The sequence below is a fragment of the Musca vetustissima genome, unplaced genomic scaffold (assembly GCF_032173495.1).
Source record: "Musca vetustissima isolate MV318-11 ecotype Yass unplaced genomic scaffold, APGP_CSIRO_Mvet_v1 utg3953, whole genome shotgun sequence".
Classification (NCBI taxonomy): Eukaryota; Metazoa; Arthropoda; class Insecta; order Diptera; family Muscidae; genus Musca; species Musca vetustissima.
In genome coordinates, this window is record NW_026882891.1 from 375500 (window position 1) to 444426 (window position 68927).

Sequence of the window (68927 nt, forward strand, 5' to 3'; positions counted from 1 at the left end):
AATGGAGATGTATTAGTTTTTTTGTAGAAAGATTTGACACCACATGAGTAATTATGGGGTATACAATTATATGGGTACTACCCGGAAACTTGCCCAATGATAGGGACCTCAGCATCCTGTATCCCGTGCACAAAAAAGGAGACAAGACGATATGTGCCAACTATGGAGGAATAAGTCTCATTCCCATCGCATATAAAGTGCTATCCAGCGTGCTGTGTGAACGATTGAATCCAGTGGTCCAAATCCACCACTAACCAGATTTTCACTCTGCGTCAAATCCTGAAAAAAGCCAATGAAAATATCTGTTCAGAGGTGTTTAAAGCCATGTCTGCGTTTGGCATTCCTTCAAAATTAATTCGGCTATGCAGGATAACTTTAACTGACACACGATCAGCAGTTAAAGTTGGAAAAGACCTCTCGGAGTCCTTTAATACCGAACAAGGATTCAGACCTGTTTATTGAAAATTTTAAGTAGAGATATTTTCTGCTCAATAAGTATCCCTTATATTAATTAAATTAGAAACAATTCTGTTGAAGGCCGTGATCAAGATCTCCAAATTCCGAATATTGAGGGCTACCATTATATGGGTGGTACCCCGAAACATGGGCCAATATTAATAATTATCTGTATGGACACTTTCTGCTCAAGGAGAATCCAAAGTATAAAATTACAACCAATTCTGTCGAAAAAATCGTCAAAATTCCTCATATTACGAGGTACCGTTATATGGGGGCTACCCCAAAAAGTGAACGAATATTTAATATTTGCAATACCAAATATCCTTGGAGTAGTAATGTATGCAAATTCTTAAATAGAGGAGGATATAAAAAGCTAACTTAATATTGGGCTACCATTATGTGGAAGTCTTATAAATATATTGGAAAAATGTAATTACATCCGAAAGTCAAACACACAAATGCATTTTAATTTATTAAATTTAATTTTTTACACGAATTCAAATATTAATAAAATTATTTATAGCGAAACTTTACAATTCGATTTATGGTGTAGGTTATAAAAAAATTAAAATGCCGAAAATTATACATCAACAATATTGCTAGGCAAGACAACGTTTGCCGGGCCCACTAGTATATATATACATATATATATATATATATATATTTGTCCCATCTGCCCGAATGAAATTGAATTTATCATAGGTTACGAAAAGACATCAGTATTTTCCTTCGAGTTATCATTGGCATGCAATTGTAAGGATCCATATGTACAATATATCCAAAGTGGTAAAGGGTATCATATAGTCGGCCCAGTCCGAATTTACTGGTTTTGAACTGCATAAAAATCTTTATAAATGCCCATCGGATGTAGTTATAATACATATAATGATGAGGTCGGGTTTTTATAATTCCATTTGGAATGCATTAATGACGTCTTTCAATTATTTTCCGCTAGAAACCATTCTCATATAGTTTTGTAAAATATACCAAAACATAGACAACACTGGCATTAACGCTTTTGTAGGAACTGTATATTTTGGCGCCAAAAAAGCTTCTATGAAAACACACACAAACAACAAAATAACTTTCGTGAGAGTAAACATTTTTGGGGGTTTTTGAGCTTTGCCATCCGTTTGCTTCCGTTCTCTTGTTCTTTCGCATGCTAATCATGACGATGATAGTAATGATGTTGGCCATTAGTGTGCCCTCCTCCTCACAGACAACCAAAACAACTAACAGCTAGCGAACCATATTATTATGTATGGTCGTCGAAGAAGAAGTGTCTGGCTGGCTGGCTGACTGTTATTAACATACTCAAACGAACACAAACGTACACACATACGCACCCCCTAGACTCTGACTGTAAACATTGAACAAGCATCGAACGTAGTACGTACATACGGCCAATGGGCCAAGTCCAAGTTTAACTGTGTTTTTGTTCAAGAATCAAGTTCAGTCATACCGCAACGGTTTCCGTCGTCAGTTAGTTAGTCTGTGTAGTGTAGCGGCATAGTGCGAACGCGTTAACAAATCAAAATCAACGACGATTGTTACATAAATAAAAGAATATTGGCATTTCTAAGAATATACGTTTTTAATTATCCAAAATTTCAAAGAAAATTATTTTTTTTTAATATTTCATTTGTGTGTGTAATGTGACAAAGTTGTGTAGTTTATAAAAATAAGTGAATTAAGAACAAATTAAATTATTTTTTGATATAAAATAATTTGTGTGTTTTTGTTGGTGTATTCCTGTTGTTTGTTGGCCAATTCATTAATCGAAAATTTAATTTAATAAAACAACCTGTCTTCGTCTTTGATAAAATTAATGTAAGTTTAAAGAAAATAATTTTATGTCAAAGTGACAGTGAAATATAGTTCAAGTGCATGATGGCCTGTTGTTGTGGTTTTTGTTGTGTTATTGTTGTTCTTTTTATTTATGTTTCATTCATGTATACAGTGTGTGTGTATTGGGAATACAGGAACAAGTTTTTGAAGGTCACGCTAAGCAAAGTACATAAATTGTAACTTATGTTGGTCAGTATTCTCAGTGATGTTGTATGTGTGTAAGAGTCCTTGTACATCGTGTGTATACCAGCAACGTGAAAAATAGAGTGCAAATCATCACGATGGTTTTTATACCTTCAGCCTTATGGCTACACTTTGATGCTGTAAAAATGTGCTTCATCGAAATATTGGTTTTAGACCCCATATTTCTTTGGACTAAATCCGTTTCAGACAATTTGGAGTCGATTTACAAATGTCCGTTCGTCTGTCTGACCGGCTGGTGCACACAATAACTCTCGAAGGAATTAACCGGTTTCATCCAAATATTTCTACCAAACTTAGTTCAAGTACGATGATGAGGAACATCGGTCCACTCCGTACAATATTAGTGATACCTTCGGCACAATTTGCCTCTGTCGATCAACATCATTTGCCTAGACAAAATAGTTAGATTTGACATGTTCTTTGGAGACCAGGCCAATTTAGACATGTCCGTCCGTGTATTTAGAGATCCAAATATTTATGCTATAGCATTGAAATTGGGAAAGTACATTGCTACTACGCTCAAAATGTTAGGGATGAACTGCACTTTTCTAATCGAAGTGACGTGGATGGTAAAAAAAAACCTCTGCAGAAACATGGACCTAGTTTTGACATAGCTCTGATTTAAAGATCCCGCTCATTTTTGGTATTTTGATAGCTCTAAGCGACCAAAATTTCTATAATTTTACATTTTATTGGTGGATAAAAACATCTTGATCGAAAATTTTAATATAGGTCCATGTTTTGATATCACCCATGGTACAATTATAAAAGGTAACAGCAAATCCCAGCTGATTTAATTCCAACGTAATACTAGTGTCAATATGCATTTGACAAATTATGTTTTTAAAAATCACCCAACAGGAAAATTGGGAACTTATTCAATTCGAAATTGTTCTTTATTAAATGTTCTCCCGTATTCAATTTACTCAATCTGCCTGCTGGGATTGTTTGAGGAAGCAAATCTTTCTTCAAGGAACAACTCGCTATTCCCAGCATTTGCATATGTGTTACACCTATATATGGCAATGGCTCAATTATAGTAAAGATGTGGAAGCGATAGAAATATAAATTTGATATATTTTAATTCATGTTTTTCAATATTTATTTTGTGGATTCAAAAATATTTCATTTTCAAAATAAAAATAATTTGATGATAATTTGTTTGTTTGTTTACATTTTTCTGTCAAAAGAGTTGACACTAGTAGAACTTACAACAACAAATTTCCATGTGGTTGTTGTATCGTTTGTTGTACAACAACACTTGCTGTTACCTTTTATTATTATACCATGGATATCACCTTACATATTTGTTACTTGAGTAGTCTATAAATATCTTCCAAATTTCTGTTTTTTGACATTCCGTGTTCTTTGAATACATGCCTACGTTTTGATATAGCTCCCAAATATAGATTTTTTCCCATTTTCCTTATTTTGAAGATTTATGTCGGTTCATGGATGGTGAAACATATATTTGCATGGTTCGAAATAGCCTCCGATATCAAAATCCCAACGCAATGTTTTTTTTGCAGAAACTAATCTCAATTTTTAAAAGTTTTAATAGTTTTTTTTTACAACCGAAGTGAATGCAATAAGGCATGCTGAGTTCTTGGAGAGTGAATATTTATTGGAAAAAATCAGAAAAATATCAGTTTTCAGGCCCATCATAATTGTATGTATTTTGATGGTTCTAGGCACACTTTTCAAACAAAATGACTATATTTTTACCTTTTTTTTAAATTAACAATTCCCAATTGCACATGGCGTGTGTGATTACCGACCCTATCAATTATGCGTAATACGTTTTGCTCTAAATTTATTGGCTTTCCTATGTTCAAATGACATTTAAATATAATAATTATGTGCATATGTTCGTTCATTCGTTAAACAGGCCTCCTCCTTCATCAACCCAAAACGAGACGAACTGCCGCCTTCAGTACGTGAGAATTAATTTAATTGCTTCATTCGATTCGAGACCCAAGAAGTGCGAATATTGTTGAACTGTAGAATTCAGGAATTGGCATTTTTATGATGAATCCATAAAAACAAAACAAAAATCACTAATCGTTAACAAATTTAAGTGCTAAATTCCGCATTGTATGGTGGCAATTAAAATGGAATATTAAGGAAACCAAACAACGACCACAGGCTTGTAATACAAATTAAAATAAAAATCCACTTTAAATTGCTATCTGATAATATATCTTTACAATAAGCAACAAAGGGAATAAATATTTCAATTAGATCATCAGTGAAATCGTTTCTAGCTTGTAAAATTCCAACGAATAATGTAATATAATTTGTGGTTCTATTTTGTTATTGAGATGGTTCATCATGCATGAGAATTACAAATTAAATTAGAATGTTGCCTTCATTATCTGTTTTTTTTTTGAACGTCTCTATTTCGATGTACGGCCCAATTTAGTAATATTACTTTCAATCACGAAACTAATGCATCCTTTTATTAATATTATTATGGCTAAAGAATATTTTAAAATTGTTTTCTATATGGGCAAATAAACACACCTTATACAAAACACGCAGACCAGGTGCGTGAGGCTTAATACGCAATTCTCAAAATATTTTATTTAATCTGTCGGTCATAAAAAATAGTTTGGCTACACTCCCCTGTTTGCAAACAGTGCATTACATCACTATATATAAGTTTGTCGAAAATTAATTAAAAACATTTTAGGACTTTTTTACGACATTTTTTGTCATTAAAAATATTTAAAATCGGTCGCGACCTTTCAGGATGTCATTTTACACTGTCAGCCAGGACATATTTTATCTGGAAAACCGAAACCCCAAATTACAAGCACTCAGGTTGGAAAATAAGGGCATTTAACATACCGAAAATGGGGCGGATATGGGCAGATATATAGGGAGCTATATCACAAATGGAGCACTATTAATAATGTCCTGCTTTTATTCAGCAAAAACCCAAAGTACCATATTGCAGACTCTTTATTTAAAAAAAATGTGTTGAAATCCATCACTATTCCCAAAAAGAGACTGAAATTTTGTATTTGGGGCTATATAAAAATATAATGACTATTATGAGCGAAAAAAATATTGTGCCCGTTAATAAACACGAATGCCAAATTAAAGTCACTTGTTTAAAAAACAGCCTAAGATCGTGACTATATTTACCTAAGAACCTTTAGATGGATATGTATGAAATATATAAAGTGGATTTCTAAAAAATCTTAAAAAAAGTAAGCAGTTTGGCAAATTATAGGCACTCCAATTGTAAAATGCAATTAAGACCATTAAAATGGGTGGGACCTTTATATGGGGGCTATGTCAAAATGTGGACCAATATTCAAAAGTGTCTGTCCAGACATTTATCACCTTTCAAGAAGTTGATAAATATCTGGTTTAAAAATAGGATATATACCAAAACCTGGACCGATATATACCATTTGCAATGCCAAATATCCCAGTAGAAATACAAAACATTCTAAATGTCAGCCACATTTGATATTAATTTTCCTGAAGTACCAAAAAGTAGGGGTGCCATAACATCACAATATATTGCCATGTACCATTTATTAACATAACATTTATTATATATTTATTTATTAACATGCGATAGGGTTTGACATTTGACATCCATACTATGGTGAATGGTATATCAATTTTATTATCTGAATATCCGGTTCAAAAATTTAGAAAACTGGTTCATTTACGTCTTCCTCGAAATTTATATTCTTGGCTTTTTTGCCATAACTATATATATTTTCAGTAAAATATTTCCATTCAGAATTTGATTTATCGTCTTTGAGAATCCCACCTAAAATCTTATGAGAAACATTTTTGTGTTAAACGCATTTACATTAGAACTTTTTACGGGGTTAACCTACTTCATGAGGATTTATTTGACATATATACAATGGAATTGACAATTAAAAGCCACTGGGTTAACAGTTAAATCCGGTATAGTCTGTAAACGTACTATAATATTGTGAGGCTGTAAAATATCATTTTATGATAATTGGAGATCGGTTTAATAAATTAAGGACGAAAAGGACACACAAGGAATCGAGTTAGAAGGACGAAATGTTCTACAAACAAAACCCGTATCAATTTTACTGAAGAAATGTGATCTCAAGAAATAGATACAAATAAACGTATTTCATACTCAATAGGAATTTTCCACCCCCGTGACCATGACATTGATTTTGTCTCACAGTTTGAAAAATATCTCCGAAATCCTGAAAATATTGAAAATTGTCGGTATATATTGCAACCTAATCGTGGACCAATATTGATGAACCAATGATAATCCAAAATATGAAACTGCCAACTCAGGTTCAAAAGGTGTCCAAAATTCTCTATCCTGTCATTCGTATGCTAGTTTGCAGAGTTTCTATCACGTCTGTAGAGGCGGAGTCTATAAATAAGGGCGGCTCAATTTGATAAACATAGAGTACGCCAAGCTTCAATTTCATCGGAGGTTCCTTTCAAAATTTATGAAATTTATAATTTGTTAATATTGTTGAAAGGAATATAAAAATATACCAAAGGAATATACCGATTGATCATATTTTCAGACTTCCTCTAGGATCAGAAAAATTTTATCATTTTGTGGGGAGGTACCGAAAGGAGTCATCCTTTTTAGTTCTGGAAAAAAACTTCGTTCTAGTTTGAAGTGTTGTTATACATTAATGACTCCTTACACTTCAGAGATATAGACACAGCATAAAAATGTTGTAATCATAGGATTATTTAATTTTGTTATCTCCGATTACATTGTAATTAACTTGTCGCTCAGTTTTAGAATCACAGACAAGTTTTCTACACATTTACATCGTTTTTGCGCATCACTGTAACATACTATTTACTTTGTTGTAAGACACACCTATGGCACCGGCATCGTAAAATACGGTGTCATAAAATGCGGACATTTTAACTCATCGCAAAAATTAGACAAACCAATCAACAGCGCTAACAACCTAACTAACTAGCCAACCAGTATGTCATCAAAGCTACCATAAACCCTTAAGTCGTTTTTTTTCTAATCAAAAGATGTGATTATGTGAGCTGATGATGTTCAATGTTACATCAAATCGCATAAGTGTAGGCTTCTGTTTATTGCTAAAGATTTAGAAACATGTCAATATTTATTTTTATGTTTAGCAATTTTTTAAGCGAAAAGATAATTGCGTAATTGTATTGTCAGTGTCAAATGCCGAAGAAGCATCGCAGATTTTCACACCACGCCAAAATATCAAGAACACTTTAAATCAATAAACTGATCATTCCTACGTGTGTGTTTAGAAATACATAGAAGAATATTGAATTGTGCAAATTGCAAAAATAAATACGAATGATTTAACAAATCTTACTAACCTAACCCAACGTAACCTAACAACTTTTGTTATGAAGTTCTGTTATCATGTTAATTATTATTTTTGAATAATTTATTCTTCTGAAGGTGAATTGTTCATAGTGTTTGAAAAATTCGACTTGGCCAAAACTTACGGCATCTTTACTTGTTATATTGTTCCTAATCTCCAAATACAAGTGTATGCCAACAAATATTTACAATACTTTGATAACCGTTTTCATATTTGCAATAACACTTTGTAAATTGCGGAAATAGTTACGGTTTATATACCATTTTGGCATACGTAATTGTGAGTGCATACCTTGTTTAAACTTCTCAATTGACAAATCGGAAAATATTCGAAATCAAACAAGTAAATAAACAATATTACATATTTTCCTGACCCTACTTTACATTGTTTAGAAATTAATTTCAATTTCCATTTTCCGATAATGCAGTGATAAAAGTTTCCACGTCCCACTTAGTGTTGAAGTCTTCCAGAATTTTGTGGGATATTTGAATAATTATGGGCAGCACATTCTTATTTACACGTATAGTTGCGGTTTTTAAAACGAAAAGAAAAATACAAAGAAATATGACACTTATGTGTTAAAATTACCACTTATATTTTCTAAATTATGTGTGAATAGGTATATAGATATGTACGTATGTATATATGTGCAATGTAAACAATACGAGTTAATGAACTTTAAGTAGAAGATGAGGTCTCATAAACATGCGCCCAACTAAAACAAAAGTCATCAATAAACTTGACGAGTGATGGGAATATAGAAGTCAATATATGGGAATATACGTTGACAAAAGACTATATGGACGTCTCAGAGCACACATCGATTAACTCCCAAAAAACAGAAAGTTCAGAAAAGCGATGATGAAGTGTAAGTTGTTTTTTAAAATTCCTTTATAATATGAGTTCAACTTAATAATTTAGAGTTCATAACTGCGCTATTTTTATTATTATTCAGGAACGATATTATAAACAAGAAACATATGACTATACCAAAGCCTTTGACACTAAAATTTAAGATTTTTCAAAAATTGGAGTTAATCAAAGTGTGCACTGAACGCCTCATATTATGTTTGTAACCTATACAACTATGTTCTCAGGGTATTATTGCTTTGTGTGAACCCAAAAGTGTGTAACGCCGCGAAATATTGTAGGAGAAGCAAAAAACTGTTTTGAATGAAAACTATAAACATGTCAATTGAAGATTTTTGTAAGTTCACTTTTAATACACTGACAGATGTATACCTAAATAAAACAAAATTGTTTTTCAATTATTATTATTATTATTATTATAAACCCACTTGTAGTTACGTCTTTTTGTTTTTTGTTAATAGAAGCCCCTTTTTAACCGCAGACGTGTAAAACTTTGTCAACACAAGTAGTTTATTTACATTATTCATTCAAAAAGTCAATTTTCAATTTTTTGTTAGTTACACCTTTTTGCATTTTAGCTAACGATATACATCTTCTTCTCGACTGAGTCGAACATGTGCGTTCGTCGGACCATTATTATTGGTCACGAAATTTTACATGTAAGTCGCGTTTTGGACAAAGAAGACCCATATTGGCAATGAGCTACTAATATTTAGAGGATGAAATGGTTCAAAAACTTTATGTTTGTCTATTTTTCTGGCCGCTCTAGAGGCCACAATTATGGCCCGAACGTCACGAACCTTTGCGCAGAGAAAGGTGTCTGACCATGGCATAATCATAACCGTTTTGATGTAGATCGGACAATACGGGCCCCCACTTTTGTGTGAGAAATTACAAAATTTGCATTCTCTGGCGTCTATATTTATTCCTGAATGGCATAGACCCGAGAAGTTTATAGTATATCTAAGAGAAGTGGTTGGCCTTTAAAATGATACCAATTATAAATACTTACAAGTGTCTACGTATTCAGATATTGTTTAGCATTACCACCTTAGAGGCCATATATTTTCAAGTGGTGGCTATGGAATTTAGCATGAGGTTCCGGTTATGTTCATGAATGCCGTCTATTATTTTCGATGATAATTGTATGATATTTCGGTGATGAAATTGACTAAAACATTATTTTCCCCACTATGTTATAAATTCCACTATTATAAGCCGAACATCAAAAATGTTCCATGTAGAAACCGATCTTAACAATTAACCCAAAACTTTTTTATAAATTAATACAATTTGAATACTCCGGGAAAGTATTATTCGGAGGAGGAGCTGTTAACCTCTAATTGGCCAAGAGAGTGCAAATATCTCGATATATTACCTCGAAATATAGATCCGCTTAAACTTAGCTCAATGGTAGTTGCGTCTATATAATAATATAATATTTCCAATCCATTCGGTGCTCAAAATACAAAATAATGGGGGTACCATTACATATGGTGATATATTTTAATAAATTTTAAAAACTTTGAAGCTCTATCTTGAATATTGCGAGCTCCGTCATGATTCGTCGAACGAGACCGACCATATGATATCTTACACAAAAACCACTGGACTTTAAAATTCTGAGGAGCTAGTCTGGGTAAAATTTCGCCATAGTGGTATATGATAATAGTAGTACTAAACAATATCTGAGCATTTAGATCCTGTAAATATTTTTGTACAATTTCTATATCCAAGTATGTACATATCCATTAAAAGGTCAAAGATTTATACACTGAAGGTTTATATAATTTCGAGCAACATTTTCATTCGATAGGATTGTAATAACAAGCATTTTTTCGTCCATTACACTCTAGGATAGGGTATTAAAAATATCGAAAAATTAGGTGACACCGTTTTTTTTTTGGTGCTACCAAAAAGTTTACATAATTCGACCATTTTTTGGAAATTATGGTTTAAAGTTCTAAAAAATAAAAATTCAGTGGTAAAACTATATGGTGTCTATTTCATTGGAAATTTAGTATCCTTTTGAAGTTTCTTTCATTGGTAGTACGAATTTCAACCCAACAGCTGTACTAATTTTAGTACCATTTATAACTTCTTGTGTACATTTACATTTACCAAAACGAACACTATTTTCAACCCTATACAAGAGTAGGATGCCTCTACCAAAATCCATGATTCGATCTTCCCAACGCCATACTTTCCCGCCCCTGTCAACCGAGAGGGCCACCTCCCCTTAACGTAGGGAACGCGTACACCCCACATTTCGGAATATGGGGATTAGTAGATTGGGAAAACCAGTTACAGTAAAGCCTCAGCGAGTTAAACACTAACGTTTTAAGACAATCACAACACACCAACACAATAAATAGAACTAATCTAAGATATACGCCTGGCAACGGTTCTACACCACTAAGAACGTGGGATATAATTTTTTATGACATGAAGAGGTTCAGATAAAGGTATACTATAATATAATTTGTTGTAATCTTCACATAAAGATCGGAAGGGATTACTTAATTCATAATTAGATTTTGCTAAGGTTAATTTAAGGGGTATGTAGTTTCGGGTACTTCGTGACGGTACATTAAATTTAATTTCACCTAATAAAAACTCAGATTCAATTTGACCACGCAAGATTTTAATAATGAAAACAGATCTGAACATTAAGCGCCTTTTCACTAGTGTGGGAAGGTCAATTAACTTTAAAAGATAAAAAGGATTCCATGAAATATTTATAAAAAGGATTCCATGAAACACAGCCATATAAAATGCATTGGGACCTCAATTCTACGCTTCATCAGGGACTCTCACTCGGAATTTCACAGTCTATGCCTATAAGTTCGTCTAATATCAATACTAATATACATTTTGATATCCTTCCAGTAGGAATTTAGTCTGGTTATTTATTATTAGTCTGTCAGTATACTTTGGATTCACAGGTGTTTGCCAAATGGCAATTGCCGTTATAGGCGTTCATCTTTTTCAAAAATAACGTATAAAATTATGAATTTAACTAGCACCAATGAAGTGTGGGAGAATTTAGTGTATTTCCAAATAGTTTCGACTTAGTTTTGGTTATTCGTTTTTGTTACAAGATTTGATCTCATTTTTGGACAAGTTTATGTTTTTTTTATGTTTTTTTTAATTCCTTAATAAACAAAAACCAAAGTGATTTAAAATAACAACAAAAGAAAGACAAAAGAATGGAAACCATTAATATAAAATATTGCCATTTTCCCCCCAAATATTTGCAAATCTCCTATTGTCATTTCAAAGTCAGTCACGACATGAGATCAGACATGCTGACAGACAGACAAATGGTGTATCTATCCAACCAACCATCTATCCATTCATCGAATATGAAGACCGTGAGAGTGCTTTAACTTTTGAATGGCGATCACAATCACTCCCCTGCACTGCATTGGACTGGACTGTCACACTTGGAGTAGGTACACTGTAAATTAATTAAAATAAAAATTAAATTAAAAACACAACAACAACAACATCAATAATAAATAACACCTTGGATTAATACAGCATAAAGGCGTACAAATCTAGTGGACTGGTTACAATTCGCCTTTAAAATGTTGCTGATTACTTCAATGATGTTGACCTTTAAATTTCTGAAAAAAAAAATCCAAAACAGAATTACAGAATTTTTACAATCCCACATAAATGCAGGAGGAGGTGGAGGCAGCACGTGTGTGTGTGGCTGTGTGTTTGTCTGACAAGTTAACTTGTTCATTACCCTTTAATTCTTAGCAGCCAACAAACCAGCCAAGCATTTTTCTTGTAACCTTAAATTAATTATGTAGATTCTAGTAAATCACAGAGGTAAACGTCATGTCTAAAGTGGATGTCGGCTGAATGACCGACCGCTTAAATTCACATATCTGCAAACAAACAAATCTCAACACCAAAAAAAAAAATTCAAAATATTGCAGTCATCTGACATTGAAACAACTTCTAGAGTTGGTTAATTTTTTTACTTCATATTTTTTGATTTTTTTTTTTCAACTTTTGCTGGCTGCTGCTTAGATTTGATCTTAACCCAGACTTAAACCAGTTTCTTGAACAAAAGATTATTTTTACCGAATTGTGTTGTTGTCTGTCCGCATGTTGTTTTTTTCGTTTTTGTTTTTATTTTCATTTTCTTTCGATAAACAAAATGTTTCAAAAAGCCAGACGATTTTTTGGTTTGAAGTGTTTCCAATATAGGAAGGCTTGAATTTGAGGTCAACAGTTTTTGAAGTTTATCTTGGAAATTGTGTCATTAAACCAATAAATCCATTAATAAATTCATAACAGACGGTTTTGAGGAAATTCTGAAATGTTTGGAGGTTTTTTGAAGAAAGATTTAATGGATTTTTTTTTTTTTGAGTCGATTTCTTTTAAGAATTTCAATGTGAATGTGAAATGTAGATCGTAAAAGAGGTAGTTTGATTTCTATTGTTAATTTTATTGTCTATAACGGTGTTAATTAATACAAAATACGGAGTCAATGAACGGCGTATTCCGCACGCGGCTTTTGAATCGTAAGAATTTTTTATTTATTTATGATTACGAGAAATACAGTGAAACCACAAAGCAGTGAAGCGAAGAATATCTAAATACTCTGAGATGTTGCAAAACTATATTGAATTAGGATCTAGATTTCTGCCTCAAATTTTCAAATCACTGAAGTGACAGAGTATACTTATATGCGAATCTCACCAAAGATTTTTCACAAGGAAGTCTACACCTATGGCTTCAGTTTACTGAAAATCGGATAAAGACCCCAAAATGTGTAAATTTATGATCATTTTTGAGAGATGGGTTTCCTTTTACTGACAACATGACTAAGAAATAGAAATGCCGAATTTTACACAACTAATTTGTTTTTACTCACAGTTTTTGTTAAATTGTAAACGATGAAAGGAATGTACGAGGAGATCGGACACTTCATTCCTTTTTATAACCTTCACCCCACTGTGGTACAGAGTATAATGTCCTTGTGCAATTGTTTGTAACAGACAAAAGGAAACGAGGTCCATGTTAAATTGTAAACAAAGTACAGATCGCATTTATGATTCGAATGAAATTTGGCACAGCCCACTTATTTGGCCCAAGGACGAACCCTATTGAATGTGTGTCCGATTTAGAAATTTGGTACCGTACTGTGTTGAGTCTAAAGTGACGTATGTTAAGTTTCGTGAAAATCGGTTCAGATTTAGATATAGGACCCATATATTTTCGTCCGATTTTAGGTAAATGGTATACAAAACTCCCAATATATGTTCGATGTTTTTCGTAGCGAACTAAATTAAGTTTAGAATGACATGTGTTAAGTTTTGTTGAAATCGGTTCAGATTTAGATATAGCTCTCATATATATTTTCGTCCGATTTTAGGCAAATGGCCCATCAAGGCCCTTATATATCTTTCGATTCATACGAATTGTGCAAAGTGTATTAAATTAAGTCTAGAACGATGTGTCCTTAATTTCGCTTAAAGCTGTTCAGATTTAGATATAGCTCCCATATGTATTCATGTCCGACTTTAGGTACACTTAACTCCCACAATTTTTCTGATTGAGACGAAATTTTGAATAGCGTATTGAATTGAGTCTAGAATGTTGTATGTTAAGTTTTGTTGAAATCGGTTCAGATTTAGACAAAACTCCCATAGATATTTTCCTCCGAGTTGATGTAAATAATACACCAACGAGCCTATGTTTGTTCGATTTATACGAAATTTTGCACAACAAATTCCATTGAGTCTAGAATGACATTTGCTAAGTTTTATTGAAATCATTTTAGAATGCCGGGTAATGGATTTTGTAAAATATGTTCAGATGTAGATATAACCCTTATACGTATTCGTCTGAGTTCATGCAAATTGGACACCGATCGATATTAAATATCGGAGCACTGTACCAAATGGTGTAAGCCACGTTTGCTCAAATCGGTCCAGATTTGCATATAGCTCCCATACATAATTTTGCTACAAATGGTACACCAAAGAAGCCAAGTCTGCCCGATTGACATGCTATTTTGTATAGATTTCAGAATGGTTGATTTGAATTGGTTCAACTATCTATGTAGATAACATATTTAATTATGTCCGATTTAATTATTTTCTATCGTTATGATAATGTACATATGAGCATATTTTCAATATACCCAAAGTGGTGAAGGGTATCATATATTGTTATATAAATTGTACATGTTTACAAAGAAGTGGACCGCTGGGTTCCACCTTCGATATTGAACTGGGTTTATTAATAGTATTACGATGTGATATTGGAGTTACAAATGTTCACATCTTCAGACTTGAACGAGGTCTGGTAAAAATATTACGATGTATCCAGTTCGGATAAAATTAAATATTGAATATCCGTAATCGATTAAAATATTAGGTTGTGCATCTTCCCCACTAATAAATAGGTGTTTTTTTTTATAAAAACAACAAACTGTGTTTCAGCCTGACTACTGAATAATCAGCAACATTTTGATCTTTTTGTAAGTGAGGTACCAGAAAAAATGAATCGTTATTTCCCATCTTCGAACTTAATCTAAATTCGAAAGAAAAATAATTATGCCAAAGTTTAAATAAACTCGGAACAAATGGTTAAACTAAAGTAAAATAAATCCACCCCAAATTTTCTGAAAGGATTTGTTACACAGAAACTGGGTATCTAAAACTGGCACATTTTTATTTAGACAAAATGTATATAACCCCAATAGCCATAAGACTGTATTTGTAAAAGTATTTTGGAAATTTAAAAAAAGTCGCTGGCAATAGTTTATTATATCTGATGGGGATTACTTTAAAGGAGTTACTGATGAATAAATAAACGATTCATTTTTTATCAGATCTTAAAGGTTATTTTTATCAGACCTCGTGTAAGACTTCCTTATATAGACCAAAGCGATTATTAAAAAAAAAATAATATGTGATATATGTTCTAGGAATATATATCATGAACCTTCGCAAAAAAACCCTTTATAGTAAATACTCAGTTATTTTATTTCAACCACGACCTTCGAATATTTTAGCTTTGTTAAAAATACTATTTTTACGAGTGTTGCTAAGTTGCAATCATTTTATAGCATTAAGGACAGATATTACAATATATTGCAGATTACTTTTCTGTTCCACCTGTCATCAGTAATGTCTTATCTATCTCTTCAATTAAATAAAAAATATCAAAAATATTTATTTAAATTGTGTATATAAAAGATACAAGAAATAAAATAATTAATTGCTAGTTCTCTTCTTAACCATTTTTTTTTATTTCCCACAACTTAATTTATTAATTTACCAACAACTGAACCACATTCAAAATGCGTGTAAACAAAATCCCACGGAAAACACATTTTGTTTTATAAAGCCGGCATTTATTAGCCGGTTGTTATCGGTGTTATAATTAAAATAAGCCCAAAAAGCCGTTGGGCTTCCGCAGTTACACGCTAACCCTAATTAAGATTTTTGTAGGTCAACTGAGAATGAAATTTTAATTCATTTGATTTGGCCCGTTTAAATTGGGTCTATCTACACATTCTATACAGCAGCAATGGCAGGGTCATATAACATTCGTACATAAGTATCTACGTTTTCATAATTGTCCATTGTTTTATACCTACATACATACATAGATATTTATATTTATCGACGAATGTTGTTGTGCCACAGCGTCATGGGAAAGAAGACCTATATGTTAACGAATTGTCGAGTGGTAAAGGTCAGGTTTTATGTTTGGTTTCTGTTATTTTTTTTTTGTTAATTTTTGTTTCAGTTCTTCTGCCGAGAAAATAAAAACACCGCAATGTGAACTGTTGCAAATTAAAATATTTTAGTTTCAGTAGATAATTAAAATATTAAAATAAAATAGACAATATAAAGTGTGCGTGTGTTTCGAAAAATAAAAATATCTTTTCTAATTGCCAATTACTAACGTTAATTATAAAATGCCTAAACCAAATAAAACAATTGAAGTGTTAACTCATAAAAAATAATTAAATTATTTTTTATGAAAATTTTACTGTAGCGGAATGGTTGTAATTATACCTGACCGACCTTTTGTTATATGAATAGATAAATCTCGTTTATCTAAGCAATAAGTTACATTCTCTAGAATGCCAAACAAAAATCATAAAATTCAAGGGTTGAAAATAATTCGAAATTCCAACATACTTTATTGGGAAACTGCGGCCTCCATAATACCAAAAATGGGACGTAAACTTTACATAAGGCCATAACAAAACAAGGACCTATATTCAAGAAGAAGGAATGCCATGTTACATTCACTTCGTGGAAAACTTGGACCACAGAAGAAACCGAAATACCAAATTATAGACACTTCATGGCTAAAACATTAAAAATACAGGTAATGGCAGTATTGTTGTTTTTTCGTAAATATTATGGTGATTAAAACATTCCGATAGGCTGATATTGCCAAATCTATTTTGCATTTCATTCTGATTATCTCCCAAAGAATTCAATGTAATGTAAACCGAATTACAAATTTAAATACAATTTTCTGGAGAGGTACCAAAGAGTGGACTGGTCGACGAACTTGGCCTATGTTGAATAAAACCGGTAAGGAAAGTAGTAAAGTCGGACGGAGCCGACTATATGATACCCTTCACCACTATGGGTATATTAAACAGATGCATCCTTACAGACGTCGCATTTTTGAAGGACCATTAACATTAAATTGGATGATCCTTTATCTAAATGTGAACCAACTTGGATCAATCCATAAACATGTCATTCGTTTGTCACAATATGTAAATCGATTTAAAGCAAATATCTATCGTACACCCGTTGAATGTTTGGAACCCAATTAACATGAAGTCGGTCGAAAATATATATGGGCTAAGTCTGTTCTTCTACAAAACACAATTAAGTCATTTTATGCGTTGTTCAAAATTTCATGTCAATTTGACTAACATAAAGAGTCTGGTGTACCATTTACTTAAAATCGGACGAAAAATGTGGGATATATGGGAGCTTTGTCTAAATCTGAGCCGATTTTCTCGAAACTTAACACACATCATTTTAGACATAATTCAGTATGCTGTGTCAAATTTCGTGCAAATTGACAGATATGTAGGGTCTTTGGTGCACCATTTACATTAATTCGGACGAAAATATATATGGGAGCTATATCTAAATCTGAACCGATTTTCACGAAACTTAACGCACATAATTCTAGGCCTAATTCAGTGCGCTGTCCTAAATTTCGTGCAAGTCGACAGATATATAGGGACTTTGGTGCACCATTTACCTTAAATCAGACGAAATTATATATGGGAGCTATATCTAAATCTGAACCGATTTTCACGAAACTTAGCATACATCATTGTGGGATTAATTCAGTAGGCTGTGCCCAATTCCGTGAGCATCGAAATATATATAGGGTCCTTGGTGCACCATTTACATTGAATCGGACGAAAATATAAATGGGGCTATATCTAAATCTAAACCGATTTTTCCCAATTTCAATAGGGTTCGTCCTTGGGCCAAATTTCATCCAAATTGTATGATAAATGCGACCTGTACTTTGTTTACAATTTAACATTGACATGCATATTCTGAAAAGATGCCATGTGTGTATCTCGTTTTCTTTTGCCTGTTACAAACATATGCACAAAGACATAATACCTTGTACCACAGTGTGGTGAAGGGTATAAATATTACTATATATTTTGTGGTATTTTGTTATAATAACAGGTTAAACATTATGCTCTCGTTTAAAATATTTTGAAGATATTTAGAATCTATAATATTTTTAAGTCATATAGCCCCATATACCTAAATTGGCTATAATTTAGCATTTCTTCTTACTATGAGTGGTGACTTAAAACATCTTCATGGAATATGGTTGGTATCTCTGAATTCGCCTGTTAATTAATATACTAGACTTGTAAGACCTTGACCTACAAAATTTATTAATCATAACTGGAATAAAATTATAAAAATAATAGAAATGCAGAAACAAATTTGGAATTTTTCAGGAATTCATTATTTCCGCAGTCATATTTAAATTAGGTTTACAATTTTTGCAAATCTGTCCAAAAAAGATTAATTTTGATTATCAAGGTTTTGTCAAAAGGGTGATAATTAATGATTAATTGACTATAACTGCTATTGTTTTATTTTATTTATAACTTTAACAAAAATAACTGTCGACAGATAGATAAACATAGAGATAACCAACAGATCCGTTCACCCCGCAAATTGGTCATTAACAAAACATTGTAATAAAATGTACTAAAAAAACAAAACGGCCCAATAAAGTTTGGAAGGGAGAATAAAGACAAAAGACAAAAAATCGTTATTTTCTTTAATGGGGATCATAATTAAAGACCTACGCCAGTGTTTAGTCATCATAATGATCGACGACGAAAGACTGCCGGTATTTTATGCGCACCAATAAACACACCTAATCATAGTGTCAATATTTGACAAAGACTTTAAAAGTAGCGGACACTGGACAGGCAGCAGATGTACGGACCAATTTGTCGCTCGCTAAAAATCCGTAAACTTGAACTGGTCAGTAATAAATATTTATTTTCATTTGCGGTCATTGGACTCATTGCAATTTGGGATGAGGGTGTAAACAATGACTGTGTTATCGAATCGGTTCAACAATTTTCCAAAATACAAAACTATATTATTTATTGACAAAACGACAAAGTTTCCGCAAGGAAATAATTAATAATTTTCGAGTTAATGATACACGATTGTTCGCTATAATAGACCTCATGTTGACACTATAGAATTTCCTCTTTTCTATGTAATGTCTGTGTAAATTGAAAACTTAAAGCGCAAAATCGTTTGTCTTGCAGGAAATGAGCGATATGTTAAAAGTTGTCATCTAAGTCTTCATACTGGTGTAACTGAAAATTGCAATATGACCTTCTAAGAAGGTTACACACAATCAAATCATATATAAATATTCCAGTCTTTAAAATATCCATTATTTCTATATGTACAAAACTTCCGAATAACTTTCGAGGTTAAGTTCAGGAATACAAAAGTCATAAGAGAACTGGCTGAGCTATTGTCTCTGATAAAATTGCAAAGATTAAAGTTCAAATGATAATCTGATGATATGAATTTATGAATATTTTAAAAATTCACAATAAAACAAAGACGCCTTCAAAACTTGTAAACGACATTGATATGGCGCCAATGTTTTTTTTTTTTTTCATTAAAACCAGAAATGACATTTGGCTAAATCAATATGTCGGAATAATTATAACCCACATAAACGGGGCGTAAAAGTTGTTATTAAAATATTTGACAAATGATTAAAATAGAAGTTTCAGTGTATTTTTCAAATTCGAAGAAAGAAGAAATAACATGTGAGATTAAAAACTAAATAATAATAAAACCCAGTAGCAGACCGATAATATCTACTGGGTTCAGAAACAAATCTAAAAAAAAAATTAATGACCACAACAACTCATAATTTTTTGTTTTTTCTTGTCTAAGTCCACTGTTGCTGTATATCAAAGCTGGTTCGATGCAATGGCACGAGACAATTTTAACAAAAGCAAACGTAATTTATTAATTCGGAAGTATTATTATTAGTGATATTTATTTTCATTCAATGACATTTACACCATTGAACCAGTTTTACAACTGACCCTTTTAATAAATTTGAATACCAAACTCATGGCAATAGCATTATGCATTAATTTACCCGCTTCTGTAAAGACATTGACACAAACTTAACGGATACATTTCCATAAAATGACAATTCAACACTGAACTAAATTCAAGTTCATTACACTTCCTCAATACCATAAATTATGAATTTATTGACTTCATGTTTTTTTTTTTTGTTATTGAAATTTACATATCAGGTGATTTTTTCAGAATTTTTTAATTTGAATATTTATATGTATTTAGAGTTTTCTGGGAGAATTTCTAATGTTGTAAAATAGGTTTGGTCTGCAGTAAAACTTTTCAAATTTTTAATTTAGAATTTCGAAATGTTTAATGTGAATGAAAAGTCTTGCGAGTATATTAGGAACTCAGAAGGACAAATTTGGCTTGGTCAATGCCGGTGGATGACTGTCAATTTGCTCTTGGACTGGCTTTAAATGAAGACTGCCAAATTGCTCTTAGACTGGAATTAACCCTACTGTCATTTTGAATTTCTTTTCCAATAGCTCCATCCACCGATTATGAATGGCCGGATCGTTTTTTATTTCATAGGGTGTGCTGCTCACTATGTCTCATATATGTCAGCCGTATTCAGACTATCGATACGCTCTACGGACATGTCGATGTTTGCTAGTAGAGCCTTTATGTCGGCACCGAGACATTGCGCGACTCGACTACTCTGGAATAAGACCCCATAGCCTCACGCCTTCGTTATGAAGCTTCTGCACTTAGAAGCCCCCTCGCCAAAATGTCTCGCCGTCACCACCTTCTCCTTGACGCTGCCTCCTTCCGACTCAGCATTTTGCATATCTTTCGAAAAAAAAATTCTCTTGGTTTTTCCACAAAGCTGACAGACCTTTAAGGCAAATTCTCAGCATCATTTTCCTCTACTATCGCTCATTGATCTGGCTCGAAGGACCAATGTTAACTAAGGATCTGTATAATGAAGTGGACACACATTTCTTTATCTCCTCGTAATCTCACTAAAAGAAAAAAAACAAGAAAAATCCCTTATCTTAAGTAGATTGTATACAAAAATAGGTCCCTGTTTAACTAAATGTTCTCTCTTTTACACAAGAGACCCACAGCAAGATATTCACTATTGTTATCAAACGAAAATCCTGTTCGCTACGTGAACACAGCCCTTAAACACTTCTGATCCGATATCGAACTTCAAGAGTTTTAATTGATTTAAAATTTAGCCCATAACACATTACTTCAGTTTCCTCATTCTTTTAGTTGTCTCCTGAATTGACGATCACAATTTCAACCTCCGCTTGAATATTTAGGACAATTTGTTCTCGATGGAAGTATTCGAACTCTAATAATTTTTCTGACATCAGGTTAGGATTAACCTGGGAAAGCTGTGAAATATTTAATATAGAGCTTTAACATTTTGAACATATATTGCCTCCAGTTCTAGAATGTTTGGCATTGTAACTGATCGGTCCACGATTACGTATAGCCTCCTATATAACGGTTTCTCCTCATTTTGGATAATTTATAGGTATTTGAACTTCTCTGCGAATTGGCTCTATATTTTCACATAGTCCCAAAAAATGTCCCTTTCGTTTTCGGCATTTTGATAGTTCTAATTTCCCATTTAGGGTTATTAATGGTTTTTTTGCAATTGTTCAATTTAGACCCTTGCTTTATCACAGCTTTTTAGCAGAGCTACCCGACCACATACCTAATTCCATTATATATGTGTATAGGACCCGAAATATTTTCGGTATGTTGAATATCTTACCTGATTTGTTTTTTTGTGTTTTATTATTTTGGAAGATAAAAAACCTCCTATCAGACAACCTCGATTGATTTTAGGTACATATTTAGACTGAGCACCTCGTGATGGTCCAGACGAACTTAACAACGTTTTTACTTGTTTCATTTCAATCACACATTCATCATTTGTGTGATTGTAAAAAAATAATGGAAATTTCCATACAAAATGAATTGTTTGGCTGCAAAAAATCAAAATAAAAATTATAATTTGCATTATACTATATTTTACTCAAGACTGATCTAATTAATAACAAAATCAGTCGATTCAGTTTTTTTCTTTCAAACTTTATTAAGTGTTGGTTGTTTAAGCACCATGCATTAACCTCATTATAACGATTTGAAATACTGACCTGCCTACACTGCCAAAATTCGTATCTGAATTTGAATAAATTTCAAAACAAAATAAAACTAATACAAAAACAACAAAAATATTGGCATTTCAATAACAAATAAATAACGAACGGTCAATGTACTGCCGACGAGATGCTGCTGTTGAATACGGAGTTGTTTATTGTTTATTGACGATAACAGCAACGATGGTATTATCCGATTTAGGTATTTCGAACTCTGCAAATAAGACACACATAATGTTCGAGTAAATAAATGATTTTTACTTTTCACTTTCAATTACGTTTGGTGGGCCATTTATTGTTCGCTCACATCACTGTTGATATTTTGATTGAAATTTGAGTATTAGTTCCGCAAATTAATTGCAATATCAATTGTCAAATAATGATGATGTCAAATAATCATAGAGGTGATATGAAAACAAAAGCTGAATCAATCAAATCAACATGTCATCATGATTAGATTAATATAGTCATCAATGTTTCATACGCTTATTAAGTGCAGGTCATTGAAATGTTGTTATTGTGGTTAAAGCTGTTGTTGGTAATTCGAAACAGTCAAAAATGTGAAGAAGGTTAATACTGACAGACGTCTTTCTAAAAACGATAATGAATATCAAAAATTGTACCATGAAGTCTATTGACGGTCTAAAAGGGTACACACTTGTTGTAAAAGAGAGTCACATTCGGGAACTAGAATTTAAATCTCAACTCCAACATGAACTTTAAATTGACACTCAAAGAGCGTGGTACTAAATTCGGGAAGTTGCCACATATTTGAAGAAGAAAAATTGACAGACACTGATCCAAAAATGTAAAGTTATACCTAAGTGTTTGGAAAATATGGCAGAGGCCTTCAATACACCGAAATGCCATTATCTCACTAGGAGGATTCCTGAATATCGGTCCTTATGTAGCTGGGAGTGCAAGGCTTATTAAGCATAATATTATAATTTCTAGAACTCAAAAGATACAGCTACGGAATCTTAAAGTAGACAGCCAGACTTGCCATTGAAGACTTGTCCCAAACTACCAGAAGGAGAGTCCCTTTTTCGTTTTCCTCTCTGTAGAATACTTCCCACTTCTCCACAAGCACTTTCTTCTTCTGCAGGTCAAAAACGTTGAGCATGCGTTTTGTAGAGAACTCACTGCCCCAACCTCTGACGAAGACTGTTTTGTAGTTGAGGAATGTCTCTTTTCCTTACCTTATTGTCTCGCTTATGGAGACTATGCCATCCAATAATTTTCTCAGGGCTTCGAAGCTCTTTGAGGAGTCAAATTCTAGCATTAGAAAATCCTTCTTGAATTCTCAGCAATCTAGATTGATTTGAGGGGACCACCTCTTACAACTTGGTGCTCCATGATCTATTGTTGACTGCATCCATCACCTCCTTCTGGGTCTGCTTCCTAAGTTTACCGGACGCACGTCAATCATTGCACAGTGGAGCCCGTCTCTATAGCGCCTTCTAGCAACCTTCTAAAAAGATGGCTACTCCTTGCCAATCGTTGCTACCTGTATCTATTTTTTTGTGTAAAGCCCTGTTAGTCCTTTCGAGCCTTTACGGAAGATTTCGATGTAGTCTTCTGGATATTACCCTGAAAAAAATATTTCGTATATTATATGAATAGTGTTAAGAAAGTGTTACCAATGTCGGGATTTCTGCATTTTATGAAAGCAATTCATAAAACTTTAAATACTGGTTTCTTGTCAGAGAGAGAGAGAGAGAGAGAAATAACTTTGGAGTGTGTGAGTTTGGTGGAGGTGGAAGGTTTCTTCTAAGGTACAGACATTCTTTGGCGTTTAAATTTTTCTATTTTGATTTTAGGTTTTCTTCTTCTTTGTTATGCTTTGTCTCGTTTCTTCGTATTTACTTACACGTTCATGTTGAACATTCAGTTGGGATTGTTTTCGTCTATATTGTATTTAGCATTTATATCGAAATAATTTGGAAAATGCGAATTTTTTAGTGCCAATACAGAGGTCGGTAAGAGTGTTTGAAGTAAAGAAACAATGGAATGCAAAACTAGTGGCAGTCGAGTGAGTTGAACGTCGGCAGTTGTTAGCAACAGATACATTAGTTAAATCATCGGTTGCAAAAATAACAACCACCAAGTAAGGGGAGAGGCGGAGAACAATACCAAAACAAAGCACATCTGAACAGTGAATGGTTGTTTTGCTGCTTTTTAGAAGAAATACATTTGTTTTTATCAAAAGAGAGGGAGAGGAAAATTTGTGCAAATAGTGATAAATTAGAGCGAAGTAGGAAAATAGGTGTGTGATTAATGATAAGTTTACATTATTTGGAAAAAAATAATGACTTTCTCAGGATTATAAGAATTTTTACTTGTATTCAAAGCGAGTTAATTATTTGGAAAATAAGTCAATGGATTCTAGTGTCTGTCTTTTTCAACTTTGGATTTGATCATCCTTCTCTTTATAGCTTTTTCTTTTTTATGGGTTAGGCATTTGTCTACTATTCGGACTGATAGTGGTCACACTCAGAATTTGAGTTTGATTATTCGCCTGTCTCGGAAAGTTGGATCGAGATTGTTTTTTTCCGGTGGTCCTTAAACTCAGATCCATTTTTGTCTGTTGTTTGCCTGCTTGTACCGATATCCTCGACAACAGATGCTATGCAGCATCTGTTGTCGAAGATCTCTGAATGACATCCCTGCCTTATCCTGAAGAACATATTTTAGGAATATCATATACATATTATTAAAAAGCTCTGTTTTCCTGTGTCCCCTTTCAGCATTCTAACTTCCTCCAATTCAATTTTTACTTTATCCTGATACTTCAATTTCATGTTAACAAATTATTTTTGGTTCTTTTCTATTTGCAGCATGTCTTTCAAACTGTTCCTGCTGGTGTTAACGGTAGCTTTGTTTGTGACAATGCCTGTCAAACCTGTAAATGGCTCGGCTGTTCTTATTTCCGATATGACAATGTCTGTTATGGTGGAATTATCATCGCGCTATCCATTTTGTAAAATGCACACCGATCGGTAAGTTCTCAAATACGAAACTTCACTAACACAAAGCGATCACCAAACTAATCACCAACTTTTCGCTACAGAGGTGACATACAACGTATGCTGCTGCAAGCTGATCCCAGGCGTATACGACAAGTGCCACGAGAATCGGTAATGGAATTGGAAGATGTATGCCGAAATTCTGGTTCGCATGGTCATGAATTCCGTGGTGGCTTGGGTTTTATTTATCCTGGAACAAAGTGGTGTGGACCAGGTATGATGGGATTTACTTTCTTAAGATGAATTAAAAAATAATCAAATATTTTTTTCCTTTTTTTAGGCACTGCTGCAACGAATTACAATGATTTGGGCGTCCATGTCGACGAAGATCGTTGCTGTCGTGAACACGACCACTGTCCGAATGTTTTAAATGTTGGCGAATGTAGACGTGGTCTTTGCAATACTGGTACATTTACTCGCTCCCATTGTGATTGTGATGCACGATTCCGACGCTGTCTTCAATCGCTTAATACAGGTATTTATTTTTGAAAATAATGAATCCTCATAACGGATTTCCATTATTAACAATATGTTTCATTACAGAAACTGCAAATACATTGGGCGCCATTTTCTATAACGTTGTCCAGGTCACCTGCTTCCAGGAACGCAGTCCATGTTCGGTTCATCAAAGGTTTGATGATTTCTATTACAGCTCAAATCAATGTGATATCGAATTTCGTTCTGCCGATTTGTATGTTCCGCCCAATGCGGGAAATCTAATACGAAAAATTCTCTCTCGTCCGTATGGCATAACGAATCCAATACCGCCATATGAACAAAATTCCTACTATGAAGGTGGTCGGTCACTGCAAACCTCCCCGGCCTTTAATCCGTTCTATAATGTGGGACAGAATGTGAAGAGCACTTCACGGCGTGTTGGTGTCAAACTGGCTTCGGTTGGTTTGGCTGCGCGAAATCTATTTCGTGAAATTGTCCGTAGTCCGAGAGTATTGTGGGATAGTTTAAATGCTCCCGTTAGCCGAAACTTACCACCTGGCGGGGGTCCAAATTATTACCGTTATAATCGGCCCAGAGGTCCTAGTAGATATCAAGAATATACACCATATCGAAATAATTGGTATTATTAATGGTGTGATATTCTGTTCGAAAGACTGAACTCCTAAACTATGGAGTTGCCAGATGTTTATAAACATATACGCCTTAGCACTGTAAATTAATAGCACTAACATTTATTATTTAATTTTTGTTTAGTTTATCAGTATTGCCATATTACGCACTAGTTTTAGATCATTAAAATTAATTATTTTAATTTTAAGTTGTACAGTACAGTATTGTAAGATTTTATGTTTCATTTTTAATAAATCATTTAAATAAAATATTACGGTTTTCCGCCACATCCGCTTGCAATATTATGTATTGTATTTTATATGAAATTTTAATTTTACAGAGCTGGCTACAATCAAACCGAACAGGATGAAATTTGTGCACAATGGCAATATCAACCCTCCGAAAAATATGTACCCAGTGCACCAGGTCGTACATAAGTCAACAAAATAAAACCTATCAATCCAATGGCAATTATTTATTGTACAACGAATAAAAAAAAACAATGAAGCTTCATATAAATATTTTAACACAAAAATCAACTATTATTAAACGAAGTACACCGATCTGCAATAACAATTTGATGACCTCCGAACAAGTGATATATCATGTTAGCAATATTTAGAAGTAAATGTCAGGATTCCTTTGGTCAGGTAAAACAAAATCGATCAAATCGAGATTATAATGAAGATAGGCAGTAACAAAATAAATAAGTAAAATAGAATAAAAATAAAACTCGTTTAAATGATCTCATCTATTGAAACTTGGTACAATTAATCAAAATAAGTTGCACATACACATACACACTCACACCACAACATAAAAGTAACAATTCGATGTGTATTAAAACATGAAATAAATACATTGTAACTAAACGGCATATACATTAGAACTTTTTACTGGGTTAACCTACTTTATGAGGATTTATTTGACATATATGCAAAGGAATTGACAATTGAAACCCACTGGGTTAACGAAATCCGGTTAAATGTAAACGTACTATAAATTTAAAATGTATTTTTATTAATAATATAATAGAGAGTCCCATATAGAGAAGAGTTTATATGGTCAAGGGTAAACCAATTCAAAAACCAGTGAGCGGAGCAGTATAGTTTGACGGGGCCGACCATACGATACCCTACACAACTACCACGAACTCTAACTTTCTGAGGATGTTTATTCCGAGTCTGAGTAATATTTCGTGATATTTGCCCCCTCTTACCCGATTAGAGGTCAACAACACCTCTTCCTTACTTTTTCGAATATTCAGTACAGTCCTTCTAATTACTTGTCCAGATTACCTTCACGGTGGATTGTGTTGTGATTTTCGGATTATACTCGACTCGAAAACACAAAAAATTAAGTTTTCGCTCCATTTCATCCCAAAATGTTAATCTGATCATCACTGAAAATTGTAGGCGTTGTTCTTGACCATAACTGGAACTTCATGAAAAATTTCAAAGCCATCAGCGCGATATTTCCCCCTCTAATGTGGTAATGGCTTACTAAATAATATCTGAATACGTAAGCACCTGTAAATATTTGACAGTAACTCCCACATCTGAGTAGATACATCACTATATTTGGTATCAATTTAAAGGCCAACCACTCCTCTTGAATATGCTATCAACTCCTCTGGTCTACATCCTCCAGGAGTAAATATATATGCCATTGAATACAAATTTTGTAATTTTTCACACAAAAGTCAGGGTCCATTTGACCCGCTAAATATTGACCGATCTTTATCACAACATGCATGCTTATTCTCTGGCCCGACCCTCTTTTCCATGCAAAAATTCGCGATGTTTGGGGCATAATTCCGGCCTCTGGAGCGACCAGAAAAACCGACAAAAATAATGTTTTGGATCCATTTCATCCCCTAAATATTAACCGATCTTTTCCAAAAACAATAGGGGTCTTCATTGGCCAGAACCCATCCTACATGCAAAATATCGTGAAGATTGGTCCATAACTGTGGCCTGTATCGTGTTTACAAATTATAATGGACAGACGGACGGACGGACACACATGTTTAGATCGACTCAGCTAGTCGAGATATGACGATCGGTATACTTAAAGGTGGGTCTAGGACCAATATTTCGCGGCGTTACAAACATTTGGGGCTGCACAAAGCTATAATACCCTGACAACATAGTTGTGTAGGGTATAATAAAATCTTTTTTGAAAAGGACTGTTCCTAGAGTCAAGACAAATGTAGAACCTTGATAAATTTTAATTTAATTCGCAGGTGCAACTTCGCATTAACTGCGATATAAATACAAGTTATCAACATACGACCTTTGGAAAGCCACATAGCACAATTGCCTGATGAACCAACGGCGAAACGCGTCGGATAATTGTGGATGCGTAGGTTCTTCCCATGGCTTTCCTTTTCATTGCAAAACTTCGATCATTAAGCTCGACTCTAAAGAGAAAAATTACAAATGAACACAATAACAAATATTTGTATCTCTCAGCTAATGGGGGTATATTCACTTTCATAGAATCAAAAAAGCCCCTATTTTAGAACACATGTGTCTCTGGGCCAAAAACGTTTCAGACAAGTTGGGCCCAATTTAGGAATATCTGAAGATTGCCGCCATTGTTCTAACCTCCGCTCATAAGGTTTATCAACAATTTTGTGTCTTTGCCGACTGAAACCTTGAAATGCATGACATTGTTACCATCTTCCTCACGATTGAGGTTTATCTGGCTGACCTAAATCAATTGCCCTCCTATAAAATGTATTCTTGGGTGTCGGTCATATTCTCATCGGTTCCCTCACTTTTGTTGCTGGCTGTTCTCCTTCGCAAAATTTTTAGGCTTCCTCCTCGCCTTTCCAATCTGAACTACACATCTTTGGAAATGTAGTTAGCCTACTCCTCAATCTTGACCAGACCTTCCATTGAAAACCTAACCAAAACTAACACGGGGAGAGTCCTTTCTCATTCTCCTTCCTATGGAAAACTTCCTACTTCTTTACCATCTGAGTTTTGTTTTGCGTTTTGTTGTGAACTAACTCCCTGCCCCAATACCCAAGAAAGACAATTGCATTTGGCAATTGATAAATGGGTCTTTTCCTCGCCAGCCTGTCTCGCTTATGGAGAAAAAACTTACTACTGTTTTGCTCTGTGAATTTGTAGGTATCCAGATCGATGAAGTCTCCTTATTGCAGCATGTGCTCCTTGATCTTCTTATTAAACGCATCCAACATATCCATATGGGTCTCCTTTTTTTAATTTCCCGAACACACTATTCACGACCTGGCAACCTTAGCACAATTTGCCGGCTCCTAGGTCAGTCTTCTTGGGATTCCCGGTCTTTACGGAAGATTCCGATTCAAGACCTCAAAGATAGAATTCGAGTGGCAAATAAAATTTGCCTATTTTATACAAGATATTATCACGCAGAGATATTATTCCATTTTTTCATAGACTTTAGCTTTCAAAAGTTAAATGAGAATATCCAGCTTCGTACGCTTGTACGTACAGCACGTATTCAGTGGTAAAAATATCCAAAATTTTAATATTGGTTATATTTCTATAATCTATAAACATTGCATTGATGGTTCCCGTAGAAGAGGAAGGCCACGAATCAGATGAAAAACAACATATTGGAACGTTATCTTTCAAATTGGAGGAGACGAGACAAGGACAAGACCGAGACGCTTGGAAATCTTTTTTAAGCTCGGCTTATGGAACAACCGTTCTGTAACAAGCCAGCTAAACAAGTAATAAACATTGTCCTTTACAATTTATCAAATGAGACTAATTACGCCATGATATTGGAATTTTCTTTAAATATCAAAATAACACTCCCTTTGGAAAGCCCTTTATTTTAGAATTCTTTGTTGACATTAACGATATAAATATGAAACGGTAAATATTGTCAACATTTACGATATATCAATTCGATTCAACAATCGTTTCGTAAATATTTAACAGTTTTACGTTATTAGTAAGGTGAATTTTTAATTCATCAAGGTGAGTACGACTAAGCCACTCATTTCATGGCCTTTGTGTCAAAGTAAAACTAGAAGCCTACAAAATGGGGACAGGAATTTCTAAAAATCGAATCTGAGTAACTTGATATATATTTTGTGTATGTAAAAGGTGAAGATTTTATGCGATCAAATATATAATGGGTCGATTATGGAGAGCAACCAAACTCCAGTTGCGATTTCTACAGGTAACGCCACTGAAATAAAACTTAAAAAAAAATTAATTTTGAATTTTGATTTAATTCGAGCCTACACTAATTCAAGAATGCCCTTATAAACATGTGCAAATCTCAACTATTTTTGAAGATATAGCCGATTTATTGTGTTAGCATCAAGTGATATGTGAGTGTATTGCAATTGTATGAACAAGGATAAAGCCAATCGGTGAAGATTTTCCTTATTTTTTAACTTAGTTTGTTATCAGAAATAGACGATTTTCCAAAAAAAAAAAAAAAAAAAATTGTTTTAAAGTTCCGCCATTTTGTTGATTGTTGAGCGAGAGCCAGACATGTACACTTTCTAACACCATTGAAATTTTCGGATTCCGATGTTCCAGTGAGGAGTTATCATGCCCGCCATCAAAAATAAGGACTTTTTAATCACCAAAAACAACAACAAAACAACGACAATAATCGACCCATAAAAAATCTATTTTCCTGGCAACATTTTTAGATCTATCAATTGAATGATGTTTGTACCCCCGGATTTTGAACTTTTGAGTAAACAGAACTTTAAACAAGTTTGGGGATATAAAAGAAACGATGATATGGAAAAACTATTTCGCCTTTTTATCAAAAGAGTACCTGAAAACACTCCGAACTATTTGCTTTATATTGAAACAGGTTGGAATACTCTGTATGTTACTTCAATAAAATTGCATTTCAGTTATGTTAATAAAATATTACGCCTTAACCCCCTAAGACTACCACGAATTTTAGTCGAAGAAATTTTACGCCGCGATATAAGTTGGGCCAAAGACTGGTCCAACCTTTGTTTATCACTAAACTACTCTCCTCTAGCGAACAATGTCCCTATGTGTCTCTTCTGGAAAGAAATACTGTCTACATTGGTCGCGAAAGAACGTCAAACTTTCTACACAGAAGCCTCATTTTCTCAACATCACGATCTATATGCCCATCTGCAATATGATCAAATATCAAGCCTAACAGATAAACTATCTGCGCGAGCGGCTTGCTTAGTCATAAAAGCTAGAGGTGGTCTACTGAAATTAAACGCTAGCTGTTTTAGAAATACTGATACCATTTGCTCAATGTGCAACTTGAACGTAGAGAAAACACTTTTCACTTTATTGGCATTTTTCCGATATACAATCAATACAGAATGGCATATTTTGGAAAAGTTTGTCTTACTTTAAGTCAGGTGTGTATGATATTAAATCGCGAATCGCTGTATAAGTATTTAGAAATTTGTATAAAATAAATATAAGTAACTAGCATATGGCCGCAACTTCGTTAGCGAATGTGGAAAATATTTAAACATATATTACCAATTTTCATGATTCAAGCTCTAAAGGTTCGCCCAAATCCAAATTTAGTTCCATTAAGCACACATTATTTCCATAATTATCCAACACAACCATCCAACAAAACTTCCTGCATACACCGACCTACACCCTCACTATGATTCCAAATCCAAGTTTCAGGATTTATACCCTATCGGCTCATAGACAATTCAAATTGTACCAAATTTAGGACACAGTAGTACGAATTTCCAACACTTCCTACATACCCTAATCCTACACCACCACAGTGATCCTAAATCCAAGTTTCAAGATTCCAACTCTATCGGCTCAACTACAATTCTAATTGTACCAAATTTAGTACACAGTATTACGAATTTCCAACACTTTCTACATACCCTAATCCTACACCACCACAGTGGTCCTAAATCCAAGTTTCAGGATTCCAACTCTATCGGTTCACCCACAATTCAAACCCCATCCTTCGCCCTCACAGTTATCCTAAATCCAAGTTTCAGTATTCCAACTAAATTTCGGGATTTCCAACTCTATCGCTTCATCAATTGTACCAAATTTGGTACACATTAGTACAAATTTCTGAAGCTTCCTACCTGACTCCAAATTTCATGATTCTAGCTCTATTGATTCACCTAAAATTCAAAATGTACCAAATTTAGTACTATTATGTACCCATAGGTAATAACGTCTTAAACTGAATCCTGACCCCAATCCTCATTGTTCCCACTCTATCGGTGACCCTAATCCAAATTGTACCAATTATAGTACGATTTAGTACTTTTCGAACACATAAGTAAACAATTTCCAAAACTACGTACATATCCCAATCCCACACTCCGACGGTAATGTTAATTCCGAATTTAAGGATTCCAGCTTGATTTGTAGCTCCAAAATAAATATTACCAAATACAGTACCATATAGTACTTTTCGTACACATGAGTACACGCTTTCGAAACCATCTCCCTAAATAGACCCTACATTTCAACCCTAATTCGGATTCCAAATTTTAAGTTTTCAGCTTTATCCATTGGATATTCGAACTATAAGTATGCCGAAAGCACTAAAATGTACTAAATTTTGTACAATGTCGTAGCATGTGACATTGAACAAAATTTAGTAAATTTTAGTGCTTTCGGCATACTTATAGTTCGAATATCCAAAAAAATGGATCGGATGGTTTATACAAAGGTGTTTAATACGCTACGATATATATATATATACATATATATATATATATATATATATATATACGCAGACTAACGAATTGTATGCGATTCTTTATGTCAGTATGTTTTGAAGAGCTGGATTGGGAATTGTTACTGTGAAACACAAATGAAAAAATTTTCTTTTTGACAATAGATACCCTAACTTGTATAAATGTACCATGATAGGACGTACAGTGAGTCACATTATAAAAGTTTTAATTATAAAAATGGTAAGTGCTTGTTAATTAATGAATACAATTTTATTCCTTTTCATATGTGAACATGAAAATCCTAACTTAAAACTAATGAAATAAAATGCCAATATTTATATAAATACAATATAACAAAATAATTATTGTTGAAGAAAAGCAATTGCAACCTCACAGTGAATAGTATCCACTGGTATTATTAGAATTAGTATTAACTTAGAAGGGGTTAGAAGTCAATCTTCTTATGGAATATCAAATATTGCATCAGAATGTTGTTTAACACTTTACACAGGAGTTTGCTTATTTAGATAGCCATCATGAGAATTTGAGACCATGTCAAGAGAAAATTAGTTCTTCCATGCTGAACTATGAAAATATCAACGGAAAATGACGGAAATACTCAATACTACTCGTTCTGCTGTCCAAAAAATTATATTGAGGCACAAAACCGAGAATCGAATTTGAAGAGATAAAAAAATATTCAGTATAATATGTGGAAAAGAAATATAATCCAGAAAAAATTCGAATAATTTTGCGTAAGTATGGCTATCATGATAGAGTTGCACTGAGAAAGCCATTTATAAACCCCAAAAACTGGAAAATCCGATTGGAGTTCGTTTAGGAACACGAAAAAAGTATTTTTGCATTATGCAAATGTGTTTTTTCTGATGAAACAAATTTAACTTTTTTGGGTCGGATGGGTCGAGTAAGGTATGGCGCAAGGCGAATAAACCCTTAGCACATAATTCCGACCGTAAAGCACGGAGGATACTTTGTAATGGTATGGGCTTGTATGACCGCTGTTGGAGTAGGAAAGGAAATATGAATAAGATTTATTATTTAAACATTCTAAAAGATAATTTGAAATAGATAATGACCCCAAACACGAAAATGAATGTTTTATAACTGTCTAAAAGTGACTCCAAAACCTCCTAAAAAACATTTATCTTGGAAAAGTATCCAAGTATTCAATTGTTTTCGTTTAACAATCATTATCTTTTTGTATTGAATTCACATAAATATTGTTTATTTTATTGCATTGATATTGAGTGAAGTTGTTCATGTTCATATAAAAAAGAATAATATTGAATTCATTGATTATCATGCACTTATGGCTTAAAAAAACAAGTGGATTGTATGGCATCCGAATTCTTTACTTTCGAAGTTCATTATTTTGGAAATTCTTTCAGTTTCATGAATTTCTTTAAAGCATTGATTTATATCTTCCGGAAAATTCATTCCATAACATGTGTAATCTTTTTACCAGACTTTAAAATAGGCGATGTAGTCGACTGGGCTTAATTAAATTTAGTTATATTGGGTACAACTGTTTTGATGGTCATCTTTATAAGCTACACAATGCGATTGCTGGTCCAGCTAGTATTTTTGTATTTTACTACAAAACCAGAAACAAGTTTTTTTCCAAAATCACTAATTTCATCTCTACGAAATTAATTTCAGTAACAGCCTTCAGAGCCATCTATAGAAATATCCCCACACTTAAAAATCTACCAACAATAAAATATTTTTCTTAACAATGTGGCAACTTTTACTCGCATATTCCATTTTGTTTTCCAGTTTCGTTCATTGTACTCTCTTTCTCTGTGACCTCTCTCATTTTTCTATAATCAAACATCGATAACAACTGTGACTTCTCTCCATACTTTCGATTAATCGATTAGTCCACTCGATTTACTTATCCCTGCTCTCATTCAGAGTTTGAAGTCGTGTCGTGCCGGTCGGGATGTCGGATAAATTTGTCGTATTTTTACGAGATTTTTTTGTTTACTTTTTTACACAACAACAACACCAACAACAAATAAAGCTGTTGCTGTGGTGACATTCAACAAATCAAACAAAAAAAATTATACACAAATAAATCAAGAAATTGAAAAAATATCCGTATTGCGATAACAACAATAGCAACAACAACACAAAAAGCAACTACAACAGCAACACTTAACTACCGGGAAATGTAGATAGATGTGTTTTTGGTGTGGTTTAGAAAATAAAACAAAAAGAAAAACAAGTCCCTCTCAACGTATCGTTGTCGTCGTGTGCAAAAACAAAAAAGTGAAAAGCGGGACAAAGTAATTGTGAATTTATTAAAAAACACAACAAATCACAGCTTATGGTGAAATATACCGTGTACAATAAATAACAACTACATAATACAACAATCATCTAACCGCCGTCGCCGCACAGTGAATTGGATAAAAGTGTCCCAAGTTAATTTCGTAGTGAATTGTAGAAGTGTTGTTCCGTTCAAGTGGAAAATTATCTGTAAATGATTCCAATGTCAATCATTTGAAAATTGCAAACAAAACGAAATTGTGAAAGCAACAGTGTTTTATAAGGGAGCTACCCCACCCCGAGTAAAATATTTGCAAAAGAAAATCTTTGTGTTACCGCCTTTGGATTATACATACCCATAGCCATCATCATCGTCATCATATCCTCAACATCTCTGCCGTCGTTCTATTGTGATATCTCTCTACACATTTTTTGGGATACATATCAAAGAAATGTATGTATGCAAGTGTGTGTGTGCGTGTGTTTATGTGTTAAAATGCCACAAAAAATCAGAATGATGTAAAAATAACAACAACAAAAATTGCAAAAATTATCACCAACAATAGCAGCAGGGCAGGGCAGAGCATCGACCAACAGCAGCAACACCAGCAGAGCAACAGTGTTCACAAAAACATTCCTTTGCAAAATGCCAACAACAACGACAATAGTAACAAAGACAACTACAACAACAACACCACCACTAATATGAGCGAGCTTGCAATTCAAGTTTAGCTGAAATGATGAACAAAAAAAAACAGATTCTTAAAGTTGCGCTTTTTGTTTGCCTTTATTTTGCTTCAATGGCGGTGGTTGTTGTTACTGCTGGTGCTGTTGTTGTTGTGGTTGTTTAAGGAAAGAAGAAGCAAAGCAAATCCAGTTTTTATATTTTTCAAGTTTCCGATTTCTCTTTTTTCGCTGGTTTGTTTTGCCTCGAAATGTGCGTATCATCAACGGTCGGTCCGTCCGTCCGTCTGTCTGTGCAATGTTGTCGCTTTTTTCTTCTTCTGAGACACCTTCCTCATCAAGAAGAAGAAGAAGAAGAACGAACCAAACATTCTGTTGCTTATCAACATATCCATCTGCCAAAACAATAACAACAACAACAACAACAGAAACTAACTACCATTACCACCCAAACCCGAATTCCATGCAAATCATCGAAAATGTCACACCAATTGGTTGATGAGGGAAGAGAGGAAGATGAGAGAGAGAGAGAGACAAATTGAATTGAGATTTGACTAAAATATCTGCAAGGGAATAGTGAACCTTAATCGGTATTTTATACGGATGGAATTTCGCAAAAGGAAGTGATGAAATTCCTTGATATTGTTAAGGGAAGTTAATGCAATGGACAATAATAGCTGCAGTAATTAAAGGAATTGTTGAAACTTAAATCGAAATTAATGCAAAAGGATGAAAATAAGTACATCACAGAAAAATATGTAATTGTCTTCAATCCAAGTCTAATTAAGGCTGAGCGATTCATTTCTATAGATGAAAGCTTTTGACTTATTAGAAATAAAATAAATATTGAACAATGAAATGCCTACCTTAGGGGCCAATTTTGTAAAATAAATTACCGGTTAATAGGACTAGTAAAAATGTCGTTATATTGGATCGGACAGAAATTTTGAAATATGACGTGATCTTTGTATGCACTAAGGTGATGGAATGAACCTCTCTGTCATTACCTCTAAAAATGTGTTATCTTCGTGACTATTAAAAGTTCCTTCGAAGTGGCTGTTATTTGGTAGTCCAAAAATTTGGAGAATAAAGACTTCCCCAGAGAAAATCTATATTAATAAAATACTTGAAGAATCATCAACGTCAAGACGAAACGGCTGAAGCCGTGGATGAGGCTCAGTCTTGGTCCGAAAGTGTCAGATAAGTCTAAGTTTTTGGAAATTCATACTAGAACGGCGCGAAAGTGAGTTAGAACTCTTAAATTTGGAATTAGGACCACTGATGGATTTTAGGATATATCTACTAAAGGGATTTTTTTTTACTATAAGTAACCAAAATGTACTAAATTTTGTACACTTTCGTAACATCTGAACGGATAGGGCAATAAACTTTAAATTTGGAATGCGAATCAAGTAGGGTCGATATAAGGAGGTGGTTTTGGAAGTGTATGCGAAAAGTATTAAAAATTACTAAATTTGGTACAATTTGAATTCGGAGCATCACAGTGTAGAATAGTGATGCTAGTAGGTTTAAAAAATCGTACTTTTTTATACGAAACGGTACTAAATTTGGTACAATTTTGATTATGAACCGATAGCTCTGAAATCCAGAAACATGGAGTTAGGATGGAGTTGGTGTAGGATTGGGGTATAGGTGAACCAACAGAGCTGGAATCCTGAAATTTGAAATTTAGATAACTTTTGGAGTGTAGAATTGAGGTATATATATAGTTTTGAAATTCGTACTTTTTTGTACGCAATGGCACTAAATTTGTTATTGGTATTTGTTTGCTTATGCGTATTAAATGGTACTGAATTTGATAAAATTTGGATTTAGGTAAAACTTGAAGCTTACATGTAGAAGCTTAGGTGACAGAGCTTAAATTCTAAAATTAGGATTTAAAATTGAGGTATGTCGGAAGTTTTGGAAATTCGTACTGATGATTATTAAAGTAGGTAGCTATGGACATTATATTAATGTGTACTAAATGTTACAAAATTTGGATTTGGGTTAACCTATATTTGAAATTTGGTACAATGGAGAAAGGGCCAATGGCAAAGGTGGGACAATTTTGAAAATTTTCTGCGAAGATATTTTTTACCACGAAACAGGAATGCCAAACTGTAGTCATTTATGTAGGTTGATGAGTGTACGGCCATCAAAATGTCCAAAAAGCTATCAACCTTCCAAGAACAGGAGTGCCATACTATAGCCCTCTCGATTGGAAAATAACGTTAGAGCCTTCAAAATATCAATCTATAACAACTATACATTAGCTTGGCCCGATATATCCCAATTCTAATCATCCCCGGAGTAATACTGGGGGCCAAGCAAAATCACAATTTCTGGAAATTATTCGAATAGCATATTGCAGGCGTGTCTGATGGTCAAAAACCATTAAAAAACCAGCAAAAGACAAAAAATTATTAAAAACAAAAAAAGATTTAACCATTTTTAATCCTTTAGTCTTTTTTGGGCTACAGGGTGGCAATGCATGTGCAACATTTTGAAGCCTTGTCTAAAGATTCCGATCTCTGTTGTGTTTTCAATATACGTTTAGAGTTAAATCGATTGGAGGTGTTGTACCTTCCAGCTTATAGTAGAATATAACAAATCGTAGGATCAACTGCAATGCAATTTAAAATAAGTCCAAATAAAATTTGGCAACTCCAATCGATAATCGCAAAAAAGAATTTACGATAAACTCTCATCTATTCCCCTTTTATCAAATTGGTTGCAAACGAACATGTTGTTGGTGGAACACAAACCAACAATAATAACAATGGTAACGAAAGAGCGAACAAAATAAACAAACAAAAATCCACCACGACTACAACAACAAACCTGCCAGCAAAGAGGCAGCACCACATGCCAGGCAGCTAGGCAGTGAGTGAGTGGATGGAGTGTTAAGCTCGAATCCAAGCCAGATTCAAACTTCAACTCCAGTCTTTGCAAACAAACGGTTCGATACGATCGCAAAGAGGGAACACTACGGAATATACGGACAATCACACAATTAAATAAAAAATACATCAAAGCAAGTGGAACACAGAGAAAAAAGAAACTAGAAAAATTCCATTACAATTGAAAACAAATTGATTGATGGAAGAAAATTGAAATTGTATTGTTTTTATTGAAAATATTTGAAAACATCTGAAAAAATAATTCAACAAAATGTGAAGGAGAAAACGGGAAAAAGTGTGAAAAGTGAGCCGCTATTGTTAACAATAAAATAATTTTTGCAATTTTTGTGATCTCGAATTTATTGCTTTGCATTCGTGTTCTTCATTCGTCTGCCGTTATGTGCTAATTTTTTACTTATGTGTTTTTTCCTTTTTTATTTCCATTTCTTTTCAGTTCATTTTTTGTTTATAATTTTTTTCCTCAAAAAAATTATTTTCAATTCCAATCCAATGAAAGTTTTCGAAAATTTGGCGAAAGAATACAGAAATGATTAATTTTATTTTTGTTGTTTTAATTTCGTTGTGACATCGATCGCCGCCGCCGTCGACGTCGTTGCCGCGAGTGAGTGTCTGCTGTGAAATTGAAATTTTAAACGAAAGACGAATACGAAACAGCTACAAAAGAGAAACAGCAAAAACAAGTTACAAGTTGTTGGTTAGTACGAAGTACGAGTGCGCAAACGATGTTGGCCTAAGTGTGCAGCTGTGTGGCCACATTACAAGAGTCGCGAGTGAGTGTGTGTGTGTGTGCGAGTGAGAATCAACGAGCGAAAAATATTTGAAAAGAGAAAACCTAAAAAAACAACGAAATATTTATAAAAAATAACAACAACAACAACATAAAATAACTACCTTTAGGTGCAATGGAATTCCATGTGAAACATATTGCCAAAAACAACAACAACAACTACAAAAACGAAAACACCATCATCATCCACTCAAGCAATAACCTAAAGAAGGACTAAAACAAAGAAAACACGATCACAACAACAACAACACCACCAACAAAACACAGTGCCAAACAAAAGAAAATTTTTCAAAACAAATTTCCTTCCAAATCAATCAAAAAAGAAAAGAAAAAAAGAACCAATCCATCCATCCAACCAAACAAACAACCGCGATCCAGCAGCGATAATCCAGCAAACAAAATGACCATAATGCCAGTTTAAGAAGTTTGAGATCTTTTGATTTGAATTTATTTTTACTTTTTGGTTTTGTTTTTATCGCTTCTTTCTTTGATTTTGTGATTTTTTATGCCATACAACAGCAACAAGTGTTTTCTATGAAAATTTACGAAACAAATTTCTCTTGCCGTTCTTTTGTGTTATTCTCCAATTCAAAATAATTCTCTTCTATTTTTCTGCTTCTTCACAACAACAACGACAACAATCCGTCCGTTTTGGTTTTGAATAAAAAAAATCCAAATAAAAAATTATGAAGAATAATCAATCGAAAACAGTTAATAACAATAATAATATTAACAACAATAACAATAACTTGCATTATATACACATCAACACTAACAACAACAACAATAACGCCGGCTACAAACTATCCAAATCCGCCTCGTCGCCCAATCATCTCATTGCCCCGCCATCTAAGAAAGGTTTAAAATCCAAATCTAAATCTCATCGCTTAGTTGGTCGCTCGTCCAGCAACGGCAATTACAACAACAACAACAATAATAATAGCAAAAATCACGGCGGAAAAATGGGCGGGGGCACCAAAGATGCCCGTCGCGGCTTAGAACCCCTGGAGTTCGAAGAATGCATTGTCGATAGTCCAGAATTCCGCGATAATCTAAATCGTCATGAAAAGGAGTTGGATCACACTAGTCAACAGATCAAGCGGATCATCAAGGAGGTCAAGGATCTAATGAGTGCTGCAAAAGGTAAGTGAGATTGGATTAATATAAATTAGATTTCATTAAAAAAAAATAGGCAATTAAAATTATTTTTGGAAATAATTTGAAAAATTGTCAGACCTGAGAACATTCGAAACCATTTATGAATGGAAACCCAGAATACTATGTATATGTAATACTATTTGTATGGATATGTGAACCTAGTGATCAACCGCTTAGAGTGATATTTGATACTTAACTTAAATTTCGTAATGGTCGGGTCATAATTTTGAATTCTGGTCGCTCTAAACAAAAAATAAATTTCGACAAGTCAGATAATGCATATATCATTTGGAGCTGGAAATACCGCTTAAGCTAGACTCATATGGAGAGGTCTCCTACTTATCTACTTCTTTTTGAAAATTAGACTACTAAAACCTAAATTCGATATGCACCGACCTATGATTTTATTCCGATCGTGGATAAATATTATTTATGGTTGTAATGAACAAGATTTCCAATTGAATATATTTTTCGAAGTGTCCAGTGTCTTCAAAATGTTTATACCATCCACATCGAAATATTCACCGAAGACCCCATAAACTATATATTTTCCTAATAAAAAGATTCCGTCTATTGCAATCACAATAGACCTCGCAAGATTTGTGGTAAACTTTTGGAACTTTGTACACACACAATGTCACTACTCCTATATTAGGATATACCGGTTTAATTCGGAAATTATCTGGTATTTTTTCAACCGAAGGTGTTGCAATTCCCCATTTTTTAATATTTTAAAGTTGTTTGTTATCCCACCAAAGTGTATGTAATTTGGAATTCCGGTGAATAAAAAATTCTTCTCAGAAAATATTTATTATAGGTCCAGGATTCTACAAGTATCCCGAAGAAGTCTTGGTTATGGCCTCGCTTTCGACAAGTACCCATCTTTCGATATTCCTAGCAGAGGTGGATATGAAATTGTTTAAATGTCGATTGATGTCCGTTGACATGGATGTTTTAAGGTTTGTACCTGAAGTCCTTACGGATGTGTCTAGGTAAAAAAATAACATGTCAAGGTTCAGGTGAATTGCACTGTAACATGACAGCTGAAAATGTCTAGTCATCTGATAATATGTTCAGATAGTTAGGTGCGCTTCGTAGCATGTGGCATATTTGGAGACAGAGCCGCTTATGACATTGTATTTCGTTATCGCTGTCGCCGTTCCATTGCTCTTATTTTTAGGACTTAATTTCAGTTGGGGTTTGTGTGTTTGCTGTGTTATATGAAGTGAAGAAGATTGTCGATTAAGCATTGCGGATTTAGCAGGTTGTATGTCGATAGATTCTAGCAACATTACATTAATTTGTGTTTGTTCCTACTGTAATTCATACCTTAACCTTCGAAGGTAACGGCGATATTGCTCTAGGCAGATCTGCATCTCTAGACATTAGGTCCACTCGGAAATGGCAGTAATATAAAAAGATAAATATAAATAAATATATGTGGGACGATAGTATTCGTATTGGTAGTACGGGATACCATATCAAATAAATATTTATATGCCGTTGTAAATTTCATTTTATAGCATGGTCCTTCGAGCTTCTTAGACATGAATATTTGATTGCATTATAATGATTATCACTTATAGACACAAAATCCAAATATATCCTGGGTTGAACGGTGTTATCACGTGCTTTGAAGTTCAGCTGAAATGTATCTTCAAAATTTGCTATAAAGCAAAATTAATTTCACTCAGTTATTCAAATTTATGTCAACGTTTTAATGTTAGCTTTATTTCATTTCTATATATAATTTCGCGACAAACGTTATCGGTTTGACAAAATCAAATTCATTGATGAGTTCTGTGACGTCATACGATAGGTGGTAAATTTATCAATTGAGATGGATTTTTGTTTTATGGCTATCTGTTGCTTTTTGCCGATATGGTCATAAATAAAACAACAACAATAGTGACGACATGTGTGAGCGTATCGTCGGTGTATTTTTGGTGATAACCTTGTCAATATTTAATGACTAATTTCATAGCATTTAATCAATTGAGTATGGAGACAATGGCTATCTGTTTATTCGGCAAACATCAAATCGATGTGGAAGGTGCAATGCGAGACGAGTCTCTTGAAAATGGATATCAAAAAAGAAAACATAAAAGAGCATAACAATTTCAATATATCAAAGAAAGAAAGAACAGCAACAGAAGTTGTTGAGAGAAATTCTATTGAATATTTCTAAGAATTTTCTTAATCCTTAAAACCATTACTGCAGGGTTTTTGTTTGTTTTGCCAGAGGAAATATTGTTGTACACATTTTTTAAGGACACACATGTTATTTGTTGTTTCTTCTTGTTCTTCCTTTTCAACTGAAATAGCACCCTCTTCCTATATGATAGAGTCTTAGATAACATTACATGATAAGAATAGAGAACATATATCACGTGACGAATTTATGAGGTTGTGGTTACAATTTGTTATGTTATTTAATTAGCAGGTGTTTTCAATTATTTATTTTCTACTTTTCTGTCTAAAAAGATTTTCACACAAAAATAACAAGTAGAAAAAAAAATAATGGTTAGTTTGTTATGAATTTTTAACACTTATTATTCCGAAATTGTAGAACATGATCAACATGTACTCGCAAATTGAAAAGCGAGAAAATTGCTATAGAAAACATTTTTGTGTATACTCAAACCTCAACATCAACGTTCGATCGATTTAACATATGAAAAGACTAATTACATTCCTCACTTTCGAATTTCGGTTGAATACAGAACATGGCAAAGGTCAAGTGGTCGTTATTAAAAGTCGAGATTCGTGTTTTACTAATTTCAAAACAAGATCGAAATGTCCATATTTGATGGACTTCCTCATAATATAATATGAATCAGGTATGCAAAATAATGCAGGAAATTCTAAAACGTGCTCGGTTTCCTTGGAAATATCGAAGAGATGGTTTGTGTTTTTTGTGCAAGCCTTCAAACCAAATAATTTCAAATATTATCCCAAAGAGATGGATATGACGTTCCTTGTGCTGTGGGAAGGACATTTTTTACCATATAGAGAGTGACAATCGAAAAACATTTATATGTCCTAGTCGTATAAGTGGGCAAGAGTAAAATCCTTTTTAATGGAAAGACCAGCTTTGATATAAAAGCAAATATGAGGCCAAAAAAGATTAGGACGATTTCGTCTGTAATGAGGTCCACTTCTTTGAAAATGTTATCTATTTACTGAACTGGAATTATAAATTTCTATTCTGTTGGTAATCAATTTTGGTTCACCATTTGGTTTCGAAGTCCTAAAAAAGTCTGTTGGTAATCAATTTTGCTTCACCATTGGGTTTCGACGCCCTCAAAAAGTTATTGCAAACCATAGTCTCGCCTGAAAAGGTGTCATATTGAAGTTAGTGATAAGAAGAACAAACAATTTCATTTGTTTTACAAATTTGGCGATCACAGGAAAGTAGGAGTAGGCCTGGACCACCTCTTAGGCGAAAAAATAACGTCTAATCAATTTACTGAAGTCTGATCGTGAAATTTGCTACAGGTTTTGGAAACGAGATTTATTAGCCTATAGTGGACCTTTAAGACATATTTTTTCTTTTCTCTTCCAAATATTTTACAAATCTTCGACTTAAAATGTCGATTCTTCATGTTGTATATTCTATTCTTCGGCGATTAAATTTGAGTCCAACAAATACAAAATTTCGGCCTGAAGTTCTGCAGAAAAAGAAAGATTAAAAACTTCGAACAATTTCTGAGTTTGGTTGTGGTATACCTATCGATCTATCCTACCTATACATATTTAAAAATCTACCTTCTATCTAAAACAATTTTTTAAAATACCGGTAGGAAACTTTTTGTCTAGTTTTGAAAATGTGTGTCCTGTAAGAGGCGTAGTATGCACAAGAAATCTCCTAAATGATCCATAAAATTTCTTTCGTAAACACAGTCGCATTGATTTAGCTGCCTTGTACATAGCTGCACTTGTGATTTATCTGCCCAAACTTCACTTCTTTGGTACTTTTTCTCAAAATCCTACTTAAATATTTAGCTTAAGCACACAATTTATATCTGTATATTTAAAATAACAGCTCAGAATAATTGTACTTATGCCCTCCAACTAATTAATTTTTTTGCACTTTAGTTCCACAGGGAATATCAAATAAAAACAGTCCTCTTATCTTACCGTTAGAACAATAGTCCCTGTATTTCATTATTAGATACATAGCACTGATCGCGTATTCCAGAATATTTAACATTGCCCACTTTTCATGTAGAGATTTGAGTTTTGTGGACGCAGGTAAAATATTTATGATATCAGCCCTATTGACTTTCCTGCACAGAAATATTTGCAAATGTTGTTTGTGCCGGTAAGTCAAAACTACTGTAGTAAAAATTGATCATAGATGATTTTTCTCATGGTTAATATATTAAATATTGAAATTTAGTTTCCCAAATTCGACTTTTCATAACCGAATTTCGAATTTCTTTAAACAATTTTGATTTACTGCACTCAAAGTCGGCTTAAGCATCCCTAATCTGTTTTGTGTTTTGAGAGCAACTAAAAATAATAATCCATTCTCATATCACATATATTTATTAGTTGTTTTTTTTCTTGTTTAAAATATCGCCTGACTTTTGATCGTTTTGTGCAGTATTTACGAGAGACACGATCATATTTTTTATGGCTACTTACATGACTGCTTAACTTGTTGGCGTTGTTTTTGTTGCTGTGCAAATAATTATCCATGATATTGTTGTAAACAACAATAATTTCAAGGGAATTTCTCGCCATTAAAGCCGAACCTTGAGGGAGTTTTCTTCTTCGTCGTGAGATTAAACAGCCTCGCTTCACAATGACCCTTTCGTCTTCTGGTGAAGGTAATGGGAATTTCTCTGCTCACCGATATTTTGCAAAACGTGGAGTTTTGAATTGTTCTTCGTTCAGTTAGTCAATTAACAACTACAACAACAACAACGGCTACCAACATTTTGGGACAAAACATTTTTTCATTAACACAGATCGGCAATTACAATTCTTAAAGTTAAGAAAAAAAAAAATAGTGATATGGCCATAGGCGGGGTGTGCGTGCATGATGATGGCTTGTGGAAAAAAATGTTTAGAATTTCTGAGAATCTGTTCTTGAAGTCATGTAATTTTTTCTTAAATAAAAAAGAAAATACTTAAACAAAGATGTGAAGCTGAGAAATTACCATCACTACTGCTGCTGGTGGTGGCGATAAGAGTAGTCAGATAGTCTATTCCGTCAGTCACTTGTGCACTTTGCCTCGTTCGTTTCATGGTTCAGGGAATGCTTAACAATGTGTGTGTGTGTGTGTGTTTTTTCTCTCTAGAGATAAAGACAAAATACTTCAAGAATGAATATTAATTTTTATCTCAATTTTTGTATATTACATTTTGTTTTGTTGTTATTCGAGTGATGCTGGTTTCAGTGGTTTATGGGGGAATTTCAATGCATTCTTATCTTGGTTGTGTTGATCGTAAGTATTTTTAATACTACAGTAAATGTTGTTTTATTTATGGAATATGTATAGGAAAAAGTACTTTTATGTCATTAAAAGGTCAATTAAAATAAAAAAAGTCCCGGCATACTATAGATAAAAATTATATGCTTTACCATTTTCTATAAAATATATTGGTGTAGAAGTATTATTGAAAATAGTTATCAATTGTGGGGATTCTTTTATATCAGCAAAATGAGTTGAAATCGGATCGCTGTGGCCTACAATTCCTGAAAGTATTTTGATCTTGAATAATTTTTGATACTCCAAGAGTACAATTTTATATTTTATGGAGAAAATTGCACAGACCAGCTATGCTGTAAAGGAAATTATCTAATGATAAACTGAACTGAAGGTTTGAGAAGTTTTGGCCTATTAATTGGATGCACTTCTTTCTCAGAGAGAATATAGCTATGCTGTAAAGAAAATTATCTAAAAACCAACGGAAACTTTTGTCTATAAGAGGTTCACTTCTTCGTCGGGCAGGATGTTAAATGTCGAGTCTGCTGATACTAAATTTTGTATCACCATTTGGAATCGGCTTCAGTGCCAAATTGATCTTAGTTCTGCATTACCTCTTGAAGGAAAAGATAAAATCTAATCGATTTACTCAGTTCTAATGGTGGGACTGTTTGATGGCATCATTTCTATAGAATTTGGAATCGAAATGTTCAAAAAGCGTAGTATACGGGATAATATTCGAATAATGTCCTGTGTAGAGATTAATTACTTTAAATCGAAGTATAGATGATCTTTTATAAATCTTCTATATGCAGGACTTTTATGAGGATGATCTAGGAAGCCAGGGCTCTATTAACCGTCAATCTTTTGAGGTGTTTTCTTTTCCCCTGATCGGGGGTATTCAAATATTTTACTAAACTTTAAACGTTTTCGTGACAAACTACTCCATTTCAATAAATATTTACCTCTTGCTCCATATTTAATTTGAAATTTTTGAGATTCGTTGATACCGACTGAATGCTTAATGGAGGTGTAAGTGATTTGGCATGTCACCATTTATTTTTAGATCAACAATCAAAAGTAGATCCCCCAAAAACTTTGCTTAAATTAATATTTATTTTTTCTAAATTGCCAATCCATTATTCAGTGCTCTGCTATGAAAACAGAAGCAATAAATTTCATAATTATTTTTCTTCGATTTTTTTTTGTTGGTTTTGCAAAATCTTTTGTTTTAAACTTTGTTCAATGCCAAAATAATTGGCTTAGTTTGAAAATTGTATTGTTGTTTGCCAAATATTAATCTCACCATAAAATAACTATGACAAAATAATTGCTATTTAAGAAAACTAACCAACAAAGAGAGATAAAACAAAACAAATGACTTCAACATCCGACTTGGACAATTATTTAAACTAGAAACCAGAAACAACAACAAAAAACAATATTTACAATCGAAATCTGAGCCAATCAACGAATGACTCAGTCTGAAGTCTAAAATACAAAAAAAAAAAAAAAAAAAAACAAAAAAACATTGCAATTTGCAATATCAAATATAATTGGTGTTGAGTGCAATAAGTCAAAATGTTAGGAATTGTTTACGAAACACTGTAATTTATATAGAGGTTTAACTGTTAATGTTTAAAATATAATTGCAATCGGTTATAACGACGGTCCCGAAAAAAGTTCAGACCTTATTTGATGTCTCAATGGCTGATAGCTACGAATTTCGCTGGTCCCTTTCGATAATCGTTAGGAGCGATTTCGATAGTAGTTAAAAAATCACTGCTTTCGAGCGATCGACATGTAAAGAGGTTTAAAACGCTAGTATTACAAAGGCCACGAACAATAACTTCTTGAAAAACGAATGTGTTATCCACTTTAAAACCCCCTCAAAGAAAGCTGTAAATAACATATTTGACAAAAGCTCAAGACTGATACCGTACCAGGGATTTTTTGCTAAGTATACATGCGACTTTGCAAGGCCTGAATATGAATACAATAGAACCATGACTATATAAAGGTTGAGTATATATGATTTTTACAATTATAAACTTAGTCTGTATTGGGGATACTTCCAAATAATAGTGTCGTTTCCACGACACTGAGGTACATACATCTATCCGCGCATGCAATTGTCTTATTTGGGTATGATGTGATCTATGATCTTGTGTTTTATAACTAAGAAATAATAACTAAGAAAAAATAATACTTATTTGGAACTATGGTCTTTTTGTTCAAGAGTTGCGTCCTGATGCCGAAAATACTCGACCGTTTCTTTATAACATAGGAGATTCCAAACTTGTGTGCTGCAATATCGAAGTTCATAGCTTAACCACCAAGTTGATATGGTTGCCTGCCACACATTTGATATATGGACCCTCACAGCCATTCTATCACTGTCTTCGATGTAATGAGGTCGCCTATAGTCAGTTGCAGTGGTAGTTTTTTAGTAAACTGCATTATCCTTTAATGAGAATCATATGTAATTGTGAAAGATGTTTATAATAACTTTTTTATTTAGAGCATCCGTAAATCTAAATTTCATACCCTACCCATTTTAATGCAAAAAAATCAAAAAACAATTTGCAAAATTGCGTGTGGTCTGAACAATCAGTGGCAACATTAATAATAATAAGACGTCGAGTGTGTTTTCCTTAATATATATTTTTAAATAACAATAATGATGGTATTAAACAGTAACAACAACAACAAAACAGAAACTCACAAAAGCAAAATAATGACAATGGCATACAATACAGGCAGCAGCAACAAATGAACATGGTTCACTTGTTCAAAAAGACACAAACACACTCATACATTCAATAAAACTACGAACAACTACAACAAATCACAACAGCAGCATTCAACAGAGCAACAGCTGTAGTCAGCGTGACCGCTCAAATTTTTCGAAAAGTATCACAGGAAGTATCATTTTTGAAAAAAAGTGGCAAAACTCTTTTGAAAAGGTGGCACAAAAAGTGGCACACTATTTTGCTACATATTAACATGGAATCTGATGAAATTATATATGGACGGTACTTACAAATTTTAAAATCGGTCAAAAGCTAAGTCTTATGTTCAAATATTTCAATACCACATTATTCTCATCCCAAGCCTGTATCCCATGAAAAGTCATTGTAGACTCTATTCGATACCCAATTGGGAAAAAGTAGGGTCTTAGGCGCACCATCTTATATACGTCGCATCATAATGTTACCTTCATTTGGGTTACAAAAATACTTTCCGTATGTCATCTAATGCACAATAACAATTCCCTGTACTACAGTATGTAAAAATTCTAATAGACAATTTCAATAAACCAATTGAAAAATGGTGCACATGAATATTTTCTTAGTAAATATCTTCGTGAACGAGCATTTTAAAACAAAGTGGCAAAATATAGGAAGAAGTTGCACAAAATTTCAAAAAGTGGCACATTTGGTATCAAAATAAAAAAGTGGCACAAGAGTGGCAAGGCCGAAAAAAAGTATCAAAATTGATACTTTAGTGGCACAACGGTCACGCTGGCTGTAGTAGTAGTAGCACCATTAATGAGACCCCAAGTGTATTAAAGAAAACAAAACCAAACAAAATAACAACTACAACGACATTAATCGAAGACATACCGACGGACAGAGCCGACGCACACGGATAGCAATGACGGCGACGTCGCTGTTGCATTCACTGAAACAAGTGGTTGGCATTGAACGAATGAACGTAACACCGAATTGGGCTAAAACCTCTTCCCCCATCCTTCACTTAGCAGTGCTGAGAACAAACACACAGCCACACAAGAATTAACGAACGAATAACGAATGCAACAACAGCAACAACAAATCGAATCAGATCAAAACAAAAACAAACGAAAAACACACTTACCACCAACACCACCACCACTGTCGTTTGCTTCTACATTTAATAAAATAACATAAGAAAAAACAAATAAAACATAAACAAGACATGTGTATAGCAAATAAGAATTGGATTGAACGGGGGAGCATTATTATACTCTTGTTTGAGAGAACAAGGGGGAGAGCTTAAGTATTTAAATATTCTCGTTTGAGATCTATAACAGAATAAGTGGAATTTGTTGATAATCGATTGAGGGAGTCATTGCATATCAATAAGAGTTCAATCAATCAATCAAAGATTTTTTTGTATGGAGCCATAATTTAAAAGGTCATGATTTTTGTTTACAGAAACATTCATTGGCAAATGATGAGCAAAATGTTATATTTTTATACGCTGGAATATAGATTATTATTCATGGCTGAAATCTCGTTCTTGGTGTCACAAATCCCCGCACAACAATGTCTAGTTTCAAATTCGTTAAACATAAAGTAATAGAAAATCCAGCATTATAAATAACATTCCGATTTTACTTATTTAGTTTATAAAGAATATTATATGTTGAGTCTACATAAAGTATAGGGCAAAAGCTGAGCACCTCCTCAGTAAATTTTTTTAAATATTTTTCTATGAAATCAATCTTTATTTACTTTTGATATTGCCTTCCAGGATTTGTTCCGGTTTCAAATAAATCTTGTTTGGCTTGGCCGCCTACATTTAAATATTGAAGAAGGCGGCTTATTCAGTCGACGACCAGCAAAATAGCCTTTTATTTAAAAAATAAAAAAAACAAGATTTGAATTCACTAACTAGAGTGTCTATTGTTTCTCAGGGCAAGGTTTGTAGCAATTCACTAGTTTAGAAAACAATTTCACAAAAGAAACAATCGGTCCGGATCTATAGTTCTTCTAGTTACTTTTGCTCCAGTTGTTCCTTTTTCTGACGTGTGTCAATGAACCATTGAACTAAAATGAACAATGGAACTAGCTTATTTTTCGGAGTGAACCGAAAAAATCGAACCACTTCAGAACAGTACTGCCCAACTCTACTAAGTACGTTTTATCTAGTTCGTCGGATCACCGCGTAGGAATTAAACACTATCTAGAATCGTAACAGCAATGTGTAGCGATCGTGAGAGAGACGACGCGCATGATCACACATTGGTGTAAACATTGCTACTGGAAGGACAATAAATTCGCTATGGAACTATAGGTGGAGACAATTCCAAAAATGCACCCATCAGCGGTATCAATCCAATATAGGCTTTACAACTGACAACTGGCTTTAATTTACCATGTAAGTGTGAACCAAGAACCTTAATTGGCACGGTAACATCAAATTTGTATACTAACATTGTTATTTTCTGTCTACTGAGACGATAATTGGGAATTGGAATTATTGTTCTTTTACACCCGAAATTCGGTAGTGAACATATCTACTCACCGAAGTGTTCTCTCAATATATCAACTGATGATGCGTTGCGTGGGAAGTTGGAGCCGCATAATTGTAATGTCACCGAAATTTAATTTCCAAAATCAAATAGTTCTGAATCTTTCCAAATGCGAAAATTTCATTTGTTTAATCAGGGGTGCTCGAAAATTCTCAAAAATACAAGTGTGGTAAAGTAAAAAAAACGCTCAGACAGAATGAAAAATGAATACCTCTATGAAGTTGATATATTGAGAGAACCGAAGTGTTCTCTCAATATATCAACTGATGATCCGTTGCGTGGGAAGTTGGAGCCGCATAATTGTAATGTCACCGAAATTTAATTTCCAAAATCAAATAGTTCTGAATCTTTCCAAATGCGAAAATTTCATTTGTTTAATCAGGGGTGCTCGAAAATTCTCAAAAATACAAGTGTGGTAAAGTAAAAAAAACGCTCAGACAGAATGAAAAATGAATACCTCTATGATGAAAAAATTATGATTTTAGTTCCAGAACCAACTAGTTCATCGGAACTATTCCAATAAAAGAGCGATAGGAACTAGGTCTAGTTCTTTAGTTTATACAGTTCCTTTTTCTAAGCTTGATCCTTTTGCGATCTTGCTTGTTCCTTTATTGCCATATACTTCATTCGTGCTCGTTCGTTTTTCAGATGTTGCAACATTGTCAAAATATATAAACATATTCTCGTCAATTTATTATTGTGTAAAGAATAAAATTATATATGAAAATAAAGTATATTAAAAATATGTTGTGTTTATCGTCCTGCAATTGAGTTCTGTGGCTTCTGAATATTTTTCTAAATAGAAATTAATTAAAATCCACCTTTTTATTTTTGCTGCATTTGTTTAGTTTTTTTAATAATAAACTCGGAACTATGTGAGCGAAAAAAACAAAAGGAACGATAAAAGAAAGAGATGTAAAGGAAGTATGTAGGATTTGGAAATATATATGGAGCAAATGAACTATTTTAAGGAACTAGCTTCTTTATAAAAAAGGACCGAGAAATATCGATCCGCCTGTAAACCAGGTTGCTAAACTCTAATAATAAATATAAATAACATGATAGCATGACACGACTCACCCACTATTTGTCAAAAAAGACTATTGAAACAGTATATCAATTTTGACCACCCTATGTTTATCCTTACTGTTACAATTTTTGTGCATATCCTTCATTAGCAATATTTTCAATGTCTGTATAAAATATAAATAATTGAAATACATTTGATATCCTCTCCTTTCCCCATTTTAAAAATGCACCACATCTTAAAAAAACTAAAAATCAAGTGCTAATTGTTACAATGTGTTATCCCTGGATTAGAAGTAGGAGAAATGGAGATAGAGGTGCTAAATCGAGTTGATGTGTACATTTTGTTTACATTAAAACGATTTCGCACTTGTAATGGCACTTTTGTATTGTTGCCCTTCACTTTAGTTTTTCAAGAGTCGACCCCTGGCGATATCGACAAACACACATCAATACGCACACATACAGACATTCATTCAATCAACAAAGGTTGTTTGTTTAATGATGGTTCGGTTCATTTGTTTGACCGACCAAGTGTACTGAGCATTTTAGTTAACATTTATACGTTGTTATTTATTTATCTCTAGCACTACTGCTGATGGGGTTGTTGTTATTGCTGTTGTCGTCGTTTTGATGTTGCTGTAATAGTTGTATCTACTCGTATCTGTGTGTTCAACTTGCGGTCTTAATAAGTATTTGCTATTTGTTATTTTCCATTTCATTTTGTTCTCTTTGCTTTTTATCTCGTTACAACATCCATCCGTCCATCCGTACCCCTCCATTTGCAACCTGTATAAATAACAATTTGCACATACGATACGATACTACGACGTATGACCGACCGAACATCAATAGAAACGCAGACGCACACACACACAGAGCTGTAAACTCATATTTAGTCGATACAACGTTGTAGCTATCAAATGGAATCGGTAGGAAGAGGAGGTATTGGCTGAATGGCTGGCTATCTGACCAGAGGAATATTTAAACTTGAAGTGTGAATAAGGCAAAGGTAAACAAAGGTGCTAAAAACGAATAGCTGGGTACTATTGGCAGTATTAATAAATATCAGCACGAGTGTCTGTTCAGTTAAATGTTTATTTTCAATGGATGCCCGCAATGCAATGCAATGTGACGTTGTCGTATGTTCTTTATTAGGGTGGATGAAGATGAAAAGAGGAAATACTCCTTTACATTTATAAAATACAAAATATTTTTCTTTTGCATAAATCAGACAGTAAATTGTATTTTAATGTATGGAGTATATTAGAATGAAAATAAAATGTTATTTTGCTTGTTTTTTTATTAAGGTGGAACAATTAAATTTTGAGAATTTATTCTAAATCCATCAAAATGATGACTCAATAATTTCGGGTTAGATAATTGATTCATTCCTTCCCAAAAAATTGCTTTTACTTTCAATCGAACTTAGCGCAACACTACCAAAATATTTGTCTTAGTCATGGAAATGAAAACAAGTTTTGTTTTTTTCATTCCACACACAAAAAATGAAGTGATTTACGTAGCAACCCATAGGTGTATATATAATTTTTTGTATGTTTTTAAAGCAATTGACTGAATAATTTGTCATAGTAACCGTTAATGCGTTAATGTAGTTCCATATACCGAGCTGTACAGACCAACAATACAACTACCAAAGAAAAAAAAGAGCAAACAAATAAACAAATCTGAATGTCACGTTCCGGTGATTACCACTCTTTCAACATCAAGTGAAAGTTGAAGTTCAACATGTCTGAGTATGGGCTGTTGATTTTTCTTTGGGGTTTGTTTCGTTTTCAATAGGGAAGAAATAATCATTCAATTTTTGTTTTATGAAATGTACTGAGGCAAAATATTCTTTAAAAAATTACTTACAAATTGTTTTGAAATATTGAATGGGTTTCGAAGTATAACAACAAGTGCTTTAAGGCAAAGAAAATGAACCAAATTTTGTTTTGAAACTCATGGTGTTTCTTTTATCTCGATATTTTAGGGATATGATCAGAAAGCATTAATAATTCATAAGAATGCCAGTCACTGGACTAATTATTTTCCAAAAAAAGCCCAATCAAATCAATTTAAAAATAAAATTTTAAAACTTTCTTCGATGTACAAAACTTGGTTTAAATAACCATATTCAGAGGCGCAACAAGAATTCGTACTATACCCCTAATGGAGCACATTTTGAGCATATATGGAGTGATCCAAAAGATGATGAACTATATTTGATCAAATTAGAGTAAGAGGAAACATTGATATAGGATCATTGGAAAATTTGATGATTTGCAAATAGATGTTCAGTTTTGAGTATAAGGGCGAAAAACCCATCGAAACATTTATCAGCTGGTTTCCCTCTTGGACTATCAATTTCTTAGCACTTTGTCCTTCAGAATACAGTGTAGTTTGGGTCGTAATTGTAGTCTCTAGAGCGACAAGAAAAACTGACACACATTTACCGATCATAACAAAATACAATAGCGGTCTCCAGAACTCATCCTACATGCAAAATTTGGTGATGATTGATTCGTAACTGTGACGATTGGACAGACGACGGATACACATGTCTAGATCGACTCAGCTAGTCATAATATGACGATCGGTATATTAAAAGGTGGATCTAGGACCAATATTTTGCGGCGTTGCAAACTCATGGGGCCACATAAAGCTATAACACTTTTACCGGTAAAAAATATTTTAAATAATCTTATCTGTAAAACTAATAATGTTGTTTCGTTCCCGAACGAACTAGTTCAATGGTCCTATTCTGCAAAAGGAATTGTCGGAACTAGGTCTGGTTCTTTGGTTCATCTAGTTCATTTTTTCTCTTGTTGACCTAGTTCCTTTTGATCAAACTAACTGATCATTGAACTATTCATTTACATTTATATTACGAAATTTCAGATTTCTTCCTTTAGCTCAGTTCTAAACACTAAAGACACTCCACCTGTAACTCTATAATAAGTTTAGGTTCATAAGAATTTTCAATAATTAAAATGTGACAATAAAAATCTAAAATGTGCTTGGGATCATCAAATTAATTAAAGTGGGGCGGCGGGACCCTTTTATATGGGCTACCTTCAAACATGGATCTTCCAAGACCTTTTGATACACATTTATATGGGAGCTGTGTCCAGTTCCCTTTGACCGAACTAACTGCCGTATACCAATGAACGATTGAACTAAAATGAACTATGGAACTTTTATGCAGCAAAAAAGAGTGAACCGATTCAGGAACGAGATTGTCTAACTCTATTGATGAGCTTGGAACTGACGTGCCGTTATCATATATTTGAATAGATTTATAGGGTATTCAAATATATGATAACGGGACGTCAGTTGCAAACTCATCACTAGAGTTAGACAATATCGTTCTTTAATCGGTTCATTCTTTTCTTCTCACTAAATGGGCCTTTGCGACAGTCTTGCTGTGTAAATTTGGGAAGTTAATCCGGCTCGAAGGACCAAATGACTTAAAGCTATGAACGAGTGCATTGATACAAGCCACAATACAGCACAAAACCATATAGAACTGCTAACATTGAATCTACGTTGAAAATGTTCTTTCGATCTGTATTATGTCCTCTGAAAACCATGAAATGCCTTTGTAATTATTTTCATAAATATGCAATTATAATTTCGAATTAGGATTTCATGACACACAAACCGAAAATAATCTCTCAGAAAACGGACACATAAAATCGGAAAGGTGGCATTAATGTTGCTATTTAAACGATGCAAAGCATATCAAAATTCGGAAAATTTCAATGCACAATGGAAAAAATTATAGGTTGGTAGGGAAGGAGGGAGGTAGGCAGAGGAGATGAAATCCCATAAAACATAACACACACGATTAGTTGGTCATGCTTTTTGCTGAGCATGACAGTGGGAAAGTTCAATAAACCCCTCGATGAACTTATCTATCAACGAATTATATGTACGTATGTATGAGTGTACGATATTTCCATTCAAACCGCAGTGGAAAACCAACACCACTTCCAAAACAATCATCAAAAACCAATAGCGGCAGCAGTGGTTTCCCATGTCGTCTCTTGAATTGTTTTAGTTGTTGGTGTGTGTGTTTTTGGTGGTTTTCCTCAAAGGAAATGTATTTGGTGGTCGGGATGGATAAGACAGATAGATGATGGATGCAAGCATGACGACCGACATATCCAATCAAACATTGGAAACAAAGCACCCTTATCCCCCACACAAAAGAAGAAGAAGAAGTTGGATAGGTGGAGACTTGGAACATGTTGTGTATTTTTATTTTTATGTTTTATTAATTTATTTTTATCGCAAAAGAATTTGTTTAACAAATACGAGAGAATAACAAAAAAACACAATACCAAAATTATTTGACGCCGGCTTCTTCCTTTTCTACAAATAACAACAGCCCGCCCCTCCTCCTACCATCGCCATCATCATTCACAATTTCTTGTGGTCTTATCAATGAAATTGAAAACTACAAAGCCCCCAGCTAATGAAAGAAAGCAAATAAACATCGAAAATCCAAAATAGAGGAAAAGAAAAAAAAAAACAACAAAAGAAGATTTGTTTTTCTTTTGTTTTTGTGAATAAACTTCAACTTGTTGAGGAGAAGCGTATTTTATGTTTCTTTTTTTTTGAAGACTGATAACTAAAAGTGACGTTAATACTTTTGTTTTATTTGTCCAGACTTTTGTTGTTGCTTTTTTCTGGTATTTATTTGTTTAATTTTTCATTGTTGTTGCATACTCGTGTGTGTGTCATGCTTTTGCAGCAGAGAAGTGCGTTTTGTTGTTGTTGCTATGTCAACAATTTTGCGATAAGATAAACTTATTTTTAAAAAGAAATGAAATGAATTTATTTTCATTGACCATTTTTTGAATTTGTTTTGTTTTATTAAGCTTTAGAAAATTGATTAAATAATAAATGAAATTTCTTTTGTTCAATGGCTGGAGAAAGAAGGGGATTGTGGGATATGGAAACAAATATGGAAATGTGCTGTGCTGTTTTTTATGCAATAATTCTGCGATTTTTTTTTTTTTGGAAAATCACTCGTATTTTTGCAAACAAAAAAATTTTTCTTCAGTTTTCTGTATTCCGTCCTTATATTTAGATTTATTATAATTACTATTATATTTTTATGATATCAATACATCCATTTGAAGTGATATTTAAATTTTCTTACCTAAAAAGTCCTTTCAAAAAATCCGAAAAACCAGCTGACTGCTAAGTATACAATTCATAAAAATTCATAGAAAACCAGGTCAAATGCTAACGAAACTATAATAAAATCTAAACGGATATATTTAGTGGAATACCAAAGAAACTTCCAAGATAAAATTTAAAGCTTAAACATAAATGGTGGCAATAAATAAATCGATGATGAATATTTTAGAACTCAAAGCGCTTTAAAAAATAAAACCAATAAATAAATTTCAATACTTTGAAGTAATTTGCATAATGAAACTTAAATGATGATGATGATCACAATAATAAAGTGTGAATAATGATGATGATGAAGCTGAAATGTTTGCATATTGTGTTTTTGTTTTGTTATGCTAACAAACTTCTCCAATTGGTCTCCAAAACATTCGAGTAGTCTACTTATGCTACCTAGAAGTTGTGAAGTTTGCTGCTCCATTCAAGTATTTTTTTGTTTTCTCTGGGTATCCATTCGACGATGCAGACCAAAAATATCTGCATTGCTTCATTCTGTTCGATTTTTCTTTGTTTGCAATTTGTGTGTATATTTTCAAATTGTTTCCTTCTTTTTCTGAAATTCCACTAAATTCCAAATTGATTAATGAAATTTTGCCATAATTGGTTATTTGCGGACTTTGTGTGATTCTATGTTGTTGGTCTAGGTTGTTTTGTGTATTCAAATTTCTTGTGTGAAATTGATTTTGGAATAAAGTAGTCCAAATGATGTATTTAGAACGATCGGTACTAGATCCGAGTCTTTCGTTCATCCAGTCCCATTTGCTTCACTCGTTCATTTTTGCTCTAGTTCACCTAGTTCCTTTTCATTGAACTAACAGACGTGATCCAATGAACGATTGGACTACAAGGAACTGTGGAATTTTTACGCACCGAACCTAAAAATATTGAACCGAGGAATGAAATTGTCTAATGGTTTGAAACTGTCGTGGCGTTATCTTGTATTTGAATACCTTATAAACATCTTGTCACAGAATGGGCTGTTGCGACAGTGTGTGTCCGCATATAATACAGATATTGGAGAGTAAATCCAACTCGAAGGACCAAATGACTTAAAGCTATGCACAAGTAAATTGATAAAAGCGACAGTACGTCACAAAACAATATAGAACTGATTACAATTTAGGTCATCCCTGATATCTGAAATACCTTAATAGCAATTGCGTCATTGGAAACTTTGACACCGGACCAAGACTAGTATGAATGCGTCTAGGAGGAAAAACCGGGTACTGAAATTTCAGTTTGCAGTACAATCCTTCCGGTGAAGGTTCAGGAATTGCAGGCAATGATAAATATACTCGCCAGAGTATATTTATTTATTAACGTGATGTGAATAATGCAAACCTTCTAGCGCCACATTACTACTGAATGCGATTCATACACATATTATAGGGAGATCCAAAAAATTTCAGAACAATCAAATCTTATTGCTTGACAAATGGAAAATTACCAGACTGACATATATTTTTACAGGACAATGGTAGCTGCTGGTACATTCGTTTGAATACGTCGGAAACAGCTGAACATAATGGGAATGGGATTAATGTAATAGAACAAGAAAATAAATAAATAAATAATAATAATTCGTATGATATAAGAAAATGTTGCCAATGTCCGCATTTCTGGATTATATGAATGTATTTTATAAAAAATTATATACTGGTTCTTATCAGAAAGAGTAAACAACACTTTGGAGTGCGTTTGGTGGTGGCCGGTTTTCTATGGCAAAGAAACTCTTTGTCGTTTAATTTTTTTTCTATTTTGTTTTTATTATGTTTTTCTTCGTTAATTCTCGTCTCGTTGATTCTTTTTTACCTTACATGATCCTGTCTTTCGCCATTTAATTATCATATATAATGTTAAACATTGGGTGTGACTTGTTTCATATTTTGTATTTGAAATTTATATCGAAATAATTTGGAAAATGCATATGCGAATTTTGTAACACCAATACAGTGGTCGGTATAGAAACAATGGAATACAAAACTAGTCACAATCGAGTGAGTCGGCGGTTGCAAAAATAACAACCACCAAATAAGGGGAGAGACGTAGAACGATACCAAAACAAAACAACGTTCGTGGTGTTTTTTTCCTGGGAGGAATACATTTGTTTTGTCAGAAAAAAGAGTGCGAGAGAGGAAACATGAGCGCAAATAGTGGTAAATTAGATCAAAGTAGGAAAGTAATTTTGATGTTAATGAAAAGTTTACATATTTAAGAAAAAATAGTGATTTTCTCATGATTTAAAGAATTTTTACTTTTATTCTGAACGAGGATGTACCTCGTTACAATATGGAAAGGATAAACTATGAATGAAATTATGAAAATATTCATTGAGCATTCTTCTGTTTGGATTTAAAAGAGTTCCTTTGAGTAATGCCATGTACAGACGAGCGTTGTTCGCTCTCTCATTCGTTGTTCGACCCTTAATTATGAAGTAATTACTTAGTTCCCCATACAAAATTGTCTGAGCGAACACCGACTTTTGTACGTTGTTCAATTCGAATCACTCTCTGAATCACCAAGAAATTTGTCCCATCCCTAACAACTGAGAGCATGTATCGAAAATAAAACTCCTTGTACATTAGAACTTTTTACCGGGTTAACCTACTTTATGAGGATTTATTTGACATATATGCAAAGAAAATGACAATTGAAACCCACTGGGTTAACGAAATCCGGTTAAATGTAAACGTACTGTAAATTAATTTTGACAGCTTGAAAATATTTATAAAATTATCAAACTTTTTTAGTAATATTGAAAATGATGAATGAAAAGTAAAAAAAAAAATTGTCTACATTTTATATATGCAGCAGGATGTAAATTTTGTTATCTACATAATGCAATGTGAATTTCTTTCCCCATGGTTTTAATTAGCGTACAAAACAAGAAACAAATTTGGGACACTCAAACAAAAAATTCTCCAAATTTTTATATGTGACATTTGAATTTAGAAAATATAAAAATGTATGAAAACAACAATATTTTCAGAAAAATTGAAAACATGAATTAAAAGTAAATAGATATGGGTTCATACTCTAGTCAGGAGAAAGAGAATTTTTCTATTTAGATCCATATGTGATTCATGTAAATATGTTAGAATTTTGGCGTAAAACAAGAAACAAAAAGTTTGAAATAAAAAAACTCTGATGAAATGAATTAGGAATAGTGTTGTATGAACGGGTTAATTCATGTACGTAATTCTGAGAGCGAACTACGTTGTTCGAATGCCCGTCAGAACATGGCATAATGCAGAAAAATTGCAAAGTTTCTCCAATTATTTCCATTTTTCAGAGATCATAGCAGGTCTTGACTAACTTAAGTGTACGTTTAAAGGTTGGACATATGTATGTGTGGTAGTGACTAACCATGCCTATATTCAACCTAACCTTAACTATGGGGATCTTAGGTTTTATTAAATTTACCTACAAGGCATCTTCAGCTCGATGAAGGAGCTGAGAGGATTTGCTCTTTTTACATTGTTTAACTATTTTGAGATTCTTTCCGTCAACATATCCTTAATTAATTTCCTTTCACTCGCAAGGCATTCAGTGTATGTTTTATCTTTGAAGAGATTTTCGAAATCCATGTCTTTTTTGCAAATCCAATAACCTACATAAAAATAGAATAAAGCAGTTAAAAATAGTAAATTGTATTTTTATCATTAATGTTTTGTTTGATCAGAATCGCCACAAACAACTATTTATGGGCACATGAGAAAAAGAATTTAAGCGGCAGCTATCTCCACCACAAAAACGGAAAAAACTCCCTGACATTAAGGCTCATTAGCGAAAAAGAACAACAGCATCAATGTCGGCAACATTCAACTTGAGAATTTGAATGAATTCTATTTTTGGGTGGATTGAATGCCAAAACACAGGAAAAAAACTAAAAAACAAACAACAAATTGAAGAACGAACACACCAAATGAAGAATTCATTAAAATCCCAATGGGGAATCTCATCTCAGGCATCATGGTGGATGCCAAAAAACTGTAGATTTACCTAAAAAAGCAATCAGCCAACATCAGTTCAAAGCTTTTGTGGGGAATATTCGCCAAAAGAGAAGTAGTGGCAGCAGTAGTTGGTATTAAAAAAAAACACCCATTGACCAATTGAAAAGCAGAAAAGTAAAAAAAAAAACTGTGAAGATTTTCTGACTTTTGCCATTCAATCAATCTAAATGAAGTAGTAATGTTTGGAGTTCGGTAATCCACAGAGATTTAAAAACAAGTTGGAAAAAATATAATCTTTATAAATAAGAAAATTACGAATAGTAAGAAGTTTTGAAAATCTTTCTCCATTAATGTAGGAAAATGCATTCTAAAGAGGTCAAACCATTTTGTAAAATGTTTGATCAAGAATCTACATTACATATCAAGATTTAGATGGAATGACATATGACCCATATATGTCAAGAAACGGCATGCATTGTAGAAGCGATTAAGTATTTAGAGTAAAATTTGTTCATTATTACAATAATTGATATGATGTTTTGGTTAAAGTAAAAAAAATTAAAAAAATAATGTTAAACTTCATACCGTTAGGATAGGAGTAGTTTTACGCCACTACATGTCCATAGTAGGACATACACTTAAACTGAACACTTAAACATTTCTGTATTTTTAGTAAAGTCCTTTTGTCTTTTCGAAAATTTGGGTTCGAAGACTTGCAAAAGTTGGAAACTGGAATATGAAACGCAATCTGTGGTAAATATGCCTGCAGGATGAGATGTCATATGAGAATACCTGTCCATCTGTTGATTTCCTTGCTGATAAGTGTTAAGATTTGCTTAGTCTTATCTTCATTTTTTATTTTTTCCAGTCCCCCCGATATTCCATGACCTTATTTCTAGTCATGACATTGTCCAGTTTAGACACTCTGCTGTAACTAGAACCTCCGCCTGTAGGATTGTATTGTGATCTGGCAGTCGTCGGATTTTCAATGAAAGGTTCCAGCAATTTTGAGTCTGAATCGGCTAGAAGGAAATAGGGGTCCTACTAGCCGAAAGCAGACTTAAAATTTCTGATGGAGGATCCGATTGTAGCCTGTATGTACAATATAATCTTTAAAGTCCTGGTTGGTGCTGTCCGCATTGACTCTCATGTAGCTGGGCAGTTCTTCTGGTCTTTATGTAATAATTTTACCAGACTACAAACGCGTATGTTAGATATGGTAGTAACGCTCTCTTACAGATCCAGTGAATCATCTTTGGATTGAAACCCCATCTAAATCACCTGTACCTGTAGGCCTTGTCGACCCTTTGCTGTGTGTAACCTGTCCATTTTAGTGTCCCGTCTAGGTGACTTCCTCATGTTTAACTTTATTTGATATGACTATTAGTTTGTTTTGGAAGGATGGACTCTTCGTACGTCATATTTTTGTAATTCTGGTGAAAATACATATCTTTGTTTTGTTTGGATTCTTAAGCGATGTTTGGGTTTATTCCCCTTGGAAGTATTATAACGTCGTCTGCATAACAGACTGGTTAATAGTAGTGACCCACTCGAGAGGCGACAAAATCCCTTCCTGTCTTACATTGTCCCTGATAGTTATGCCGTGTATAATACAGTTTATTTATTCCTTAACATTTAGCTGATCCACTGTATGATTGTCTGGTCAACTCCAAAGGCTCGATGTTAATGCATTCAGCTATTGTATACTAATTTTTCTATCTTATATTCTCATCCACGTTATTAATGTGTCTACGTTATATCTGTAGAATTATATAACCACAGAATGACTATTGGATATAGTATCCATGCAATTCTTTTTATTTATTGAAATATTTCATCAACATAATACCATTCATATTGTGCATTAAATGTGTCAAGCCATTGAGAATTACCCCCACACTTTGTAATAGTGTATAACATTGTAGTCACCATTTTGGTGTAAACGCATATCCAAAATGTATTCTTCTTTATAGTTCTTAATTATTTTCATGCAAAATATATAATTATAAAATAATAATTTCAAATCTTTAGAAATAAAATTAAAAAATGTTTATTTTCTTTCGTTACAGGTAAACATTATTTTATGGCATGAAATATTAATCGTTCGTTAATATTTGTTAAGGAACCATTTGTGGAAATATGTATACCATTGGGTAAGATATTAAGTCCTGTCTCTAGTTTTTTTCAATTTCCTTAAATACGAATCTCAACCTATGTACAAAATAACAATTGTGTTAAACTTATCTGCAAATATAAACAAATAGAGCCAAGATATAATTTTGTGATTTAATGAACAATTTTTTAATAATTAAAAAAATATGATACATTATTACTTCCTCGGTAATTTCCCATAATTTTTTATTGGTTTTTGCATTTGACCCAAATATGGTATCACATTCGCCATTCTCATTCATTATAATGATGGCGCTCACTTGACTTGAAGGCAATCATTGAAGTGTAGTGTAGTAGTGATCCATTGACCGATTGAACCACGAATTGTGTGTTGATCGATCAATTGTACTGCAAATATTGATGAGTGTGTTTCTACAGATATGACACCTTACAAGTGGTGTGTCCCAGCCAACCAGCCTACCCACCTACCTATCACCTCGCTCTTCAAATTCTGTCCAAACAATTGAAAATCAATTAAAACCACTGACAAAACACAATTCATTAAATTTCAAATATTGAGCAAAAAATATTTGCAATTGTAACTGCCGCGAACGTCAGTCAATTGAATCGATTTTAAATGCTTTTTTTATTTTTAAATATTGCAAATTTATGAGAAAAAGTTATTGAAAAATAAACGATAAAGTTGAGTATATTGAAATTTAATTGTTAAAATGGTTTCTCAACAAATTTGCCTTGTGAAATTTAAACCATGGAATTTATTAAGGTTGATCTCCATTCGAACATTTTCAATGGGCTAATTAATTAAAAAATGTAGGCTTGCACACTTTATTTAAAATTATTGCTTTTTTCCTTATTAAGAAGTCCTTTCCGGCGGTCCATGTGATTCCGCTCTTCATTCCGTACTAACCTAGTTCAATAGAACTGTTCTACTAAAGGAACGATCGGTACTTGTCCCGCTCATTCGCGCATCTAGTTCCTTTTGATAAAGTCGTTACTTTTGAATCGAAAGGAAGTAGGTGCCTTTTTCGATTCATTAATCTATTTCTTCTCGTTCATTTAGCTCCGATTGTTCTTATAGTTTCATCAGTTCACCAATAAACGATTGAACGAAAAGGAGGTATGGAACTGAATGAGTGGCTTAGTTCCTTTTGCAGAAATAACCAAATTGTTCACATTTCTGATTGGAAGATAACAAAAACTGTACCGAAAGAGAAGAGGAACCAGAAGGATTGTTTATTCCTTTGATGAGGTGAAGATTTGAAATTTTATAATTTTCCATATATAGAAGTTAAAAATTTCCGAACTTTTTGAACAAACCATGCACATATCGCTCATTTGTTGCAAGATCGCCATAAATAAACAAGAAATGATTTTGCAGAAAATGCGTTTTAAGTTTCCAACTTACTTACGGCTTACAAAGAGCTGAGGAACATCTACAGCTTCTCATTCAGAGTGCGTAGGATATATTCATCTGAATTTTTACTCAATATGAAGTCTGTAGCAAATGAGCGACATTTGTTTCAGATCGCACATTTTCTTTTTTACATTCCAACTAGAGTTGGAACGTTTCAGAACGAACTAGTTCCAAATAACTACTCAGCCAAAGGAACGATCGGCACTAGGTTTGGTTCTTTGGTTCATCAAGTTCATTTCGCTCTAATCGTTCGGTTTTGCTCTCGTTCACATAGCTCTTTCCGTACATTGGCCCAATTAACGTTTACCAATGAACGATTAAACTAAAAGGAACTATGGAACTAAATAAAATACCTAGTTGCTTTTGGTCAGTGAACCGAAAACCATCGAACAGTTTTACGAAGGAGCTTGCCCAACTCTAATTCCCATATCATTTCAACAAGGATTCACTTGTTCTCTGTAATTCTTCTAGATTTTAATTTTCTTATATTTTTTCTTTTGTGTTATGGCAATAACCCATTCATAATAAATCCTATCAACAAAAAATCCCAATGCAAACTTTTTTTATTACTTTTTCCTGGCCAGCCAAAGGAAATAGACGTAAATCAAATTATTTGTCTGCAAAACTAGCAGCAATTGCTGACAAAACTTTTTTTGGCTCGCAAAAAAACCCCAAACGTATTTTTTTTTGCAATTGTTGTGACTTTGACATTAACTTTGAATTGAATTTTTGTGGTGGCTGGTGGCGATGGCCGCCATACCGCCACCTCTGTGACTAGTAGCCGTCTTTTCCATTGCCCTATATCTTCTTCCGTCTCTGCTATCTTTCGTATATCAAGCTAATTTTCATCGGCTGTTAGTGTTTCGGGTTAAGCTGTCATGTTTGTATTTTATGATTATTTTTGTTGGTGTTTTCTTCATTGGCATTGCTTTCTTTTTTCGGGTGTCTTTCTCTTTTTTACACGCCAGACGAACGGTGTTATTGGTAGTTTTGTTTAACACCTTTCGACCCATCATAAGATGATAAACAGAAAAACAGCAATCGGACATTGACATTAAAGTGATCACATGGGGAATGTGATTTTTAGGGGGATTTAATTTATCCACTGAAGCCTCTCAAAAAATGATTGTGGGAAATTCTGTAATTTGTTTTTCTTTCTTCGATTTATTTGTTATTTGGGAGAGTTCAATTTTGCTCTGTAAATTTTCAATTTAATTTCAAAATAGTATACTCCACGCCAAATAAGTTTTCTTTGCAAATCTTTCCCCCCTAATTTATTTCCGAACAATATGAAGCATATTCTTTTCTTCTTAATGATCAATGATTGAAAAATAAAAAAAATACCTGATGACTCACAACAGACAAAACAAAAGATTCAAACTTCCAGCTAGCAAATCTGTACCTGACCATCTCAAGCAATTCAAAATCATTTCGAAAACCAATCACTCCCAAAGAAAACAATAAAATAAAACAATCAATGAATAGTAATAATAAAAAAGAGGTATAAGACGTCAGAAGAAAAATAACCAAAACAGACGAAACAGAAAAATATCCAAAGTTCATCTTCGCTATTATGACCATTAATACTACAACGTCAATAACAACAACAACTACCAGACCAATTCCAATAACACCATCACACTATTCCATGTCTCTCGCTGCTGCCGGTCATATTTTATGGACATTGGATTCCGTCTGAAGGCGGCGATTACATGCTGGTTTTTCTTCGAAAGACACCTCAATTATTAATTTTTATTCGAAATGTTCGTTTATTCGATTTTTTGCGATTGAATCACCGTTAAACCACAATGACAATCACAACGACAACAAATAAAAATATTTATTTTTGCAGTATAGTGTTGAAGGTATTGGCGCCCGAAATTGTTAAGTGATTTTTGTGATTTGATGGCGTTCCACTTGTCCATCATGAGATGGCGAAGATAAAGGAACCACGGTCTTTGTTAATAGAAACATTTACAGAGGGCGAAATTGCAACACCGTTTGTGTCAAATGTAGCTAAATCTTTAAAAGTATCTCGAGAAATAGGTCGATATAGGAATCGAATAGCTCGAATACGCAGAAAAAGAAGCACATCTTAACATCTGTTCTGTCCGACATGTCTGCAGAAAGTCTGACGTTTATTCCGACGCGTTTGACCGGCATCATTATTATTTGAAGGGATTTCCGTTTAAATTGGAGTTTGTTCTATATGATCTTCTTGGATTATCTCTTAGCTGTAGCGGTTTGTTCTTTTTCGGTTTATATCCCAAACGGAAACAGTTCATTCATTTAGTTCCGTCAGTTTAGTCGTCTGTTTTCTGTCGTTCCCATTCTTTCTTCATCATTAAAAGACACAATAGAATCAGGATCTTTTTTTATTGAATATGGAGAATATTCATTCTATTAGGTGCAATTTTGAACTAATTAAAATAAAATGTTATATGTAGTCATGGTACTGTATGAACTAGTGGAATTACAATAACGAGGGCAACAATGAACGATTGCAGTAAAATGAGCATGTTAAACGAAAGTGCCTGGTACCGATCGTTCTTTTTGGGGAATAATTTCTTTGAACTAGTTCGTTCCGAGAGGAAAAATTAAAGTTTGGAGCAAAAGTAACTGGATGAACGAAAGAGATGGTTCCCTTGAACTAGTTCGTTCCGGAATAACACAATATTATTTACCATTCTGAACTAACAAACACAAAAGAACTAGGACTAGATCCGATCATTTATTTTACTGAATAGATCTTTGGAACTTGTGTATTTCGAAATGACACAACTATATCGAATATCCTGAAATATGATATTGAACTTAGAGTTGGGCAATCTAGTTCTCGTTCCTTTTCAAAAAGGAACTAGTTTCTTTGCTCCATGTAGTTCCGCTCTATCTTTTATTGTTTTTGTACTTCACTCACATAGTTCCTTTTTGATTCGTTGATGAATGAAAAAGTAAACAAATTGAGCAACAATTTAAAAAAAAAAAATGATTTTAATTATTTTATTCAGAAGCTACAGGACGATAACAACAAAATATTTTTATACCCTTCACCACACTGGGTTACAGGGTATTATTTTATTATTGATCTAAATTAATTTTCATAAATAATTTTATTATTTCCACAATAATAAATTGACGAACATATGTTTATATGTTTTTCACAATGTGACAGGATCTGAAAAACAAATAAAAATTTCGGTCGCATTAGCTCCCCGATTCCATACCGATTATGTGATCTCAGCCATGAAAGAATATTAAAAAAATACCTAAAATTGGAAAGTTCC

At 33.5% G+C, this 68927-nt stretch overlaps 2 protein-coding genes across 2 annotated transcripts; both read left to right on the forward strand.

The window, feature by feature from the left end:
- Nucleotides 1–2262: 2262 nt before the first annotated feature.
- Nucleotides 2263–27086, forward strand: LOC133329586 (acidic phospholipase A2 PA4). Its single transcript, XM_061538058.1, has 6 exons — nt 2263–2289; nt 25383–25544; nt 25616–25785; nt 25852–26046; nt 26115–26202; nt 26980–27086. The coding sequence occupies exons 2-6, from the start codon at nt 25384–25386 to the stop codon at nt 27074–27076; spliced, it is 711 nt and encodes a 236-aa protein (XP_061394042.1). The 5' UTR covers nt 2263–2289; nt 25383; the 3' UTR covers nt 27077–27086.
- Nucleotides 27087–40703: 13617 nt separating this feature from the next.
- LOC133329593 (putative uncharacterized protein DDB_G0292292) lies at nt 40704–42134 on the forward strand (the record flags this gene model as incomplete). The annotated part of the gene is made up of 2 exons (XM_061538064.1): nt 40704–41160; nt 41993–42134. Coding segments are annotated over exons 1-2 (599 nt in total), but the record flags the coding sequence as incomplete, so codon positions are not given.
- Between the last annotated feature and the right edge of the window lie 26793 nt (nt 42135–68927).

Excerpts from the sequence above, each read along its gene's own strand:
- LOC133329586 (XM_061538058.1), top strand. The coding sequence starts at position 25,384 with ATGTCTTTCAAACTGTTCCTGCTGGTGTTAACGGTAGCTTTGTTTGTG. Across the intron at positions 25,545-25,615 it reads TGTAAAATGCACACCGATCG|AGGTGACATACAACGTATGC; the intron begins GTAAGTTCTCAA and ends TTTTCGCTACAG. Across the intron at positions 26,203-26,979 it reads CCATGTTCGGTTCATCAAAG|AGCTGGCTACAATCAAACCG; the intron begins GTTTGATGATTT and ends TTAATTTTACAG.